At 36.2% G+C, this 72,089-nt stretch overlaps 2 protein-coding genes across 6 annotated transcripts; one reads left to right on the top strand and one right to left on the bottom strand.

The window, feature by feature from the left end:
* Positions 1-16,702: 16,702 nt before the first annotated feature.
* LOC140146849 (uncharacterized) lies at positions 16,703-57,528 on the bottom strand. 4 transcript variants are annotated; one of them, XM_072168739.1, is made up of 2 exons: positions 57,214-57,521; positions 16,703-18,241 (listed from the first exon to the last, which is right to left on the bottom strand). In XM_072168739.1, the coding sequence occupies exon 2, from the start codon at positions 18,034-18,036 to the stop codon at positions 16,762-16,764; it is 1,275 nt and encodes a 424-aa protein (XP_072024840.1). In that variant the 5' UTR covers positions 18,037-18,241; positions 57,214-57,521; the 3' UTR covers positions 16,703-16,761. The 4 variants fall into 4 exon arrangements, with proteins under 4 accessions (XP_072024840.1, XP_072024839.1, XP_072024838.1 ...); XM_072168738.1 differs by lacking the exon at positions 57,214-57,521 and adding an exon at positions 19,953-20,078; XM_072168737.1 differs by lacking the exon at positions 57,214-57,521 and adding an exon at positions 19,962-20,048.
* On the top strand, positions 34,566-64,916 carry LOC140146851 (bifunctional polynucleotide phosphatase/kinase-like). Of its 2 annotated transcripts, none has more exons than XM_072168741.1 (16): positions 34,566-34,682; positions 37,880-38,052; positions 40,262-40,308; positions 41,102-41,683; positions 42,086-42,165; positions 42,827-42,884; positions 43,427-43,447; positions 43,903-43,989; positions 46,758-46,878; positions 47,194-47,261; positions 48,853-48,945; positions 58,575-58,671; positions 60,576-60,637; positions 61,488-61,597; positions 62,440-62,899; positions 64,142-64,916. In XM_072168741.1, the coding sequence occupies exons 2-16, from the start codon at positions 37,899-37,901 to the stop codon at positions 64,331-64,333; spliced, it is 2,232 nt and encodes a 743-aa protein (XP_072024842.1). In that variant the 5' UTR covers positions 34,566-34,682; positions 37,880-37,898; the 3' UTR covers positions 64,334-64,916. The 2 variants fall into 2 exon arrangements, with proteins under 2 accessions (XP_072024842.1, XP_072024841.1); XM_072168740.1 differs by having other exon boundaries at positions 62,440-62,992.
* The last annotated feature ends 7,173 nt before the right edge of the window (positions 64,917-72,089 follow it).

Below are 72,089 nucleotides of genomic sequence, written 5' to 3'. Positions count from 1 at the left end.
CCTCTTTTTTGCTCAGTTACCAAAGCATCGCTAAGATCTAACAGGGTTCTGACCACTCCTAACATCTGATGTAATGGATGGTTGAAGGAGAACTGAAGATATTGATCGGTGCATTTTGTTTCTATAGATATGCTATGTTTTACTGAACCGTCTGGTAATAAGAGTATCAAAGAAATGAATAGAACACTCTTGCTCTTACATGAATTTAAACTGTTGGTAGGATCAGTGGTGTTTAAATGATCACTGGAATTGTTCAAAAAGAACCATGTTAACAGTTAAATCCAACATTCCAAATAAACTTGTTCAAAAACAAAATAATATACAATTTATGAACTATTTTATGGTAACTCCTAGGTACCAATGCTTCATATTAACATCTGTACTCCCTTGCAAAATATTTTAAAATTGCCTTAGTTTAATATTACCCAAGTCACTTTCTTTAAATTACCTACCTGGGCTCGAACCAGGGACCTTCACAATGGAAGTCTGATGTTCCACCAATTGAGCTAACGGGGTATATACATTTGATGAAGTGTTAAAGTTAGTATAAGAAATAATATGTTGATGACTAAACTTGCCAACGTCTATATCTTTTTAGGGATATTGATCAAATTTACTCTAAATATCGATAACATTTATAATAAATGTTTGTGTTTTCTTTAAAAAGTAATTTAAAAATAAAAACTTGTTAGTATTATTATTATCACTGGGAATCAAGGAAGAACAGGTGATTAGTGTGTTTCAATTGAATGATTATTCCAGGTTCTTGCCCATCACGGTCCAAGACAAAAATTGGTCCGATATCTGCATGCTGACCATCATCATGATCATAATCATTATGGTCTGCGCGATGACGATCCAAACTCGGCGTACCGACCGTCATTTTAGGGTTGACAAGCTATAGGCGAATCTATTTTCAGCCATAGCTGGGTCCCTCTTTAGGTTTATCCCACTTAAAATGTGAAATGATGTGGTCTTGGCGGGAATATTAAACTGCATTCCACCAGCCGTGTTACACGTAGACAAAAGAATGATGAAAGTTTACAACACAATACAATTCAACATCGATTTTTAAGCGGATTTAATCCACCCAACCATAAAGCAAGGTTGGCATTTAACAACGGTGGCCCAATGTTGACCTAAAATTCCCATACTAACAGTTAGGCTACTATTATGAGCTACAGACTTACCTTCACTATTTTTGAATCTACACGAATTTCTTTCACATGAAAGTCACTTGGTATTAAGGTATGTAGTGGATTCAAAGTAAACTGATTTGTCTCCAGACGATAAAATAAACTCGATTTCCCCGTTCCTTTATCTCCTAACAAAATCACTTTACGCGTATCCCATACACGTTTCTGCTTATATGACATTATACTTCAATAATTGTGCACATTTGCACTGGTATTCGCTTGGTTGGGCTGACGTCACACAAGGGGGGAAGCCTTGTAAACCTATTGTGCGCATGTGCAGTTCCCTTCCGTTGAGTTGATGCTTTTGCAAAAAGGGACAATGTTCCCGGAAGTCAGGCTGAATAAGAACTATCACACTACTAAGGCATATATGTCATATGTCTCGACGTGGAGCTCAATATTGAATGTTAACATAGAAGCAACCTGTTATTTGATTTCATGAAGTTGTATATCGGCAATAGCTGCCAATTAATGATTCATTCGGGAAAATGTTTAAGATGAAAGAACACGTAGGCTTACTATCGACCTTAACAGGTCTCAACTCTACTGATCTTATTATTTTAATAGGATATTAATACAGCTTAATTACAAGGAGATACAGTTATTGACAAGAAAGCAAACGTGTATTTTATATAAATTTCAAATTAGCAGACTTTCCCTGTGGGATGCTGGTCGACATGATATTTTTCTTTCTTATATCACTAGTTTTGCCATCGACGGGGACTTCGTTTTAATTTTACCCATTTAAGATTAACTCTATGTCAGGGGCGAAACATTAATTTACTACTAAAGATGTACCGGTAAATTTGTTCCGAAACCAAAATACTGAACATGATTACTTGGTTTATGTTTTACGGCAGCTCTTTGGTGGATGTGTGTACTTTGCTCGATGTATTGATATAGCCCATTGCAAAGTACGCCAGTTAATCAAGTAATATTATACATTATGATACTGTTATTTATGTGGTTGTCTATAATGCACTGATTATGAGCTAAACCGGGAGCTAAACAAGGGCATAACCAGTCCATAGAAATCTTAGGTCTCGTTTCAACACGCTTTTGTGCGATTTTGGCCCGATAATATGGTCCAGGATCATATGATCCTGCACCATTATGGTCCAGAACCATATGGTACAGGAGCATGTTTGACTTATAAATGTTTTCAATTTAAGTCATGCTCCAGGAGCATGTTTGACTACTTATAAATATTTTCAATTCAAGTACATGTTCCAGGACCATGTTTGACTACTTGTAAATATTTTCAATTTAAGTACATGCCCCAGGAGCATGTTTCAATTAGAAACATACTCCAGGAGTATTTTGTCAAACATGCTCCTGGTGCATGTACTTAAATTGAAAATATTTATAAGTCAAACATGTTCCTGTACCATATGGTCCTGGCCCATATATGAGGTTATATCCACATATCGTGAACTCATAATCTACCAAAAAAGTTTAAAACGGCGCCACAGTTTACAACTTCTTTCCTTTTAGACTCAAATTATATTTAAAGCCATATTATAACATTTCCATACAAAATAGATTAGTATTTCTTTGCCATATAATGTTAGCTGTTATTATCAGATATGTCCCCTTTTAATTTTGAGCCGAACAACTGAGGTAAAACAAAGACAATTTACTACCAGCGCCGATGTCGCCAATGTGTATCATTCTGTCGGTTCATGATGCAGTCATGTCTACAGTAGAATTCATCTCGACCTTTGCAGGACTTAACCCCATTAAAAGCTATTAAACCAAGATAACACTCATTGAAAACAGCTCAACTGATTAAATCGGATCTTCTCTGGTTGTGCACAAGTGACTGTTTTCATGTGCGATATCGCAATAAAGCTGGTATTCATAGCTTCAGTTGGGTAACCGATTATAAAGGAAACGAAAGGAAACAATGTTATGTGTGGCTTTGTTCACGAAATCAGACAATGTCGTGCTTTTTGTAAACCAGCATTCTTGAAAATGAGCAACATAATGATTTTTGACTTAACACGGTTTAGAAATAATTTCTTCATATTTTTGGTGTTATCTGTCGTTTACATGTCCTTCCTAAAACACAAAAGTACGACCCTCTCCAAACACCTAAATTAGCTAAAAATTTAGGACATGTTACAAAACTTTATTTTCTAGAACCGTTTTAGAATAATTTAAATGTAGCTTTTACCGCTTTTTTTGTGGCATCCTTCAGAAGTGAGCGGTCCGATACCAATATTTTCGGTCAAATCTCCATTCAAATAACACGGGGAGATGGCTAGCTATGCCTTGCCGTCACTCATATTTTACAAAAGTGCGACCATTTCTGAACATCTAACCTAGCTGTAATTTTAGGTCATGTTAGAGAAATATATTTGCTAGAAGTTTTGGAGAATAAATAAAATATTGGCTGGTTATTTTTCACACAGTGATGTTAACTAGGCAAGTGTCCATTCTCCCAACATACATCATTTGTAGGGTCACGCGTCAATGGTGAGAGCACTGTGTATTGTGTATAGGAAAACGGACAGTAACTGCAGTATGTGTGTTACGGTACTATCCTTTGATGTGTATACCCGTCCCGCACGCCTTGTACGTACAGTGTGATGTGAACATCGTGTACGTGTTCGACTAATATTTCCATCGTAATAATAAAACGACGGTTCCTGCGTTTTATTCAAAATGTCGGATTTTGACAAAACTACAACGCATATAGTCTTGATTTTACTAGTACCATATAATCATGTAAAAAACAGAATTTTGAACAATATTGAGGGCGTTCTCCTCAGCAAATGTTATAATATGGCTTTAATCAAGTGGAATACTAGGTGAGGATTTAGAGAAGGATACTCAACTCTTGATTACATTTTTATATTATATTCTATAATTGATATAAATATATCTCCAGAAGAAAAAAACGAATCTACTGTATATAGACTGATGAGGTCTTTGTATTAACAAAGGTATTTTCAATCTCCAAGGCTATTAAAAATTACGTAATACTGGATTATCATATTTATGGCATCATGATTTATCTCTTGTTAATAAATTCTGGCTCAAAGATAACTTGGATTTAAGGCTTTCTGATATTTACAAACAGAACTGGAATGAAGAAGTTAATAAAAACCAGTCAATGTAGTTTGATGTGCCCTGAGTAATTCAATTTAATTATTCATTTTTATTTACAAGCTGGAAGTATGTCATGAGAAATATGAAAATATGAAACCGTTGGAAGTAATCATGCAAGAGTTTGTGTTTTATGGAATGTTTTAGGGGAAATCCTTTGGGTACAGTAAACAAACTCAGTCAGAGTTATTAATATCTTAGGGGATCCCCGTATTGCTCAATCATAGTGCATTGCTTAGTGCTATAACTGTGGAATCTCCAAGAATATAAAGTAAATTGCATCATGGGGAATCATCCCACAGGAAGTGTTGTAATGTGACCGAATGGTCTATTAATAGATCATGGGTTTTTTGGGAGAATATCATAGGAGCTTGACGACTCTCTATGTGTTGGTCGTTATTGTGCTTCAAACCGAGATATATAGCCAATAATGTGTTATTTCAATACAGCAACGAAGGAGACTTTTGGGTGTATGAAAGACTTGCAGGAGTCTGGTTTTAAAACAACACATCTGTCAAATACAGTGGAGCAGTGCAGAAAGAAGCCTGTTTCCTGGAGGAGTTTAAAAGTATTTGGAGGTATGCGCAAGGAGTTAAATGCATGGATAACGGCACAAGGAATTAAGTTTTGGTGAACTGCGCAAGGAGTTAAGTGTGGAGAAAGTAGCATCATTTCTGTGCGAGGATGTTATACGCAAGGGTATATAAATGCATGTGTACAATGGACTCTGTTGATTTGGGCAGGACAACTGGATAAGGATATATTCATCAGCCGTCCAGAACTTTGCAAGAACTCTATGATCACGAAGAAGAAGACGGCTGGTTATTAAAGTACTCAGTAGTTAAAATTGTGATTGTGTGATTATTTTGTATGTGCATGTCTTGTCATATATTGTGCCAATACTTACTCACTTAAAGACTTATGTTATCTTAATCAAACAGTGTATTTTTGTTGTGCATTCGTGTGAATTATTTTTCGTATATTTTGAAGTCGCATAATTGAAACGGTATGATTTTATGTGTAGTTATTTATTTGGATTTGAATTTGGATTATTTATTTGGATTTGTTTGTATGCATGTATGTACAGGGTGTCCCAAAAGTCTCGATACCTTTTTAAACCTTTGTATCTTTAAGAAGAAATTGTATACAAAAAATATGAAAACAAATTTGGAAAGAAGACACTTGGGCAATTTTTTTGGTACCAAACTTGCCCCCTTTTGTGCCTCCTACTAAAAAATAATGTTAGATGAATGTATAGGCACATAACGCGTAGTACCATACAGCAGTCATTCCTTTTCTGAACATTCACAGATCTTCTTGGGCTTGCTGATACAGCACGTCTTACTTTATCAATGTTTCGTGTATCGCCTTGTCTTCCTCCCGGTCTTCCTACGTCTATAGCGCACTGAATCACGTACTGATCCTGTCTTAAAGAATTTGTTGACAATGTTTTTATGCAGCATTTTGATGGTGCTCGAGCATGTCCAGTGAGTTGATAATGTTCGTTGAACTTCTTTTGAGTAAGTTTGACCGATTTCGTTTCGGCATAAAACCAAAGAATGTGAATTTGTTGTTGAATATTGTAAGTCATGTTGATACAACGCCATTTATCACTTAGTCGTGCATACAAAATGTCAGCACTGTGCAAAAACAAACCGCTTGAATGCGCTTGAATGGAATGGGGGGGTAGCAGAGCAAAACAATGGTTTCAACAGGACGGTGCGACTCCACACACAGCCAAAGTGACTCTCCAATGGCTTGAAAATCGTTTCCATGAGAAGATCATGTTCCTCAAAACTGATCAAACTTGGCCACCTCATTCTCCGGATTTAAGTCAACCTGATTTTTTTTTCTGTGGGGTTATCTCAAAGACCGAGTGTATAGCACAAAACCTCGCAGCATACCCGACTTGAAGGAAAACATAAAGAGTGAGATAAGAAAACTTGAAAGAGACACTTGCAGAAGCGTCATTCAGTACTTCACCGTCAGAGTACGCGAGTGTGCGAATTTTATATGATGGACATCTTGAACATATTCCGAATAGACTACTTGCAAAACAAAACAAAAAGTCCAAACTACGGAAGAACAAAATAAAAATAATGTGAAGTTTTTGGGAATAGTGTTTCAATTTGACAATGTTCCTGGTGATTTGTTCCCATTAACCATTTTTGCATATGCGCTATATTCATGCATAATGTCTTCTGACTCAGCATGAAAAGGGGAGTTTCAATGTGACCATTCAGTAATGATAGGGGTATCAACTCAATCAAAACATTATAAAATCCTTGAGATAAGGAAAATTACTTTACCAAGTCACTTTGTTAGGATTGTGAGCAAATGCAGAAGAGGGTGTTAATTTGACAATTCGTTTGCATTTAATTATGTGTTTTTCGATTTTCCAATATGATAAACATTTGGTCGTATCTTCATACTATACAACATGCAAATAAGTTTGGTACCAAAATAATTGTCCAAATGTCCTCTTTCTAAATATGTTTTCATATTTTCTGTATACTATTTCTTCTTAAAGATACAATGGTTTAAAAAGGTATCGAGACTTTGGGATTATATTCTGTCATACCTTTTGAAGGTAGTTATAGAGTTTAATGAAACTTTTAAACCCCACATACATCTTCGTATAAACGTCATCGTCTTTGAGACGCGTGTGGCTTCGTAGAAACGTACTCCATACGGAGTCCACATAGGTCTTGTCCCTGGCCCTCTCCGGGGCCATGCCGTCTTTGTTGTACTTTTCATATTTTTCTCTTCTCATGTCGTCCATATATGAAGAGCTGTTTCAAAAACCCTTACATCCACTTGCCCAATTTTGAGAACACATCAAGAAATCATCAAAATAATCACTGGTAAAAGGTGTGTTTCAACAAAAGCAGTTTCTGGTAGGATGCTCACCCTACCCAAGCATCCCGTCAAAAACTACTTTTGTTGCAAACCCTCATATATCAGTGAATTTTTTGATGATCTTTTGATATGTTCTCAAAAATGGGCAAGTGGATGTAAGGGGTTTTGAAACAAAGCTCTTCATATACTGGTTCTAATTTGGAAATATGTAAATATGTGCTTATTTAAGCATCTAGCGGCAAATTCGCGTAAAATTTGGCAATTAAATTGTTTTGGTTAATTCGGGAATGCTGATTTCAAATATTGTGTGTGCAGAGCTATATTGGAACCCCGTTACCCTGAAAAATGACCCCCTATCCCCATATAGGGGGAAAAATTAAAAATGCTCAAAATTCACTAAAAGACATTTCAAATTTCTTATGAGAAATTTAATATGGGCCTATATAACGCAAGATGTATGATTGTGTACCTATATGATGAATGATGTACAATGTATCAAATTTTTTGATATATGATACTGCTTGTCGGTCATGTTCCCAAGTGGAACTGCTTGTATCTCATTGTAGCATGATGCTTGACAAACAGACACACCTTTTAAGTGTTGTTACAATTTATGCTTCTTATGAAAAATAGAATATTTGTCTCTATATGGTATAGGATTGTGTACAGTATATTGCCATTATTAATATATGATATTGTTTGTTGGTCATGTTCCCAAGTTGAACTGCTTGTATCTCATTCTACTATGGCTTGACAACCAGACACGCATTATGAATGATGTTATACCATTATGTTTCTTATGAGAAATTTAACATGGGCCTATATAACGCAAGATGATTGTGTACAATATATTGCCATTATCAATATGTGTTTTTATATATATGTTGAATTTGCCTAGATTATCTCAGGAGTGATTGAAAATTTTGATAATGTGTTTGGTAAATTATGATAAATATGACAGGTGAAATTGGGTATGTTTCGTACATCTATTGGAGAGTTAATGGTTTTCTAAAATGTGTTGTTTGTGTACATGCACATTAATGTTTGTTGTATGACATCTCTAATACAATAATCCTGTCAACTATTATAAAATGATATTATGATAATTCTTACAAATATATGATATTCTGGTTGAATATGAATATTATCTGAAATGAATTGTTTCTATCTTCTTCACTTGTCTTTTACACATGAAATTATCTTTCTATATTCCTAAGTCGTTCTAGTAATGTGCCATCATTTGTCATAATGATTGACAACCAGACATGTTGAGGATCATGTCTTTTGTGAGAATCATTTTATTTATTTTTTTGTTGAAAAATTGCCACCTACATGAACATGTATCTTGGGTTCTTGTAAGTACCAATATTATTGTAAGATGAAATTGATGATATTAAATGATGTGGGTAATCCCAGGAAATATCGAATGTATTGGTAATGTGTTTAGTAATCTTTGATGAAAATGACTTGTGAAGTGTGTATGTTACATTGCCATCACTAGTAGACTGAGATGACGAGTTAGTGGTATTTCAGTACAAAGTTGTTATACTGTACAGCTTTTCTCTAAAATCATATCATGATACTAATGGTGCACTTTAATGGTCATGTTGTTACAGTTATGTTTCTCTCAATGATAAACTAAATAGGCCTATTGGGCTATGTTAATTATTATAATTTTATAATTAGTTGGTTGAAATGATGAGGCTGACATTGTTATGGTTAAACACATTTATGATTGCAAATACTGCTTATGTGTTTGGAATATCTGATGAGTGTGACAATATATAACTTATATTATGTTATAACTTTGTTGTTGTATACATACCTTTGTACTTCAACAATTCAGCTTGTAGTATGGTGTTAGATTTAAAACTTATTTCTGTATGATGCAGGTAAAGTGAAATCTAATTCAAATCTTATTGATCGCTGTAGTAACAGCATCTCTGAGTAATTTTTTTCCTATTTTTCTTTATGTCTTGTGTATGCAGTGTATGTTCCCATCTTGTTAAAAGAAATCATAGAAAGCTAACGTGTAAATTATGTATGAAATATGTTCATAAATGCTGTAGTAACCTAACCGCAAAAGAGTTTAGATGTAGTGACACTACTAAATATTGGCATTGTGCTAGTTGTAACGAAAGTCTTACATTACCTTTTAATCATATAACCAATGAATGTGAATTCCAACTTCAACTATACAGGTGTTTTGAAAATGGTGATCTAAACACTGACCATGTAAAAACTCACTTTGAGAACATGAAGTTTAATCCTGTTGATGACAATGTAGGTATACCTGAAAATATTGATTGTAATAGTAACTCGAAATATTATTTCACTGATGAATTAAAAGATACTGCTGGTATCAACAGTAACAATTTAACAATGCTTTGTAGTAATATAAGAAGTGTAAAAAAGAATTTTGATTCACTCACAGAGTTACTGTCAGAAGTCGACATCAATTTTCAAGTCATTGGACTTGTTGAGACTTGGTTGGAAGACAAGCCTCATGATTATTATCATCTTAAAGGCTACAACCTTGAAGTATGTAACAGAATTAATAAGAAAGGCGGTGGTGTGTGTATGCATGTTGAGGAGAATATTGTTTATAATATGAGAAATGATATCAATGAGCTTAATTGCCTCAAAGACACAGAATCACTGTTCATTGAAATTGAAAAGCACAAATCACAAAACATTGTCATTGGTGTGATATATAGGCCACCTGACCAGAATATGAAAGAATTCAACAAATGTGTTGATACGATATTGTCTAAAATCACAGGTCAAGAAAATAAGCTTCTGTATATAATGGGTGACTTTAATATAAACCTGTTAAATAATGACGTCCATGAATCAACTGGCGAATTTGTTGACATTTTGTCTTCATATTCCTTGTATCCGAGTATCATCAAGCCAACTAGGATAACACGTGCGTCAGCAACTCTTATTGATAATATATTTACCAACAATTATGCTAAGCAAACCTCTGGTATCTTAATAAGTGATATAAGTGATCACCTACCTATATTTGTATCTACAGATGTAAGTGTCTATGACAGAAATTCCAGTACTGTCGATATAGAAATCAGGGACATGAGTAAACATAATATAGATGTACTTAAAGACAAACTGAGCCAGGTTGACTGGGATAATGTGTGTGAAAACGAAAATGCTAATGTGTCATACAACAATTTTATAGATAAATTCCAAGAAGTGTTTGAAGAATGTATCCCCAAAAAGTGCTTAAAAACATAACGCTAAAAACAAGACGCCAAAGGCACCTTGGATAACCTACTCATTGTTGAAATGTATACGCAGGAAGAACAGGTTGTATAAAAAATCTATGCAAAAACCTACTGAAACTAATGTATCTAAATATAAGATGTATCGAAACAGATTAAACTCCCTATTAAGGAGAGCAAAACAAAACTACTTCAGTTCTCAACTGGATAAAGAAAGATACAATATGAGGAATACCTGGAAAATCCTGAACTCAATACTCAGAAGTCCAAAAAGGTACAATGTCAAAAGTTTGTAAGTAACAATAAGACCTATACTGAGCCTAAAGAAATTGCAAACAATTTTAATGAATTTTTTGCCAGCATTGGACCAACATTAGCTGGATCAATCAAACATCAAGGTAAAGATTTTAACCAGTACCTAGCTAATAGTTGTAACTCTACATGTTTTTTCCAACCAACAGATGAAAATGAAATCTTGAAAATCATCAAAAAACTGGGTAACAGAAAAAAGCCCGGGTCATGATCTTGTAAAATCTGACTTAGTAAAATTGGTTGCAGCTGAGATTGTGTATCCGCTTAAATTAATATTCAATAAGTCGCTCTCAGATGGAATTGTTCCAGATACCTTAAAAATAGCAAAGGTGGTGCCAATTTATAAGAAAGAATCTCCTGAATCATTTGGTAACTACAGGCCTGTATCTGTGTTGCCTTGTTTTTCCAAGATTCTAGAACGAATTATAAATGATAGATGTTGTAACTTTTTAGATGCCAAAGATATTCTTTACAACAGACAGTATGGGTTTAGACATAATCATTCAACATATATGGCGGTATTGGATTTTATTAAAGATGTAAATAATGCTATTGATGATAATATGTACACTGCTGGTATTTTTATGGATTTATCGAAAGCTTTTGATACCATCAACCATGAAATTTTATTACACAAACTATATCATTATGGCTTTCGTGGTGTATCTCATAAATGGTTTGAAAACTACCTGTCAAACAGAAAACAATTTGTATCCTTTAATGGTGCTCAATCATCATATGAAAATGTACTTTGTGGAGTGCCACAAGGGTCTATCCTTGGTCCTCTTCTTTTATTATATATATGAATGATATATGTAACACATCAACACTTTTATCATTTATACTGTTTGCTGATGATACAACAGTATGCTACTCTGATAGTAATATACAAAGATTATGTGATACTATGAATGTAGAGTTAAAAGAGGTTGTAAATTGGTTCAAATGTAACAAACTGTCTTTAAATGCCACCAAGACAAATCTTATGTTCTTTGGAACACCTCATCAGACTAATGATATTACCAATGATTATCAAATATATCTTGATGGATGTAAGTTGACACGTGTATATGATGCAAAATTTCTTGGTATTACTCTAGATCATAACCTCACATGGAGGTCGCATATAAATAGTATTTGTAAAACATGCTGTAAGAATATTGGTGTACTAAACAAACTCAAACATTTCTTACCAAAACCCAACATGTACCAGTTGTTCTGTACCCTTATCTTACCATTCTTAACTTATGGTATAATATTGTGGGGCAATGCCAATAAAAATATTTTGGATAGAATTGTAAAGCTTCAAAAAAGAGCTGTAAGGGTCATCTCTAACAGCTCCTATTTGTGTCATACAAAGCCATTGTTTGAAAAATTTAATATTCTTGATGTGTATCAACTTTATAATAAGGAATTGGGTCTATTTATGTACAAATACCACATGTGTCTATTACCAAGATCTTTTGATAATACTTTCATAAATATGAAGTCTATCCACAATTATGATACAAGAGGTAAAAATGATTATCGGGCCGAGGTCCATCGACTTAATAATGTTTTGTCACTTGGCCCTAGGCTGTGGAATAGCTTACCAAAGGAAGTCAAAGAAGCAAATTGCATCTCCAAATTCAAAACTGGTATTATTAGAATCGTTAAAGGTGATCACTAACTCTTGATTATCGCATTCATGTAATAATTCTGTTTTTACTCTATTGTACAAGTTACTGAAGTTGTTACATATAAACACTTTAAAAAAAATTGCATTAATTTGCCTGGTTAATGTATATAAGTGATATTCAAGATGGGTTCCGTGCTGTCTCTTTTTTTTCTGTTTTTATACTGATTTTCTTTTCTTGTGTAAATATCTTAACTTATATATTATTTAATGTAAAGGTGATGCATTGTCTTTCAGGCCTTTGGCTTTGTAATGCATCTACCTCATCACATCATTATTTTCAACATTGTTTATATCTGTTATGCTGATTATGTATGTATTGATGATGATGAAAAAATAAAATGAATGAATGAATGAAATTATTCGTCTGGATCTAAGGATCACAAAAATGTAACATATCGTGTAGGACATAATTCGTTATGAATTCGGCAGAGTGACGAATCGAGAATTTTGAGCAAATTGAGTGTTTGTATGCTTATGATAATTTTTGTTACACGTACGTCGCTAGTCATAAGGGTCGCTAGTCATAAGGTCACGGTTCATAAGTTATAAGGGTCGCTAGTCATAACGTGTGAGTTTCCTATACCATGAGTTCGCTAGTCATAAATAAAACAAAGGGTTCGCTAGTCATAAGAAAAAGGGTTCATTAGTCATAAGGCCCGCTAGTCATAATAGAAAAAAAGGTTCGCTAGTCATAATAGAAAAAGAGGACCGCTAGTCATAATAGAACAAAAGGCTCGCTAGTCATAATAGAAAAAGAGGACCGATAGTCATGCAAAAAGAGGTTCGCTAGTCATAATAAAAAAAGGACAGCTAGTCATAATGAAAAAATTCACGGCCGCTAGTCATAATAAACTCAACCAATAAAGTATCTAAACGATTATAGATGGTCAGATATATCGGGAACTGAAATATATAGCAAAAACTTATTTAATGTATATAAAGTGCAACTTTCTCCTGCGCATTTTGATACCTCTTTTGTTGCTCTACGATACCATTTGGTCGAGTTATGGGCGCTTGAGTGGCTTCAGGTCGGATTTTGAAAGTTGCACTTAGCTCCTATTCAAGCCAAATGCGTTCGTCGTGTACACACACCCCCACACCACAAACAAATCAAGACAAAGGACACCGATGTGCTCTGTTTACTTCACCATGAACTTTACTTTATTTTACTCCTTCGACTTCCAACTTCAATACTTGCTACCCGTTACTTATCTCTGACTTATCTCATGAACTCTTTCTCAATACTTGGTGTACCCACCATCACTGTCTATCACTGTCTGGATTCGTCGTCGCATGCTCTGAACAAGATGTCTTATCTTTCCTTGGTCAATGTCTCGCCATTTCCTGAGCAGGATACGCCGAAGGCCTTCTAAGGTGGTATCAGGCGTGAGTTCTAGTGGGTTTAGGTCAGGGCTCTTTGCAGGCCAGTCGAGAGTATCCACCCCTCTGTTTCCAGAACTCTCTGGTTAGGGCTGCAACATGTGGCCTGGCGTTGTCATGTATTAAGTGGAATCCATCGCCTACAGCTGTAGCGTACGGTACAACTATCGGACGCAGAACATCATCGATGTATACCTGCGCTGTTATGCCACCTCTGAGAATGGTCAAGTCTGTCTTTCCATTAGCACTTATCCCAGCCCACACCATCAAGCTTCCACCTCCATAAGGTTCTTGCTCTTGAATGCACTCCTCGTGTAGCCGCTCCCCTGTCTCTCTCCATACTCTAATGCGACCATCCACCATTAGCAGGCACACCCTGCTTTCTTCAGTGAAGAGGACCTTAGACCAAGCTCGACGATTCCATCTGCGATGTGATCTGGCGAAGGCTAGGCGGTCTTGCTTGTGTCGTGGAAGTAGGTGGCTCTTCTTTACCATTCTTCTTGAGCGTATAGACCCGCTGTATGTAGCCTGTTGCGTGTGACTTGATCGCTCCAGTCGTTCGGTCTTTGCTGGCCTCTTCGTCTATGGACTCTGCGTTTGGTCTGCGGAGCTGTATCAGAAAAGAAAAAAAGTAAGATTAATATAAAAATAGTTTAATGCCATGATCATATTGTTAGATATTGTAAATTAACATTTAGCTGCTTCATTGCCGTACTTAAGATTACTGTAAATTTTCGCTGCTTGACTACAGTATTTTGGGAAAAAATCTTTTTTTTTTAAGTAACCTTGTCTCACCTGTCAATGTCCTGTTTTGCGTGGCGTGGTTAACGATAGACGCATCCTGGGCTGCTGAAATCACTCTCGGGCGTCCACTCCTTTGCTTGTCGTTAACATGACCATTGGTTCGGTGACAGTTATACCATTTACTGACTGTGGACTTCCTTAGCTGTAGCTTGCATCGAAAAGCCTGCCTCAACCAAACCAACAATTATCCCTCTTTGCAATTGACTCAATTCAGCCATCGTTGGTAACCTTCCCTGTCCTACCCTGTCAGGTAATCTGACTTCAACCTCATATTGATTTTTGCCTACCATTGTTGATCATTGAGTACAATTGATGGTCATCGCAAACAATTTATCCAACACGCGACACATGCTCATTTGAATTTGGCGGGCAAAAGCAATGGTCATTTATTTGTCACAGTACAACGCATTTGGCTTGAATAGGAGCTAAGTGCACCTTTCAAAATCCGACTTGAAGCCACTCAAGCGCCCATAACTCGACCAAATGATATCGTAGAGCAACAAAAGAGGTATCAAAATGCGCAGGAGAAAGCTGCGCTTTATATACATTAAATAAGTTTTTGCTATATATTTCAGTTCCCGATATATCTGACCATTTATAATCGTTTCAATACTTTATTGGTTGAGTTTATAACAAAAGGACCGCCAGTCATAATAGAGAAACACGTTCGCTAGTCATAATATAAATTTAGGACCATTAGTCATAGTAAAAAAAAAAGGACCGCTAGTCCTGTTGATCTATAGTATTGTATAGCGGGAAGCCCCGAATTTTCTATATTACATGTCCTATACTAATATATTTGATACCAACATATAGCTGTAGGTATCTTCTATCCAGTGATACCAAAAGAAGTACAAACATTCTCCAAATGATATTGCTGTGGTTTAATAATATGAGTGCGTGCCCGTGAAATTGGAAAAATCCCGGAAAATCATACGCAAAATATAGGCCAATATTGTTATTTTTGCTTTAAAATCCTCGAGTTTTTGCTAAATATTACAGGGGTGACTATATAGCAAGTTAAGTCTACATAGCATTAGGACAACCAGTAATTTCTACACAAATGCCCCAAATCAAAAATGCGTGCTTTGGTTTACACGTAGTTGAATGCGTATTCGACCTCTCTCTGCGCAGTGGTAGACATTTTGGATACAGCATAAAGCCGAATAGCTGTTGAAACGTGTTTTGAGGGATATAGCGATTATTTTAGAACATGATAGTATTGCCAATAACTCGTGTAGATTTCAAATGAGTGCTCACAAATGTTCTAAATTTTTAGAAGGACCAATGGAATGGTACCAAGATTTTCAAACGCCGTTTACTCAGAACAGCAATTTTGCGTATTCGGCACTCTGCCGTGTTCATAACGATATAATGCATCACTTGAAGCTAATACAAGAAAAGCATTTGATGTGATTTTCTACTCATTTTTTGCAGTAAAACGTTTAAATAATGGGTTCGGCTGCGCCTCACCCATTATTTACGTTTTACTGTCTCGGACACATTATTTTCGTGATAAAGGATAATGCTTTACCCTTTATTTCTTAAACATAGGCCTATTTGTTTATGATATTCTAAGCGTTTAAACATTTTGAAATAATCCCATTCAATTACACGGTTAACAACGGAAATGTACTGACTTTAGAGAATCCGTGGCGTTCACCACCTGGTTTTGATTTTGCCATTTTGACAAAGGTTTTAATAAGCATCTTAAGATTTGGCAAACAATTAATGATTGTAATAACATCAGCTAAAGTATTTGAAGCTTTCAATATGATATTGCAGTATTGGCTGCAGCATGGGTTTGTCTGACGTGTGAGTTCTAATATGGTGTTTAAGATTATCAGATCGTGCAAAGCATTTCTGACAATGCTCACACTGATACGGTTTCTCTTTGGTGTGAGTCCTGATGTGTTGATTGAGATGACTTTTTCGTGCAAAGCATGTATGACAAAGCTCACACTGATATGGTTTATCTCTAAGGTGAGTATTGATGTGTTCTCGACGTTGACTACTTCGCGCAAAGCATTTGTGACAATACTCACATTGAAAGGGTTTCTCTTTGGTGTGAGTTCTGATATGTTCTTTAAGATAACAACTTTGTGCAAAAGATTTTTGACAATGCTCACACTGAAAAGGTTTATCTTTGGTGTGAATTTTGATGTGTCGGTTGAGAGAATCACGTCTTGTAAAACATTTGACAATATTCACAATGATATGGTTTCTCTTTGGTATGAGTTATAACGTGTTCCTTAAGATGATCAAGTTGTGCAAAACATCTCTGACAATGCTCACAGCGATAAGGTTTCTCTTTGTTGTGAGTTCTGATGTGTTGTGTGAGCTGACTACTTTCAACAAAGCATTTATGACAATGCTTACACTGATACAATCTCTCTTTGGTGTGAGTTCTTATGTGTTCTTTCAGATGACCACTTCGTGCAAAACATTTGTGACAATGCTCACACTGATATGGTTTCTCTTTGGTGTGAGTTCTAATGTGCTCTTTGAGATAACCTTTTTGTGCATAAGATTTTTGACAATACTCACACCACTGATAGGGTTTCTCTTTGGTGTGAGTTCTGATGTGTCTGTCGATAGAATCAGTTCTTGCAAAACATTTATGACAATATTCACACTGATATGGTTTCTCTTTGGTGTGAGTTTTGGTGTGAGTTTTGAGATTACTACGTTGTGCAAACCATTTCTTACAATACTCACACTGATATGGTTTCTCCTTTGTGTGTGTCCTGATGTGCATGTTGAGATCATACAATTGTGCAAAACATTGCTGACAAAATTCACACTGATGGCGTTTCTCTTTGGTGTGAATTCGTATATGTACTTTGAGAACACGTTTTTTCGAATAGTATTTCTGACAGTATTCACATTGGTAGGGTTTCTCTTTGGTGTGAGTTCCGATGTGTTCTCTGAGATGAGCAATTCGTGCATAGCATTTCTGACAATGCTCACACTGATAGGGTTTCTCTTTGGTATGAGTTTTAATGTGTCTGTTGAGAGTACCACCTCTTGTAAAACATTTCTGACAAAATTTACACCGATAGGGTTTCTCTTTGGTGTGAGTTCTGATGTGTTCTCTGAGATTAGAACTTCGTGCATAGCATTTCTGACAATGCTCGCACTGATACGGTTTCTCTTTGGTGTGAGTTCTGATGTGTCGTTTGCGATGGCAACCATATGCAAACCATTTGTGGTGTTTTGTGAGATCAGCAGAAGATGCAGCACTGCATATATATTGGCAATACTCGCAAACATTCAAGTTCTTCTGTCCACCTGTTTTTCCACAGCATACACATCTCTTGACTTTTCGAACTTTATATTTCAACCTATGTCTATTAACATGAGATTTTAATCTGTCCAAGGAATAGAAGTAGATTCCACACAATGTGCAAGTAAATGGTGTCAACAATTTCACTTTCATTTTCGTTTTGCTCATCTGCAGTATCTAATGCACCTATACATTCCACAGTAGTGCAAGGTTCGAAGATTTAGAAGTTTCTATACATGGCTAGACTCCATTGTGGAACAGTTGGATGGTTCTAGCAACTTATACCGGTATTGAAGTAGCAGTCTCTATCCTCATTCAGTTGTAATTCATCCTATTGAGATGTTTGTAGTTTGTAACACTTGCATCAAAATATCTGAAATGATTATGAAGATAATACAATATATATTACATTTCTAAATTATAACACGTGAATGTCATCAAGTAAAAGTTAAGTTAATTGTTTAGTTGTTAACACCCCAATCAAGAAAATTGCCTAAAGTTCTAAACAGCATTTCTCATAATTATACTTACACGATTAATCTTAGAGCTTCTTCTTGAGTTTATTTCAACTGGGGGTGTAGGCCTACTCTGGAATAATCTTCCACTAAACATTCGTTCAAACTTCATGGCCATGAGTATGTATGAGTTCAAAAATGCTATTGCTGTTTAACAATACAATTCATTTAATCTATTTTTATTCTATATTGATATTATCTGATCTGGACCTCTTGGGAGATCAGTACTTACCAGAATAAAGATAGATTAAATGAATGAATCACAAGCCAAGGTGAGTTAATTTGTGATGTTTTCTTCCCTTACCAAACTTGAATGTCTTCCTGTTGTATTTTTTTAGTATTCAGAATATATTCATAGAATATATTCAGGATGTATTATTTTTTAGTGGTTTGAATACTAGCGATACCACATAATTCAATGGGCATAGCAGGTCTTTCTGAATACTAATATGTAAATTAGAAGATTAATACCAGTATATTGAACCACTTAAAAGCAAATATTATCTTGTGTTGTAATACTAGCACTTGTATTCTAACCACTAACACTAGTATCCTAACTACTACAACAAGTATTTTAACAACCCACTGGTATTCTGAAAACTAATATGTAAATAAGAATACATACACTAGTATTCAGAATACTAATATGTAAATGAGCACAACTCACTAGTATTCAGACCACTTATAAGTATTCATATAGGCCGAAATATTTAAATGAGAATATTTTTGATTATTTCCATCTCAATTTTCAGATAATTGACTTTTTTGTGAAGTTTTTTTTGGTCAAATTGAAAAGATGATGTGGGCACTGGGCATGCAGGTGATGAGAAACTAATAATTTAATTACATAGGCCTTATGGAATTTAAGAAATATTACGAGTTGCCAACCAAATGAACCAATAGGCCTTTTCTATAGTAAGATTGTCATGCCCATTTGTTTGTCAAGCCTATCCTTGCAGTCTTAAAACAAGTCAGGTCTCAGGACTGTGCGATGGTGCTTTTAGACTGAAATTTGTGACATTTTTCTGAAATGATCGTAAATAATAATGGCCGGTTAAAAGAAACAGTAATTACACATTTATGTGTAAAAATTTGAGTAGCAAAATAGCTATGCATTATGGAACTTGCATAGCAAACTAACCAGATTGTAGGCAAAAATATAGATACACTAGTTTCTTACGCCAAATAACGCCATATTTTAGGGTAAGATTGAAAGAGCCTTACGCCAATAAGGGGTGAAATTTGTCCACACTGATTACGCCATTGATTTAGGGTCCATTTTCGAGATGCTGGGACGAGCATGCATACCACTTTGGTATGCGAGTGACCCCCCGGGATAGAAGTACTATTTACGGCTAGGAGTACTGACGGTAGAACTATTTTTGGTCATGTGATCCACTTTTAACCGCAATGAACAAGAATATATTAATGAAGTATATACATCTGCATCTGTTGATCAATGATCATGACCCGGATCATGAGCAGTGTCAGTGTGGTAGATAGATTTCTAGATCAACCGGGACTGAGTCTGGGGTATCTTTGATAGTGATTAATAATATTAATATCTACCTGATTTACCTGGCACATCCCTGGCTGTGTCAGCAACTAGCAGCTCTTGATCCAATACCCATCACCAATTCCATTCGCCGGAACGCGAAAATATAATTGGTAAAAACAGCTCGTCTACATGTATATAAGGGCGCTCACCACTACATGTTGGCCTTTCTTTCTTTTAAGGGGTTGTCTGGAATGGCAGTTGAGTCAGGGGTCAACAATAAAATTGTTTTGACCAATTTTTGTTTTATTTATAAATGTTTGTAGACTATGTTTCTAGATTACTTTGTGACCTTGTGCATATGTACATGTTATAATCTTTGTGACTGGGTAGAAGTGACTGCATAATTTGTGTAACCAATCACTAACCATTTTTGCTACTTTTTTTCTATTGTTTTTTTTTTATGTGTGATTTGTTGTTAATTGTCTTAATTCCGTTTTGTTTCTGAATAAAAATCAATCAATATTGAAAGATTAAAAAAAAATTGTTTTGACCACAACACATGTGTATGTATCATGTGCCATACAGAAACCAACAAAACAATACCTTAAAGTATCATTTTTTAATGTTTGGTCATAAACTCGATTTTCCACTGTTACAAAATGTTTGTACCGGGTAGTAACGTGGGCGTGTCTGTTGTAATGTCGATGACAATAGACACAACCTTGAATAATAAATAGTGCGGCTGATAACATTCCTTATTGCTTAAGAGCCAGTCTCCCTTATTATGTACCCAAATCAGGGGGGTTGTGATACAAAAAAAAATAGAATTTCTCTAAAAAATAATTTTGGTACATATTAGCACCAACAACTCACATGTAAAATATGAGCGTGCACAGCGCCCTCGTTCAGCTTGTAAAAATTCTTGAAATTTCAGCCTCTCTGAGCCTTACTTGCAAATGGTAAACTTTGGAGGTGCATAACATCGTGCGCCATCATCATCCCAACCTGCATTTTGCATTTTTTTAAAGTACCAAATGGTTACATTACAAAAACCAAGAAAAAAATTGGGATCTTGATGGCGCACAAAATCAGCAAATCCAATGATTTGATGAAAAGCGCCCTCGTGCAAACTTCAAAGCATCATAACGGGCTGCGCCATCAAGATCCCAAGTCCGAACAAGTTTGAAATTAAAGACCTCCATGGCAAGTTTCATTTTTCAGCAAAAATTTTTTGGGATTTCGTTGGCGCACAGAGTTAACAGAGGTCAAAGGTCAAAATTTCCTATTTTCGCACATTTTTGCACGCCTGTATTATTGCGCGCCAACGTCACCTGACTCTCCGAATAGGATTTCATCAAAGAAGAGGTAATTCTCTGCAAGAACTGAAAAAATTAGCTTGGGATCTCCTGATCTTCATATTTTTCTGATTTTTTGAAAATGGACTTAGCCTCATTTTGGAGGTCAATTTGACCTCTTTTTCCCACTCGCTGCACAATGTGGGCTTTTTACTGCATCACAAAAAGTTGCGCCAACAAGATCCCAATTTTATTTTTCATCGTCTAGCTTCTTTGGCGACCAGTAGACAAAAAACAAGCAACAGCTAATTGGGATCATGTGGGCGCACTAATATAAAAGAGGTCAAAGGTAACGCTTTGTGCCAAAGTGATGCATATTTGCCTATGTGCAGCACGAAAGTCAGTCAGAATTAATAGGTAAATTTTCACGGGAAAATTTTCTGGACATGTGACACCCATGGGCGCAGACATATTAGCATTATGGACTGTGACCCCTAGCACAGCGGGTGTTCTTCCAATGTATTTGAATAGGAAGAATTCCTCCTTTGGTGCAAAATAAGTTACTTGTCGCAAGTTAATAATATTATGGTAAGAGTTTCCGTAGATAAATATTTTTTCCGTAGATAGATATTTTTGAAATTACGTTTTGATGATATTGTGAAGAAATTAAGATAACATAATATTTAATAAATTTGCAATGCACAAATTTCTATCAAAATTGCGGTCAAAAATACTATTCCAATTCAAAATTACTAAGACTTGAATAGCGAGGTCACCGCCGGGGGTCAGAGATCAGGCTCGAGGTTACACTCACATTGATAGGCATTGGTCACGTGTCCAGAAAATTTTCTCGTGAAAATTTACCTATTAATCTTGACTGAAAGTGGAACTTTGACCCGCAATAAAAATGTGCGCCAACAAGATCCCATCTTACTTTTTGGATGATTGGATAAAGGGGCTTATGTATAACTGATAACAAGTAAAAAAAAGTGGGATCATGTGGGCGCACTAATTCAATAGAGGTCAAAGTTCATACTTTGTGCCGAATTGGCATTACATTGCCTAATATGTGCAGCACAAAAGTAGAACTTTGACCCGCAATAAAAATGTGCGCCAACAAGATCCCATCTTACTTTTTGGATGATTGGATAAAGGGGCTTATGTATAACTGATAACAAGTAAAAAAAAAGTGGGATCATGTGGGCCCACTAATTCATTAGAGGTCAAAGTTCATACTTCATACAAAATTAAACGATTTTTAGCCTAAAGTTGCCGAATTCAGCAACCTTTCACTCAAATTTTGTAAAATATGACTAAGTATTTTGACAAATTTTTTTTTTACTCTCACCAACTACCATGATGGAATCAGCATCATCTGAAAAATGCACTCACACAAGTTTCTATGAGACATGTCTGGTGATCCCCATTGAAAAAAAAATTCGGCACAAAGTATGAACTTTGACCTTGAACTTTGACCTTGAATTAGTGCACCCACATGATCCCACTTTTTTTTTACTTGTTATCAGTTATACATAAGCCCCTTTATCCAATCATCCAAAAAGTAAGATGGGATCTTGTTGGCGCACATTTTTATTACGGGTCAAAGTTCCACTTTCGTGCTGCACATAGGCAAATATGCATCACTTTGGCACAAAGCTTGACCTTTGACCTCTTTTATATTAGTGCGCCCACATGATCCCAATTAGCTGTTGCTTGTGTTTTATCTACTGGTCGCCAAAGAAGCTAGACGATGACTAATAAAATTGGGATCTTGTTGGCGCATCTTTTTGTGATGCAGTAAAAAGCCCACATTGTGCAGCGAGTGGGAAAAAGAGGTCAAATTGACCTCCAAAATGAGGCTAAGTCCATTTTCAAAAAATCAGAAAAATATGAAGATCAGGAGATCCCAAGCTAATTTTTTCAGTTCTTGCAGAGAACTACTTCTTCTTTGATGAAGTGCTATTCGGAGAGTCAGGTGACGTTGGCGCGCAATAATACAGGCGTGCAAAAATGTGCGAAAATAGGAAATTTTGACCTTTAACTCTGTGCGCCAACGAAATCCCAAAAAATTTTTGCTGAAAAATGAAACTTGCCATGGAGGTCTTTAATTTCAAACTTGTTCGGACTTGGGATCTTGATGGCGCAGCCCGTTATGATGCTTTGAAGTTTGCACGAGGGCGCTTTTCATCAAATCATTGGATTTGCTGATTTTTGTGCGCCATCAAGATCCCAATTTTTTTCTTGGTTTTTGTAATGTAACCATTTGGTACTTTAAAAAATGCAAAATGCAGGTTGGGATGATGATGGCGCACGATGTTATGCACCTCCAAAGTTTACCATTTGCAAGTAAGGCTCAGAGAGGCTGAAATTTCAAGAATTTTTTTAAGCTGAACGAGGGCGCTGTGCACGCTCATATTTTACATGTGAGTTGTTGGTGCTAATATGTACCAAAATTATTTTTTAGAGAAAATTCTATTTTTTTTTGTATCACAGATGGGTACATAATCATGATAATAAGGGAGATTGGCTCTTAAAGCAATAGTATATGGCTTAAGGCTTGGGGTCTATAAGTCACAGAAAAGCACACAATAGGCCTATCATTGCTTTATGTCTCTCTTCATTGTGTTGTCTCATATATCCCTGGTCAAATCCAGCTTGCAATAAATATAAATATGCTGATATTAACTCATGTTGGTTTAGCATTGCACCTGGCACCACTTGTCATAGTTAGATTACATGCATGTAGCACCAAAAATAGTGCCATCAGTTAGAAGTTATACCTTTTATATCTTGTTTGCAAGATTTTTAACTTAATAATTTTGCTATAGACCTACATGAATTGAATTTTTAATCTTTGATGATTCATTGATACTACTTTATAAAGTAGGCCAATGTTAACTGTAAAGTATGTTAAATACAAGATAATAGGCCTATGTTAGCTTAATAATAATATGTCACACCCCTTACAACTCAGTAGTAATTTAGGCATAGGCCTATACATGAATTGTCACTGAAAATTAATTTTACTGTCTTAACCATGTCAAAGAGACTTGGTCAAGTCAGTCTAAAGCAATATACGATGTCACAGCAGAGTACTAGTCCTCTTCATGTACAGGATCTGTGTTGTAAGGTAGTACAGGCCAATTTGACATGATAATTCAGGTAAAACAGGTGATTTAAAATAAATCATAAAGGATTGTGATATAGGGACCAATCAAGTATTAGATTTAAAATTCAATCTTACAGATCTAAAATCAAGTCTTTAAGATTTTAAATTCAAATTTATAAGATTTATTTTAAATCAAAAATTGATTGGTCCCTAATTGTAATCCTGTAGGCTTTATTTTAAAATCCTTGTAATTTAGAGTGTAGCCTAGTGACCTATTATCCAATGACCCCCAAACAAACCAGGTAGGCCTACGAGGCCTACTCAATGACCTTTTTTTTCTTATTTCCTGCTATCCAATGACCCCCCCCCTCCCCGTTGTATTTCCAAAGTCAAGTACCGGTACATACTGTAAATTTAGTCTTTATTCAGTCCTTATTATTTATTTATGTGTTATTTATCTATGTATCTTTTATTTATTTATCTATTGATTTATCAATTTACATTTAATTCTTTATTTTAAATATTATTAATTAAAGGAGGATTTCGTGATCCTAGCATCCTCTTTTTATGACATTTTTCAGTAGATATCCACGAAAAAAGCTTAGGCCCTATTCCCAAAATTTCAGTTGATTCCGATTTTGCGTTTGCGAGTTGTGCATGATTAATATGTGTATTACACTGCTCCATAGGCCACTGTTAGGCCACCAAATTTGGCGATATTTTCGCTAAGCGAATTAATCTGCAAGAAATATTTGGTACATAAACATTATGTAGCCAGAGGTATCTAGTGGTATAAAAATCTCAACTTTTTTTGGGAAAAGTGGGGGGATGAGGCTGTGGATCACGATGCCCTTTAATATTGTTATGATCCTGTAGATCATGTTTGATAATAATTATGCACGATTATGGCCCCCGGGGGGCACTCAACTTTGGAGGTGACGCATATGTAGGGCTGCTAAGACCCCTTTTTCAGCATCGCTGTCACCCAAAGACCCCATATTTTTTTACGAACACATGCTCGCTCCGCGCTCTGTCACCCGAAGACCCCTATTTTTCCATTTGATCTGTCACCCAAAGACCCTTACAAGTTCAATTTGAACAGCAACTTTCATTTATCACTGATTTTGTTACTTATTTTGAAAAAATAAAGAAATTTGAAGCCATTTAGAACTAGAAATTCGATTTTCGAGGTTTTTGTGGCGCTGTTTTGGTTCTCACCCAAAGATTCCATTTAAAAAAGGTCATGTTCTCACCCAATGACCCCATATTTTTTACATTTTGCTCTCACCGAATGCCAAAAATCATGCTCTCACCCAATGACCCCATATTTTTTACATGTTGCTCTCACCGAATGCCCCTTAGTGCGAAAGCGCCAGCCCTACACCTATATCCATTTCAAATTGAAGTGCCCCCCCGGGTTATGGCCTATATAAGATTTGTCTTATATCATTAATTTATGACACTAAAACAATTAGAGTAGCTAATATTCAGGGTAAACAAATCAACCACAGATTCAGATCCAAGGACGTGCACTCCGACAAATAGTTTGGTGAGAACAAATCATCCACAGATTCAGATCCAAGGACGTGCAATCCTACAAATCGTTTGGCGAGAACAAATCATCCACAGATTCAGATCCAAGGACGTGCAATCCTACAAATCGTTTGGCGAGAACAAATCATCCACAGATTCAGATCCAAGGACGTGCAATCCTACAAATAGTTTGGCGAGTACAAACCCACAGATCTGGGCCCAGAAAATATTGGTGTGGATATCGCCTCAGGGTTACTCAAAAAAATGTGTGGTTGACCCGCCTGAAATCTGCAGTTTGACCCCTACAAAGTTTTGATCGTATGCTAATGAGCCATATATAAGCCACTTGCTTGGTAAGAGTAATTATTCAGTTCAGAGTCTTTTGTTTATTCGGAGTCAGTTGTTTATTCGAAGTATTCGCAGCATGTTCATGATCATATACGTTATAATAAAACCTTAAGTGAATCATCAATGTCTTGCTCTTAGTTGTCGTGTTTCTGTAGGCCTATATTAGTTAATAATTGTGATACCCCAAAATAAGGGTTCGCAACACTGGTGGCAGCGACGGGATTTTGGACTTCAACACGTTTTCATAATTATTATTATGCAACCACTCGGACAAGAATAAGATGCCTAGAAGCAGTAGAAAGAAGAAGTCGCAAGCGCAGGCGGATTGCTATTCTTCAGTCACGGAGGAGATGGATGTTTTAAAGGAATAGAAACATGAATTGGAGAGCAGGAGAGACATCAAGGGAGCAATAAGAAGATGATAGCGTTAATAGCTGTTTATTTTGTACTTTTGGTCATGGTGGGCAGGGTGACCACCATGACGGCATGGAGTATAGCGCCAGGAAAACAAAGGCTAGTTGACTTTTCACGACATGAAGTTAAGATATTCAGGAGAAATGAAGCTAATGTTAGACACAGTAAGGGAAGAGCACTAGCAGTAGTGGAAAGAAGAAAGGGAGTGAACTACCGGTATGAGATAGTGAACAACTCAGTCTCTATAAATGTACCACGATTGATTGGGTCCGTGGTTAAATTCGACGTTAATACGACGGAAAGTTAAGTGATGTTTAAGGTGGCTGTGTACTCTCAGACATGCATGTAGTAAAAGTGCAATAACTTTGTAATTATTCGCGCAAAACATATAAAAGTATACATTTTATGAAGGCAAGACATCAATAAATCTTAATATAAATACAGATTTGGGGTAAAAACAACAATTTTGAAGAAAATCACAAAAAGTGAGTTTTTGGCAATATTTGTTAGGTACATCATAACAAAAAACACTCTTTCCAAAATATTTTATTTTGTTTTTAGCTCAATCTTGAGGCTCCATTGCAAAAACGGTTTTTTTATTTTTTTGATATTGGCCTTATTTTTTGACATATTGACCATATAAGGCATCAAAATGAACTTTTTAAAATTCAAAAATGCCTATTTGCACAAAATGATGCCCAAAATCGGAAATAGACCAAAATATAAAAAAATGAGAAAACCGTTTCTTGAGTCGATCATGCTTTTTACGACGATCATATTTGCTTACCTATAGATGCTGTATTTATTGAGTTATCGTGTACCTAAATCGTCATTTTACCGAGAAAATGAACATTGAAATAATGGCCGTTGAAGTTTAAAGTGGTCACATTTTGCACTTTCATCGAATCTCACAGGAGAATGCGACAGTTTTCGTTTTTGAAACTTACATTACATGAACATCGGGTAAATCCACAGCCCCTTGAGAAGTTTGAGCAAAATCCATTCATAACTTGATATTTAAATCGGGGGAAAGAACTTGAAAAAACCCACATTTTATCAGCTGAAACGGAGCCATTTGACCACTAGGTTTTTGTGAAATCAGTGCTTCCGTGGTGTTTCCATAAGATGCGCCGCGCATACAGATAAGCGTCGCGTATTTGTGCGTTAACAAATTGCGCGATACGCAACGCGATGAGTTGTTGCGCGCGTGTACCTTGCTGGTACAACAAAGATTTTCTTTCCTTTTCAATTTCAAACACGAGTGGAATAGTGAAATAAAATCCTTAAAATATTGCAGTTGGAGTTTACAAATCTGGATTTTCATTCCTTGTATTTATAAAAAACATAACAAGGTACAAACATATCATAAAAACTCAATTTTGAGAAAGAAACAATGGCTAGAGTACACAGCCGCGTTAAGTCAATTAATCAGCATGTAATTAAAACCCCTTGGATAACGATTTTGTATCAACAACAATTGTTTTGTTGCTCTTTGCATATCGCAAAATGCTGGCCGTTTTCTCAAAGTTTGAGAGGAATACTTCAAGTTTATTACGTGAAAGATACGCTCGCGTATTAAAATGAGGACGTTTCTATGTGGATTTATAGATGATGGAACTGTTGGAGCAGTTGCCAGAAGCTGTTGACCGGCATGGTACTGGTCTGGAGCAGCTATATGAGGGTTGACTTGGCCGGTCCCCTCTCGACTCTCGTCCGCTATACGTACGGAGGTTGATCACTGTCGGAAGACTCATTTTTATGTCATATAGTACAACATTGCAGATTGTTATTTGCAAGATTCACCACTTTCACATTGGGGAGTGTGCATCCCTGAAGATGGAACAGTTGGAGACGCTGTTTACGGATCTGTAAGTTCGACAATGGAGTTGCATTGGTACTGATCTGATATGAAAATGTTTCTGTTGACCATTTGATGTTGTATACTCAATTTGAAAAACGGAGCCAGTGTCAAAGTTATTTAGTAGTTAGTGATACTGATTGCTAAAGTATTGCTGAGAGCGATGTTAAGAATTGCAACAAAGTAATTGTACAAAGGAATGTGTTCCTATAAAGATTCTGGAGGATGCAGAGATTGATATCCTGAATCCTGGGGTTATCAGGCGAATTTATTGCTACGTATAAGCATGGAAGTACTAAGTAACAAATCTGCAGGACACTATATTTTTTGTGTGAATAAAGACAGAGTACGAATTTTATGAGAAATACCCGGGAGAAATATTATAAGAACATTTGAACATAGCCACGTCAGAACACTTTTCCAGATGAAAGTAAATTATTAAGCATAGGATAAATAGACATATAAGCGTATGCTGAACTTGGATTTGACTTTAAAATTGTGAAAGGATGGATATATGGAGCCGTTTTTGTGACAAAAGATGCCATGATTGTAGGCCTTTTCGCTTTTGAACTTGATGAGCATGCAAAGCACTGATATTGTTGGGGATTGTTTATTAACTGATTTGACTCCTGCGGAGATTCGAGGAATATATTATGACGGTTTATAAAAAGATGCGTACAACTAAATCTGGAATATTTTGGACATGTCATTGCAACGGAGATGTGTAGCCGATACTAGAAACGCTATAAACCAGCTTTTAAGTCCCCAAGGAAATTGACTTTACATTTATACTTATTTGAAGTTGACATTATGCGCTGAGGAGCTCAAAAGGATTATACTTATTTGAACTTGACATTATGCGCTGAGGAACTCAAATGGACGTTATTTATACTTATTTGACATTATGCGCTGAGGAACTCAAAAGGACGTTATTTATACTTATTTGAAATTATGCGCTGAGGAACTCAAAAGGACGTTATTTATACTTATTTGAACTTATGCGCTGAGGAACTCAAAAGGACGTTATTTATACTTAATATTTGAACTTTATAACGTACTGAGGAACTTAAATGGACATTATGGTATTAATGTTTTATACAAGTGTGTCTTACCACATTCCAAAATACCTGTGGTGTTACTTAGGTTATTGAGATACATCATGCTTTAAGTCAAATTCGTTAAACATGTTGAATTTTGTCACATGATAGGCTCTATAGAGCCCATGTGCGTGAAAATGCTTCCTTCCAATTCCGTTCAAAAAGGTATCTAAAGAGTGTTACAATTTCAGAAAAGTGTGATTATGTTTTGATTTGGACGATAAGATGTGTTTTGTTATATTTAAAAATGTTTTTATCTTCATGAGAAATAAGAATGAAGATGCGGAAAACAGCTTCAGACAAAACCACCGGTTCTCAGCTGGAACCAACTGTTTATCTATAGCGGTTTGTTTAAGTTGCGTAAACTTTCTTTCATTCATTGTTGTTTTGACGTTTAGGAGTCGCAATTTCCGATTTATAATTAATTTAGGATCATGATGTATCTCAACTGTTTATTGATAGTGTAATCTGCATGGTTTTATATGATTGATGTTTTCTAATTGCTTTAGAATCGTTGTTAAAAATGTTTACACAGAGCGAGGAAAAGTCAAAGCAGAGTTAGTTGTATACCAAAATTCTTTTCATGATTTCAGATTGCCACGCATGAATGGGTTGAATTCGTATTTTATGCTTTGACTTTAGTCAGCACGTTGCCGTTATAATTTAGCACATTTTATAGTTGTGTTAATGTTTTCATAATTTTGTGTTAAAAAGGGACATCTTTCGTGACATTAATTTCGGTTTTGTTTAATAGTGATAATTATTGAAACCAAATAATTATGGGTGCGATTTTCTTTCAAATTCAGATTCTATTGATTTTGGTTGTGCCGCTTTCCATTTTTTATACTTGATATAATTCAAAAGTGATTAGTATAAAGTCTCTTAAATTATTTTTTTGAAGGCGTTTTTGGCATGTCGGCGCTAAATCGCAGTAGGCCTTTTTGATTATTTTGTCTAATCATTTCATTAATCATTTAATCGAAAAGATGTTAAAGTTGCTACAGTCACGTGTCACAAGTTTAAGATTATGTAGAGTAAGGTATCTAAATATTTCATGGATATTACGAGAAGTAATTTGCTGAACGTAACAGTTGCTTTGCTCTTGCGTTGAATGGTTGTGTGTGCACGCATATGGTCGCGTGAATATTAGTGGTATATTGCATACACTACCCCAGCATGCAGTTCGATTAATTGACATGTTGTGTTTCTTGTCCGCGTTTTAGTGGACTCTGGTTCAGTCAAGTTCAGTCGATTCTTCACGTAATCATTTCGTGTACCCTAACCTTAACAGTAATCATATCCTAACCCCAGCTAACCCTAATCCTAACCTCAGCTAACCCTAACCCTGATTTCGTGTAATATTAAGGTATAACCCAACTGATCTTCACAATTGAATGTTCTAGATGAATATCGATCGACTGTATCAAACAGAAACAGTCTAAGGGATAAAGGTTATTAATAATCACTCGGTGATATCCGAAATGGGCAAAAGTCGTTCGGGCAGGTCCTATTTAAGCTTATTTAATTCTGTTTTGGATGATTAGATGTTTGAATGTACCTAATTCATTATCTTGTACGGAACAAGATTTATTTTTTCCTGGAATTCAGTTCATTAAGAAAAATCTGCTTTATTGCAATTATGGTTTTAATTAAGCTACAATGGCTTAGGATGGTTATAACGTACTTTGTACAACTGTGCCGTTACCACGTTCACAGTTTGGTTTTCGGTGTTTTGAAGTTGAATGACAATTTTGAAGACAAAATTATTCTAGTTACATTAAAAATTGTTTTAATGTATATTGAAAGAAAAAAAAATCATTGCTTAAAATTCTGAGGACCTTGCCTATGTTTTGTTGATATCTGGAACGACGCCGTTTATATAGGTTATACTACTAACTCTTATATAAGTTATATTCTAACGTGTTCAGTAGTTTTAGTTCTGAATAGTTTATTGCTTGGGGATATTTTTCGATAGTGCGCTTTATGTTTGCCAGATTTGGATCATTGTTCGTTAATACTAGTCTTTAATATTTTGATTGTAACTCGGAAATGCGTTTTGTTTGGGTGATGACGTTTGCTTATAGTGTGCAGTTTACTAATGGCTTGTTGATCTGTTGATGATTGGATAATCATGTTATTGATATAAATTGAGATAGACGAATGCTCGAGTTATTCTTTTTAAATGCACCAATTTGGATATGTTTGAACATACAGAATTGTTTGTTTTTTGGTTAAGCTACAACAAATGTATGAAAGTAATAACGACCATGAATTTGATGTTCATGCAGTTAGATTCAATTTTCAGTGAGCGCAATAACACGCATAGGGCCTATCGAAATATTTTCCCCATAGCAATTATCATGTTCCTACAAGGTAACTTTTGGGGATATTGATACAGACTTTTTTAACATAGAAGACGGCGTGAAACAGGGCTGTGTGCTTTCTCCAATTTTATTTTGCGCCTACATAAATGAGTTTGCTAAAATGTTAAAGGATTGTAATTTAGGTGTGCGTATCTGCGATGTAGAAATAGGGTGTTTGTTCTGGGCAGATGATATTGTCTTAATTGCTAATGATGCAAATGAACTTCAAAATATGCTTGACGTCGCCTCGTCTTTTTCGCGCACCTGGCGGCTTGGTTTTAATTATGACAAATCGAATGTTATGATCATAGGTAAAGAATCCAATAGGCAGGGAAAAAACATGCTCTGGAAATTAGGAGAAAGCACCATCTCTACTTGTGATTCATATAAATATCTTGGTGTCCACATAAACAACAATTTGTCCGATCACACACATGTTTCGGAAGTTATTAAAAAGGGTAATAGAATTATTGGGTATATTAAGTCAATCCTTGATGGTCAAGATGATTTCAATAGAGTTTATTATGGGGATATTCTATGGCGCTCTCTAGCCCTTCCGTGTATTAATTATGCTAGCGCGGTGTGGATTTGCAATGTAGCGGATACCAAAAGTATTGAAAATCTGCAAACTCAAATGGCGCGATCCATCCTGAAGGCTTCTCGTAATACCCCTATCGCTGCTCTTTATGGGGACTTGGGCTGGGAGTCAATTGCTACTATTCAAGATCGCATCAAGGTAAATTTCTATGCGCGCCTTAATTGTATGGACATGCATCGATGGCCCAAATTACTGTTCAATGCATTATTAAGTCTTGACTGTAATATCGATCAAATTAGATTTAAATGGCTGTCTTCTGTCCGATCCGCTCTTAATAAATGCGATTTAGACTATATTTTGGGTACGATTCAACAGCAAATCCACGCTGGGCAAAAACGTTTTTTAAGGAAGCCAACAAACAAATGTACGAGAGTAATTGGTATGATAACGCCAAAGCTAAATCTTCTCTTAATGACTATGTTTTGTATAAGAAAGAACTTAGAATGGAGAAGTATCTTTTGGAAAAAAACGATTTCCACGGAGCAAGTTTCAAATTTAAGGCACGGTCTAACACTCTTCCCCTTAATGGTAGAATTCATTCCTGGACTGTAGGCATGGACGAAAATTGTCCTTTGTGCAAAAATGGTACAGAAGATCTTCGCCATTTCCTCTTTACATGCACCGCCCTGAATGATATACGTACTGAAGAATTCTCCGAGCTAGAGCGTAATCTTTCGGACCAGAATTTAGAGATGTTCTGGCAATTTTTTATGGCGGGGGACTTGGATGTAAAACTGTGCCTTATGTTGGGAACCCCCTGGGACTGTGAGAATGAAAAAGTCAACAATTGTTTTGATGTGTCTTGCAAAAGTTATTTAAAACGTGCATGGTCTTTGAGATCCTCTGTCTTGAAGAATATTTAATGTCCATTAATTGTCATGTCATGCCAGTATGTAATTTAATTTTATATTTTCATTTTCTACATTTTGTTTTATTTCCTGCTAACGACCCATTTCAAACCAACTTGGGTTAAGACAGACAGTTTCTTTTGCTTTCGTATTAATGCCACAATTTTACATGTACATATTCATTTGTCTTTTTAATTTGTTTCTTGTATTATAATGTTGTTTTTGAACGCACCGCTGGTTAGGCGTGTGCCACTGATACAAAAGTGTATGTTCCAATAAATAAATAAATAAATAAATAAATAAATATATATATTTTTTTTTTGTTGACTTTACACTTTTGGTTGTAAACGATTCGCTAAGAAAACTTTTACTCGTGTCAACAATGGGGACATTGTCCAATCTAAGGAGAGGGCAGTGTTATGATCCTGTAGATCATGTTTGATAATAATTATGCACGATTATGGCCTATATAAGATTTGTCTTATATCATTAATTTATGACACTAAAACAATTAGAGTCGCTAATATTCAGGGTAAACAAATCAACCACAGATTCAGATCCAAGGACGTGCACTCCGACAAATAGTTTGGTGAGAACAAATCATCCACATATTCAGATCCAAGGACGTGCAATCCTACAAATCGTTTGGCGAGAACAAATCATCCACAGATTCAGATCCAAGGACGTGCAATCCTACAAATCGTTTGGCGAGAACAAATCATCCACAGATTCAGATCCAAGGACGTGCAATCCTACAAATAGTTTGGCGAGTACAAACCCACAGATCTGGGCCCAGAAAATATTGGTGTGGATATCGCCTCAGGGTTACTCCAAAAAATGTGTGGTTGACCCGCCTGAAATCTGCAGTTTGACCCCTACAAAGTTTTGATCGTATGCTAATGAGCCATATAGGCCTATAAGCCACTTGCTTGGTAAGAGTAATTATTCAGTTCAGAGTCTTTTGTTTATTCGGAGTCAGTTGTTTATTCGAAGTATTCGCAGCATGTTCATGATCATATACGTTACAATAAAACCTTAAATGAATCATCAATGTCTTGCTCTTAGTTGTCGTGTTTCTGTAGGCCTATATTAGTTAATAATTGTGATACCCCAAAATAAGGGTTCGCAACAATATCTAAAAAAATCTCTACCGCCCAATATTTCATGTAAAGATTATACTTCGTGGTGTGCACCCGGAAACATAATTGCCTACAGTCTGTGTATAGTGGACTGACCTTTCCGATTTCCAGATCGCGCGAGTTTGATGACAGTTTCCGGCGTGAAATTTATTGAATTTCTGCAGAAAAATAAAAGAATCCCGGACAAAGCACAGCTAATGTAGGTGTACCATTTCATGTTATTATATTTCATACTTTATATTTTAGTTTTTATTTATTTAAAATTGGTAATTGGTGGCGCAAGGCGCACCATTTCATTTTGCAGCATGTAACATTGCATTGATGATTGAGTGTTGTTTCTGTTGTAAAATAATTTTGATGAATTTAAGCTTAACAAAAAATGGCATTCCTTTACTTTAGGTTTTTTTATTTTTACATGTAATAGCTGCCTTCTACACTGGTTAGGGTTAGAATTTGCTCACCGATAGCTTCACATTCTAGGCTAGAGACCTTTGCATTCAAAATCTAGTCGGATTCGCTGAAGCATGACACCGTGTAAAGCAATGGAAGGTCAGAAGTAAACACAGCCGATCACGACAGGCGATTGCATCAAAAATGTTGCTCAAATTACACTTCAGCAAAATTTTAGACTGTCCAAAATACGCAAATCTTGCTCAAAAGATACAGTTGACTCATCGAAATAACTTTCATTCAAATTTCAACATTAACAGAATAAATAACCTCCGGTGTAAAAAATTGCACCGCTGTCCGACCGAAAAACCATAGTAAAGTACTCTAGCATCAAATGCGTAACTATCGTGTGCAAATTTGAAGCTAGAGTTCTCGAGCAAGGCAGCTATAACATGTAAGAATAAAACCCCCTAATCCTAAAGTAAACATGGTAAAGAAACGCCCAAAAAATTGCATTTTTTTTACATCTAAGTAAGGTGGGTTTTGTTTTGGGCCGAGGTATTTTCTTTCTTTCTCCCTTTGTAGTGCTGACTTCAAATAAGCGAAGATAACTCGCACTGCGGTGTGCACATGAGTCGTCTCATAGGCGACAGAAAATGAATTACGGTGTATTTCAAAACAAAACCCGACAATTTCACACAATGAACTCAAAATAGATGTGCAAAGTTATTATTGTCATTCATTACCTGATATTGAACAAATCAAAATGACATTTTATGTTATTTTATGTCATAAAACGCTGTTAAACATAACCAGTTTTAATTAATTATTGTTATTACCTACAAATGTACCCCACAAAACAATCGACCAGGCAAATTTAACATTCGTGTTGACAACAAGAGCTACCAATCAGAGAAGTGCGTCAGCATCGCGTAGGCGCGTGCGTTGCCACAACGCTTAGCGTTCATGCGTATGCACGCACACGTGAGCAGAAGTCATTGTAGCGCATCGGGAATCATTGTGAGTTAGTACGCCGTCAGGCAATCAATTTCTTTTTAAAATTGGAATCATATTTCTTCATATTCAAGAATATTTATGATCCCCTTTCAACCTGCAGATTAAAAAAGGTACAGTATTTATGTGTGATGTTTTCTCCAGTAGTTTTTCACTACGCCCGTTTATTGTGTAATGTGTAAATATTAATATTTTTGTGTGATTTTTCTGGTTTTGGGGTTTTTTTCTTTGAAAGTGAAAAAAAATCTAATGCGCAAAGAAAGAGCTCTTTCAAAAACGAAATGCGAGCGCGCTACAGGAAACAAACTTTTTTTTTCTTTCATATTTGTTATTTTTAAAACTACAATATGTTTATATTGTAAAACTAGTACATATGCAGTGGTGTCAGCAGATTTTCAAAACTTAAAAAGTGTGGGGGGGGGGGGAGGATATTTGCAGGTCTCGATTCCATCTGTACGTTTCCCCAGACTGACTGACAAAAGTGGGAGGGGAGGCTTGCCCGACCCCCTAACTTTGTAGGTACACAGTTAAAGTACGGTATCATGCGTTCAGGTCCACAATTTTAGTGTCATCTTAAAGCTGTCAAAAGTTTTGTTGGTCTGGAGTAATGAGAATCAGGGTTGCCAAAAGATTTCAGCCCGAATCGCGGGTCAAATAATTGAAAAGTCGCCCAATTTTTCTCTTTACCATTGGTTTCTATGGGGCAGGAAACTATCGGAGGTCGCGGGAGCCAATGTTGAAAAGTGTGCAAAATTTTTTCTTAACCATTGGTTTCTATGGGACAGGAAATTGTCAAAAGTCGCGGGAAAAATCTTCAAAAGTCGCCCAATTGGGCTACCAAATAGCGGGTTTGGCAACCCTGATGAGAATGGGAAGGGTGAGCCAGTAACACCATGGCTGTCGAAATGAGAGCTCTTGAGAAAAAGAAAAATTTGTAACTTGGCCTAGTTCTTTAGTGTAGCCTCACCTTGATCTTGAGTTTTAAAAAAAAATGCTCTTTCGCTCAAATTTGGAAAAATTCATGTCTTAGCTCCACAGCCTGTGATAATTTGGCCCTCAATTTAAGTTCACTAGACCTAGTCAGTTCAGAAACCCCTATTTTACTCGAAACTCAGTTCTCAGTTTTTCCCAAAGTTTAGAGCTTGACGCTGCGCACTGCTACCAACATTTAAGTTGAGTGTCATCCCCAACAATTTTACAAAACATCAATTTTCTGATTTTTGCCCTTCTAGATTTCACTCCAACCGTGAAATGCGTTTTTGTGGTTGGGCTGCAAGTGTGCTGACAAATTGCCTTTCTACACATGTGCGATTCAATACTGTGACTAGGGAAATACACCCCGGTGGGTTCAGTCTTCACTGACAATGTGTACGCATGATGGTTCCAATTAGGGGTACTTTTCAAGAAATGTCCGCGGAATTTTCGAGGACAAAATTGTTCACGATTGTCCAAATTAGGGGTGTTTTGGAGGAAAATTGTCCTTGAAATGAAAAATAGGGGGTATTTCTAGGACTTTCATCCGCGTTTTACCACTACAGTTTTGCTTTTTTATATTTGTTCTGTCTGTTTTTAAGTAGTTCCACACAAAATTGATAGAGTATTTTTTTTTTTATTTAATTATACTAATTTCCCCGTGAAATAGGGTGTAAAACTTCAAAAGCGTCCTTGAAATGGTAAAAATAGGGGTATTTATTTCAGAAAAATGTCCTTGATTCCTCATGATAAGGGGGTGAAATGAAAATGCATCCTCAAAATGATCAAAATAGGTATTTGGTATTTGGGGGAAAATTTTCCTTGATTTTGCGCTAAATAGGGGGTAAAATTGCTGCAAATGTCCTTGATTCCCCATGAAATAGGGGGTCATTTTCAAATCCTGGAACGGTCATACGTCCTACCTTTAAATACAAACTGAACCCACCGGGAAATACACACGCTTGAGGTGAACCAATGTTTAGTACTTATCCTTTCATTTTCGTTTTAAATCTGTTGCAGTGACAGTGCCTAATAAAGCATGACAGCTACACCTATCGTATGTCGCTTGATTCCCATTGAGGAAGACTATGTTGCAGATAAGATAGCTGTGGAGCTTCCTGATAAGGAAACTGTAATTCTTGGCAGAAATGCTACTACGGGAATCAAGGACAAGAGACTATCCAGACATCAAGGTAGGTCAGGTTTTTAAAACCTTAATGCTCTGCGTGCTACATGTAGTCATAAGCTTCAACATAAAAAGTTTTGAGAAATTTTCTCAAAATATCAAAAGCTATCTTAAGAACCACTGAACCAATACTAGGCTTGTTTGTACTCATTTTAATGCATATTTCATGCTGATTTCAAATATGGTCATGAACATTTACAATTCTGAAATTTTTGAAAAATTCAAATAAAATTGGAAACTTGTCGTCTGCAGTCGACATCCGCATAGAGAGAGTTAATAATTATGTTATGTAAATGTTGTTTTGATCCCTGGGCCAGGGAAGAACAGATGATTAATTGTGTTTTCAACTGATTGAGTGTCCCAGGTTAAAGCGCGAATACAATATTGGCGGCTTTGATAGCCAAGATTTGATGACAATGACAGAAGTTGTAGATTCGCTACACAAACACAAATATTGCATCGCCAAATGCTACACATTTTTTTTTTTTGCATAGCAAAATAACTGTGATGCAAAATTTGGAAACTGCTATGCAAACATGTGTTTTGCATAGCACAATCAGCTATGCAAAAAAAATTGATTGAATTCGAACCCTGATTACGTCTCATCCAATATTTGTCTTCTGTCTGCATCAGACATAGAATATCAGTGGTTCAAAAAATAATATCAAAAAGGCGTAGAGGCCATGGGTCAAGGAAGCATGATGTCCTTGAATTGTCCAGGAGGAGGAGCCTTTTCTCTATCGAAGAGATCAGGGACATACGACGCAGCTATGACAAAACTTCTGTGAACGGTAATAATTCCAAGCTTGTCACAGGTCAATACTTTTGACATTTCTTGTCCCTACCCCACCCCCGCCCACACTTTTTATATGAATTCTCAAGAACCTTCCACAAGAGATAGAAAAAAATCTCACACATACATCGTCAGATAAATATTTAGAGATTTTTTGTTTTTGTGTGGGTTTCAATCCTGGGTTTGAATTCATTTATCTATTCCAAAATGTCCATAACATTGGGAATCCTTCCAGTATGTTTTAAAGGGGTACTACACCCCTGCCCAATTTTGTGCCTATTTTTGCATTTTTCTTTAAAATTATAGCGCATTGGTGACAAGTAAGATATGTATATTATAGGGGCAAGGACTACAACTACTGCACTGGAAATTTTATTTCAGCACAGTAAGGCCGGCGTCGACAGGTCCTCTGTCGGAATCCTGTCGACAAAGTGAATTATGTCAACATATCGACAGAACTTCGTCCATGGCGACACAGTGCTCAGGCAATGGCCCAGTAAAACTTCGTCAGGCAAGCTCATTTTCGCTCAAAATATTAGCCATTTCCAATGTATTTTCAACAAAATGCAATGCCAAATCTTATCTTTTACCTACTATTTCGCCAACTTTTCTTGTTTAATATTTGCCTTTAGGGGTCATACTTTTGACAGTACTTTGCCTTGTTTTCCGTGTAAATTGTACACTTTATCGCTATGTGCTCGCTATAAAATGGCCATCTTGGTTTTTGCTGAAATTGCCGCTGGTGTTTCTAGATATTTTAGATTCAAATTTTTAAAATATTCCTAAAATCATGAAAAAAAATCTCCTGGTATTTTCTCGGAACCCAAATGTATGTCAACACTGTCGACATCAAGATACGAAATATGTCGACATGTCGACATCAAAAAACGGCGCCGACGCCTGCCCTACAGCACAGACAACATTTGTGGAGTTACAGTCCAAAATGAGGGAAAACGTATATTTGATCAATAAATCAAAAACTACTTGCCTTGAGTTGCTGAATTTTGAGTGCAGTAGTTGTAGTCCTTGCCCCTATAATAAACATATCTTACTTGTCACCATGTGCTATAATATTTGAGAAAAATGCAAAAATAGGCACAAAATTGGCCAGGGGTGTAGTACCCCCTTAATGTGAGTCTAGTTTAATCATGATTTCCTTGATTTTGGTGAAGCAAAGCAAAATAAATAATTGCTTAGCATGTGCAGGTATTATACATGTAGGTAGGAATGGCATGGAAAGTCATGTAAAGATGATGGTTCCGTGTATAAAAGAGTCAACCATATGCATGTTAAGTGTCAGAACTATTCGGAAAGGAAATAATCCAAATAAACAAAAATCGCAATAGACAACTAGACAAAGAAACCAAACACCCCAAAACACAGACATAAGTACTAAATCTTTTTCCACTTTTCATTTTGATAGTTGAAGTCACAGCTAATGCAGCCAAGAAGACATTGAAATGTAAACAGGTGAGCACTGATGGGGTCAAAGGTCATGGAATTTCGATAATTATGGTTTTAGGAATTCTACATAAATTAGAATATCAAGATTCATATTTGTGATTCGATCAAGCAAAATCAGTCAGAAGTCGGAAATATTGATTTTGAGATACAGCAAAGCAAAGGAAATATTTCCTTTTGTTTCCTGTTGTTTTGGAAACTCTTTGGAAACTCTTTTAAAATTGTTCATATCTGTGAAACTGGTTGTTCAATTTCAATGGGGTTTTCTGCAAAATCCAGCTTTGTAAATGTTTTTACTATCCTAGAAGAAACTGAAAATGTAATATTTCTGAGTTCTGACTGATTTTGTTTGATTGGATCACAATTGTGAACACAGTAAGTATGTTAACTTCTTTCCTGGCATTGATATAATATTGGATGGCTGAGCATGATACCATAACATATCGGATGAGTCATAAAAATATCGGACGAGCCAGCGGCGAGTTCGATATTTGTATGATTTAATCCGATATGTTATGGTATCATGTAAATGTTTATCAATATTATCATTATTAGGTTTTCTTAACTCCTAATAACCCTGAAAACATAATAATGAATAAAGTCGGTACCCAACTGTGCGATATAGCCACTGAAATTAAATGGCGTTTTTCTTCTTATTTATTTGCTTCATACTTGGCTCAGAATTAAAAGGGGGACATATCTGACAGTAAAAAGTAACATTTTGTGTAAAAGAAATACTGTATCTATTTCTTATGGATATGTTAAATACAAATACAATTTGTATTCATTTGTTATCCAACAGTTGGGATCGAACCCATGTCTCATTAACAAAGAGATCTTAGCTCACGGAGAGGAAGATGACTTGCATGATGGCGGCGCCCTCAACTTGCTGCTCGGCAGGTTTCAATATAAAGTTGAATTTGTAGAAAACCCGGTATCCACTACAGCATCAATAAATGATCTGAAAGATGAGAAATCCACTTGCGCATCACCAGCTGAAAGATCCAACAACGGTGACGGAGCGGAGAAGGAAGATCAACCTGAATCAGCTCCCAAATCACAAAAGAGACCTTTTTCTGAAGACACTCCATCATCAGATACCCAAAGTCTGGCCAAAAGAAGTAAACTAGAGAAAAGTACAACCGGTAATGGTGAGAGCGTCGATGACAAGCTAGCCGCTTTACGCAAACAAGCGGAGAAGTATGAGAAGAAGAAGATGACATCGCCGCAGAAGAGTAAGGCAGTTGCAGATAGTACAACACGACCGGTGGTGCAAAAAGAGGCCGAGAAATTGAAGCAAGGTGGTGCTAGTAAAGAAGCTGAGTGGCTTGAGAAGGGTTCGCTTGTTGTGTATGACAGTGGCGGAGTCAGGCCAGGTAATTGGGTAAGTGTGATGGAATGGACGAACCCATTTGAAATCTACACTCCCTGTGTGGGAGATTAAGGTCATGTCTTCCATATGGGGTGTAAACCAAGGGGGGGTCAACTTCTCAAATGCCACTCAAATTTGTCTGTTTTTCACAAATCCCTAGATGTGGGGGTTGTAGGTTTTTCACAAAAAATCTTTATAGACATTTGTCCCAGTTTTGAAAAAATCTCCATAAAACAATTAAAATGTGATGCTTTTTTACAGAAAATCCATTTTCCAATTTTTTTTAAAATCACCCTAAAAGAGCAAAATGTGCCTGCCCAGTATGGTAATACTTAGTCGCAATTTGAAATTGAAGCAGACTTGTCTCCATGTAAACAGGGTCTTCATGTATGTTATTGCTTTGTTTTATTTCAGATAGCAGGATTTGATATGGATGGCACCATCATCACCACACAATCAGGCAAGGTTTTCCCTACTAGTATTGCTGACTGGAGGTGAGTAGAATTAGGAATAAACAGAATTCAGTTGCTTGGGCATAAAGGAATAACAATTGTTTGTTTTTATATTATGACCTCCAGCAATAGGGCCAGATTTTTATGGGGGAGGGGTCAAATGAATTTCTGGGAGAGAGGAATTGTAAAAAAAATTGCATAAAATGTCTAGCTATATTTTGGCGAACTATGAAAGTTTCCCGAAATTCTTATTTTAAGTCATGGGTAAGTAGGGGGAAAGCCAAAGATTTGGTGGAACATGCCCCCACTACCACCACCACTGATAATATTAATATGATCAATGGCCCCTGACACTGATGGCTCACTCTATTGGTATGTACCTACAGAGGGAAAACTGGGCACGGTGGCTCAGTGGTTACGGCCTTCGAGTCCCCGTCCCGCCACCGTGTTGCGCCCTTGGGCAAGGCGCTTTGTCACGCTTGCCTCACCCCACCCAGGTGCAATGGGAAGCTGTTAGGGGTAGTCACAGTTGTTGTACTGTGACTACCCCTAGGCAGCAAACATGGTTCCGACATATTCTAATAACGGCAGAATAAATGTAAAGCGCTTTGAGGCTGTTTACAGCATAAAGCGCTATATAAATATCTACATTTTTTTATTTTTTAAACACTCAAAATAAAGTACTACTTTTCATTTATTACAGAATTTTATATCCACAAGTCCCAGGAAAGTTAAAAAAGCTGGTAGCAGATGGATACAAGGTTAGTATTAGTGAAAACTTCTTTCACTCATAAATACGCTAAAAGAACACATGCATGCACGTCCCATCAGGGTTTTCTTGAAAATGCATTTTGCTGAAGGGGTATTCCATTTTTTTACCCTTTCAATTGTGAATTTTTCGTCTGAAGGGGTATATTCTAACAATGTGTGTCTCAATTTTATTGAATTTCACTGAATTGTTCAGTGACCTATTTTTTTCCGCCAGGGCACTCAAAAATCCAAAAAGTTGGGGTCGTTGTTGGGTGGGGCTGGGCCACAAAACCCCCTCACACATATTTTTCAGTGATAAAAGGGTGATGGCAAAGAGTAAAATGCCATTAAAAATACTAACAATGGGACGAAAAATTGGCCAATGGGGTGGCAGAAACTGCTGACTTATTTTGGTTGGAATTAAATAATCTTGGTACTCAAATGGAATAGCATACTTTGTGGTGTGGGGCTATATGATGTAAAGCAACCAAGTTACTTTTTCTCTTGAAGAATTTCTTTTTAAATAAAATAAATTCTGTTGTCTTATTTTCAGATTGTGTTCATCACAAATCAGGTGAGTAACAATCTATATATAGACCACTTGACAAGTGACGTCATTATTATTTCCATAATTTTCATTTGAAATTTACCAATTAAAATATTAATCATCAAATACTTCAGTACCATAATTTTTTCCCATTGGTAACTTTACCCACATGCTTTATATTTCGCTTAACATTTCACTCCCACGCTTTTTAGAAACTCGCCCTTTATACAGCAACATTTTAACCCTACCCTTTTTTATAGATGTTCAGAATTTCAAAGCCCCACGCTGTAGAAAGCTTGCGAGACAAACAGTATACGTTCCATCTTCCATGCGCATGTCAGCCACTGCATCTACTCTTCCTGCATTCCTCATTATACTCTCATCCCCAGAGTAAACATATTCTGATGTGTCAATGCGTATGAATGTCTTAAATGGAAACTTTAAATGTTTATTATTACTATTATTATTATTTCTTTCTTTAGCTTGGAGTTGGAAGAGGCAAGGTTTCCCTTAGCGACATGAAGAAGAAAGTCACCAACATTATCAAGAAAGTTGGAGTGCCTGTACAGGTAAAGCATTACACTTCCCATATTCCGTGCATTTGATCAACATAAGAAGTCCCAAGTTTTGAGATATTTTCTCAAAATATTAAAAGCTATCTCAAGAACCACTGAACCAATACTAGGCTTGTTTGTACTCATTTTAATGCATTTTTCATGCTGATTCCAAATATGGTCATGAAAATTCACATTTCTGAAATTTTTGAATTTTGAATGATTTTAGCAAACCTCCAAACACTTCACATCTGCATTATGTTTCAAACTTGTCGGCTCAATCCCTTCCAATCCTGTTTTCGATTGTTTTTATAATAGGCTATTCCTGGAAATCCACACACTTCTATGGGAGACATAGCCTTAATCTCCAACACAGGGAGTGTGAATTTCAAATGAGCTACCTGAATGGGTGACTACATTTGAAATCTACACCCCGTGTTTGGGAGGTTAAGGCCATATTTTCCATAGGGGGGTGTATGGATTTCAACTAGAATAGCCCATTGCCCATATTCAGAGAGGGTTGGTTGGCTCAGATGTGGATGGCTCCCGGGGGGGCCACTCAAATATAATGATGTAAGCATGCGTGACCAAAAAACGTGTGAAAAGGGGTGTTTTTTCTTGGTTAAGCACGCAGCGTGCGTGACGCGTTAAGGGGTAAAAACGGTGATTTTCATGAAAAGGGTAGTTTTAAAATCGTTTGTAACGCATTTAGGGTACCATTTTAATCCGCTTTTCAAATCTGCTGAAACTGCGATTCGAAAAAAGTTTATTCCAGTGCGGAATTCCCGTTCAGTATCCAAACCTAAAGTGTCACTATGTTATGCAAATGTATTTCATGACGACACGTGTGATTTAACCATGGCCTCGTACTTCTATGTAAAATATCGTTTAGATTAAATCAACGTGCATATTCATTATAATTAATGACGTCATATAAAATTGTGATGGGTATATAGTTCAGTGGACAAACGGGGAGACAAACGAAAATATCATGTATTTCAAAAAGATTTTCAGGACCTTTATAGATTCCTCACATTATTTACTACTCCTGCTGGTAGATTTGTGAGTTCCCCTTCTCTGGATTACTTTAGGAAATTATATTTGCAGTAGAAAGCATGAAAAGGGCATACAATACCGGGACACGATAATCAACTTTAGGTGCCGAATTCGGAACCAACTACGATGTGAATACCAGTAACGTTGCCTCTGGATAACGCTGTGCATTGGTATTTTATATTCTCACAAAACTTTATGAGAATCCAATCAGATTCATGTAACAAGCTACGAATCTGAAGGCCTCATGGTACACTCTGAATTCATTGTATCATTATTTATATTTTAAAGTGGTACGGTATGGTGTACCGGAGGGGGGGTAGGCCTATATCATAATATCCGGTAGACTGTTAGTGTTCAATGGCAAGTTAGTAGGCCTATAGGCCTACATTAGACAAAATTAGACAAATTAAACAAAAACTTGTTTAGGGGGTCAAAATTAGACAAAAACTTGTTTAGGGGGTCAAATTTTTGGGGAAAGCGCGCTAAAAACTTGCTTAGGGGGTCATTTTGCTCACAAAGGAAAACTTGTTTAGGGGGTGTTCGAAAAAAAATTTGGTCACGCATGCGTACACTCTCATATGTGACGTGTCATGTCAAAAGGAGACACTTTTGGGCAGGATCGTAAACGGAGAAATAGCCAAAAATCTGCCCCGGGGGTGATTTTTTCACAGTTTGGGTTTGTTGCGAATGTGTGATGTTATTAATGTTAACAATATTTTCTGATAGTTTCAGACCGGAATATAACTGGCATCTTGTATTTTTTGAGATATATTTCAAGGTAATTCCTATTCTCAACATTGTCAATAATATTTGTAAAGGCCGATATCTCAATTTCCAATTTCATAATACCATAACTTACGAACTCAATATCTTCGCTTAGGCATGTCCGATTTCATTGGAGAAAACGGTGTTGTGGAGCAAAATATCTCTATATTTAAGATATGTAAAATCTCAAAATTGATAACCTGCCCAAAAGTGTCTCTTTTGACATGACCGTCACATATTTGAGTGCCCTCCCTCCCCGGGATGGCTTCCTTAAGGTCTGTTCATACTCTGCCGCAATTGCATTGCGGTGTTGTGCATTATTGCCAATATATCAATTAGGCAATAGAAACAAATTAGTTCGATCGAAAGATCGAACGTCGATGCTTAATCGATCCTTATTATTTATGAAATCAATTAATTAACTGTTGTTAATTGTGATAACATATGAATATTTGCCTGTATTGGTATTAACCAATATAAATTTAGCATTAATTCTGGTTAATTAGTTGTTATTTCATTAATAACAGCATCGAAGCAGCATCGACGGTCGATCCAAAGATCGAACAAATTTGTTTCTGGTGCCTTACTTTTTGCTGAAACTCGTCGCATTTCCAAGTTACATTGTATTTAACTTTATTGCGATAATGCAATGCAGTAGTTTGCAGTGCAGCAACACCCCGTTTTGCAGAGCAATTGCGGCATAGTATGAACGGACGTTTAGTCCATCTCTCAAAACTAACATCTCTCAAGATAACCATTGCTGAATAAGAACAGAGGGTGCTGCAAGTTATCAAAGGTCTATGACCTGATCATCACAGCACACTTCAGGAAAGCGAGACTGGGTCATTCTGCTGATGAACGCTGCAGTAGCAAAAGTTGAAAACAGCTCTGTATTTGTTTTGACATCAAAGAATTTCAAAAAATTTTCAACACTGCTTTAATTTTGAAAACTATTTTGACAGGTTCTGATGTCAACAGGCCCTGGTTTATACAGAAAACCTGCAATTGGCATGTGGGATTATTTACTTAGTGGTGGTAATGATGGCATCTCAGTGGATACAGTTACTTCCTTCTTTGTTGGAGGTAAGTAATGAAATATTTGTTCACAGGTTGATAGTTCGATGGGTCATTGGGCAATAGAAACAAATTGATTGAATTTTGTTAATTGTGATGATTTTAGGGATCGAGCAAACGGACATATGAAAATTTTGAGAGAAAAATCAGGACTCAAGCTAGATAACCTGGAGCATGTCCATTTAAGCATTTAAACACATAGAAGTACTTTGAAATGTACATGTATGCGTTCTTTCACAGGGAGCCAGTGGAGTTGCTTTAAAAGTATGTTCAGTCATATATACCATACAATGTTTAATAAATACTTGTACGTGTTGTTTACAGATGCAGCAGGAAGGCCAGTAGACTGGCAACCAAAGAAGAAGAAAGATTTCTCATGTAGTGATAGATTGGTAAGGATTTGTTTGTTATGATACACTATTCAAATGGGTACCGGCATTCTTAAATGCTGGGAAGGTAACAGACTCGCTGTGGAGGAGGTGTAGCGATCCCCCTATAGCAACATTACATGGAGGAGTCTGGCCCAGTCACCAACGAAAGAGAGATGGGCACTCCGATCACTGTTTATACAGGATCGTCTCCTTTACCTTTACCTTATACACTATTCTTTGATTCACCTCCAATTCAGTAGTGACCCCAAAGCTTTCTCGCAATTGCGCTGCAAGCGTGCCAACAATCCTTCCTTGTACACGTGCATGTTCACTCCGCGCGATTAACTTTACGCATATGATTCGATCCTGTGACCAGCAAATTACGCACTAAAGTCACTACCGAACTTGAGGTGAACCAAAGAACAGGACATGAATCCGCATCTGGCAGCTTAGGAGCCACTTGCTGTGCAGTGCCGCATTCAAAACAGCGCACAGCTATATCTAAATAGCTACCTTGAGTCACCGGCACTAGCTTTGAAGTTTAGTGTGTTCTGCGTTAGCTTAGCGTTACTTGGTGTGTGTACATACTTTTACGCACGCGACCAATGTGCTGCACATGTACACACAAGAAACCATAAAGCTAACACCGCACGCACCAAGCTTGTGCCGATGATTCGAGGTAGATATACAGACTATAGTAAGTGCAAAAAGATATACTTTTGTACCTTGATTAATCAAGAAATGATGTCCAATGAGAGCCCTCCTATAATGGGATGTAAGTTCAATGATAGAATGTACATTTTATTTTGGAAAAAAGTTTATATAGGCCTAAATCTCTTCATATGATTTGATTTGATTGATCAAAATCACATAAAATACATAGCATATAACACACATAGAAATATAAAGACTGTAACCAAGGATTGCCCAAATATCTGACTTTATGCTTAAATACATTGGAGTCCTTAAAAAAATAAACTACATTGACCATAATATATACAAAAATATTATGCAAACCAGAAAGCAAGTAGCCTATAGTTTGATCAGCTCGTAATATAGGCAGGAAATATTAGGCTTTTACCACTACGCCGAAAAGTAGACCTAGGAGTGCTTTTAGTTGACCTGCTTGGTCTATATTTTGTGTGTTAAAGAAAGTAAATAAAATCTAGGACTAGAAACTAATAATTTGGGGAGATGTCAAAGAACATTCTCAAAATAAAATATTTTGATATTAATCTGCTATAAGGCCCGCTGATTACGAGCTGATCCAAGTACATGTATATGTTACTGAATATTGTTTCCTCATCAAGAGTACTTTTGACTGACTTCAGGCGCTGTCAGTTGTTGTTGAGTTGATACTCTGACCTATATCCTACATTCCTGGCGAAATTTGTTGCCAAACCAGCATTGTTGTTAAAAGCATACACTCGGCAGAGATAAGTGTGTGATATGTTATTCATTTCTGCATAATATTTGAAATGTACAGATTTTTGTATGCTCTTAGTTTTACATGAAAGTATATACTTTGATCATTCCTGCAACAAACATTATTAGTAACACATCAATATTTTAAATAAAACTTAAAATGTTCTATTTTTTGTTTTCTTTATAGTTTGCATTGAATATTGGTTTGAGGTTCTTTACACCAGAAGAGTACTTCCTCGGGCACAAGAAGGCAAAGTTCAGCTTGCCAACCTTTGACCCTGTAAGTATGTATTGTATTGAATATTGGTTCAAAGTTTTTTTACACCAAAAGAGTACCTTCTTGAGCACAAGAGGGTGGAGTTCAGCTTGCCAACCTAATTGTACCCTGTAAATATTTCCTTGGGAACAAGAAGGCAAAGTTCAATTTGCTAACCTTTGACCCAGTAAATATTTCCTTGGGAACAAGAAGGCAAAGTTCAATTTGCTAACCTTTGACCCAGTAAGTATTTCCATGGACACAAAAGGCATAGTTCAAATTGCTCAACTTTGACCCTGTATGTGTTACCAATAGGGGTACAACTTTAAAATCTGTACCGCTATCAGTTTTACTTTTATAACTTGGTTAATATCCCTGCATCATTTGCCATCACTGATTTGCTCAAATCAAAGAAAACATCCTTGAGGTCAGTATGGTCAACTTTCTTTTCAAAATTGACCCTCGTTTTGTCTATAATGTTTTGTTTCTTATTGATTTACCATGTACTTACTGATAAAAAAGTGCAAGGTTTAGATTACAAAGTTGACTTTGTCTGTCAATTTTTTTCCATATAGTTTTTTCCATTATATCAGTCTAAGCGGCACCTAGGGTGGAGAGAATTCCTTACCCCAAACTTGAGGTTTCCCCTCAGATGCACTAATCAGAACAAAAAATTGCCAAAAATTCAACCTAGGACCAATTTATCAAACTTATTCCGTGATGTGGCCTCTATATATGGCTGTGACAATTCTGAGTAAAATTAACCCTAATTCATGGTCCCCTGAAATATTATTGTGAGCGATATTGCAAGAAATTGCTTGATTGTTATATTCAAAAATAGCCAAAAGAGTTGGCTTATTGAGCAGTATATAGATAGTTTTCACTGTACTCTATCAAAAAGGACTTTTGGCTGGTTTTACTACCATTTTGATTGTTGGAAACTAAGATTTTCAAACATTTTTAGGCCATATTTTGCCTTAAAATAACACAAATTTCCATAAAATTATGTAAATAGTCCAAATCAAACAATTCCTTTTTTATTTGTATGTAAGCACACATTACTTTATTAAAAACAACAAAAATATGCAAAATCGATGCACTCACACACTTCAAAAAATGTCAATCAAAACATATTTTTGTAATTGTGGCTATGAGTTCATTAAATATTCATGAGCTCATTTGCATATTATTTACATTATGAATTAACTTGTTTTTCTAGAAGCTTGAACTTGAAGCTCTCCATTGATACTGGTTTTTACCCACCCAATAACACTATCAACACAGTAGTCATTATAATCCATTCCAGCTCCAGTAACACCTCATTATTTACTTCTGATTTACCTTTGGATGCATTGAAATATAAGAATTACGGTAATATTTTACTTTACTAAAATCAATATAACATGGCTGTAGTGCTACTTTTCATGTCCCTCCATTTGTCTAATCCTACACAAGACACTATGCATGAGGTGTCACTGGACTTGGAATAGATAATAGTCAGTGATGACTCTCCACATCACTCATTAGACCCCTTTTGCCTGGTCATATAATGATATATAGAGTTTCTTACATTTAATTATATTAGCTAATTCAGCTAATTCAGAATAGTGCATTTAACTGGGTGTCACAATTTTAGACATGAATAAGATGAATTGCATTTAAAGTCTTGCCAATATATTTGATAAATAAGCTTATAGTGTTGCTAATTATTCCTCAGATCAAAGGGAAACCTCAGGTGACCTAATCAAGGAATACATATATATTTTGTCAAAAAAAAGCACAGAAATGTTTAAGAGTCTGATATTCAACACTTGGTCTCAAATTGCCCAACACTTAAACTATTTTCGATTTTTTTTCAACAATTTTTTTCCAAAATGTTTTTTTTTTTTCCAGCATTTTTTCCTAATTTTTTTATCGAAAAAATTTTTATTTTCAAATTTGTTTAAAAACTTAATATTCAAATTTGAATTTCAATGAAGAACAAAATAATGATAAAATTTGATGGATTTTAGAACAAAATAATAATAAATTTGGTGGAGTTTTTACCCAAAGATCTTTTGAGGTCAACTTGTAAGTAGGTTGTGGTTGTTTGTGTGTCTGTCCATCTACAATGTTGTAATCTCATATGAACAGTTAAAATCATATTGCAATCAAACTTGGGTCATAGCTGTACTATGGGAACCCTCATCTATTGGTGGTGTGCAAGGTCATATACTGAGGTCAAAGGTTTTTTGAGGTCAACTTGTAAATAGGCTGAAAATACAAAATCTGGTAACACATGAACAGTTGTCAGTTCACATGCACTTCAACCAAACTTGAGCCAAAGCTGCATTGTGGGAGCTTTCATGTAATGGCAGTGTTCAATGTCAAATGCTGAGGTCAAAGGTAATTTGAGGTGAACTTGGTAAAATTGGCTGAAAATTAAAAAAGGGTAAAACAATGCACAGAAATGTTTCACATGAATATTTACTATATGTGTAGTGATCACTACTCATATCCCAATTCAGAACCACTTAGGCAAACATCGAGCCTGGTTCAGAACTACTGATCACGATCGGTGCATCTACATCAAAGTAATATTGATCAAATAATGATCAAAATGTACAGGACTACAGCATTGTCTCCATTTCATTGTAACCGTTTGGGTATGCTTGATCTAGATAATGCTTTGACACACGATCTACAGTAGCATATAGAAATGGATTGATTACAGAATTGATTGGTAAAGCAAATGCTGTTATCCATGGAATCCATTCAGGGGGAAGTTCCTTTACTCCAGTCTGTGCTAGAATACCCAAGGTCGCAATAGGAAGCCAACACATGAGGTCAGTCAATGCGATGGCAGCCATCTTAATAGCCATTTTGAAATCAGTTTTAAGCAACGCAAATCCTGATTTCCAGATATTTATGAATAGGAGTATGTAACATATTGCAATCATCACACATAACAGGAAATTAAGTCCAAGAAAAAGAGCAATTGAGAAAAAGTTTGCTATTTGTGAGTCAATTTCTGTAAATGATTGTAACCGGAGATGTTCATCTGGTCTGTTGAAGGTGTAAGATATTGTAATGTCTTCATAAGTTTTTCTGTATATTTTACTTCTTACTAATGGCAACCCAATGCATACATCAAATTGATATAAGTCATCATCGTTGAAGGTCGCAGTTACAATGCTTAATGCAAGAGCAGTAATCCAAGCAAATGTTGCCAGCAGAACTTGCATCCTTTTACCAAAAAGCTTATGTGTTATGACGATTTTTCTAAATGCCCACAGTCTATCCACAGCTATGAGGGTTAGGAAAAGAAGGGATGCTTCACTTGATAAGACTGATAGAAATCCAGCTACCTTGCATAACACACTGTTTCTCCAAAGTTTAGCGTAAGAAGGAAAGTACTCGTTATAGTAATGATCAACTGATGCAATAATTAACAAATACAGACCCATAAGTAAATCTGCCAGAGCTAAATTTGTGATGAAAACAATTTGCTTCACTTCTTTTTTATTTGCTGGCTTAGACCTAATCTTTTGACAACCCCAAATAAAAAACTAATGTGTTTGCAAACAAAGCAGAAAAGCCAAAAATCCATGTACAGAATTTAACTCCTGTAGAGGGAAGAAGCTGCTTGCATGTCAAGTACAGAGATTTTTCATTTCTTGGAACACATTGAGACCGATTTGATGGATCTAGAAAGCAGCATGTGGCAAGGTTGTCCACACTGAGGTAGCTATTTTTCTGCAGAGATAATCTTGTGAATGAAGTTTTAGTTACCCTTTTTAAATCATTTTGTTCAAGAGCTAGATATTTCAGTTTTGTCAAACCAAACAGGGATCTGCTGTGTATTTGATTAAATTTATTATCACTTAGGTCCAGAACTTTCAAATCTGTCAAATTTGCAAACTGATATGGATAAAGGATGTTAATTTTGTTTTCATTAAGTGTTAATAGCTCTAATGGCATTCCATTAGATAGGTAGAAAACATCTTCTGGTATTTCAGTTAAGTTGTTGGCACTAAGGAAGAGTTCTTTTAAGCTTGTGAGATCTTCAAATAGAGTAGGAGGTGATGTTGTATTAAGCATGTTATAACTCATGAATAGATTGCCCAAATTGTGACCTGATGGTAATGATTCAATACTATTGTTACTCAGATATAGTATTTTTAACTTTGTCAACCCATAAAAAAGGTCAACTTCGATAATCTTCAATTTGTTGTTATTCAACCTAAGCTCTTGCAATAATTGCAGATCTCTGAATACACCTGATGGTAATGATTCAATGCTATTGTAATGCAGATATAATTTCTGTAACTTTGTCAACCCATAGAAAAGGTCTGTTTGAATCATCTTCAGTTTGTTGTTATGCAGACCAAGCTCTTGCAATAATTGCAGATCTCTGAATACACCTGGTGGTAATGATTCAATGTTATTGTCGTTCAGATCTAATATCTGTATCTTGATCAACACATAGAAAAGGTCATTTTCAATCTTCTTTAGTGCATTGTTCTCTAACCAAAGCTCTTGCAGTGACTGCAAATCTCTGAATACACCTGATGGTAATGATTCAATGTTATTGCCACCAATATCTAATATCTGTAACTGTGTCAACCCATAGAAAAGGTCAATTTCAATCATCTTTAGTTTGTTGTTAAACAGCTCAAGCACTTGCAATAATTGCAGATCTCTGAATACACCTGATGGTAATGTTTCAATGCTATTGTCGCTCAGGTGTAATAGCTCTAACATAGTCAATCCACAAAAAAGGTCAGTAATAATAATGGTCAATTTGTTGTTTTGCAGCCCAAGCTCTTGCAATAACTTCAGATCTCTGAATACACCTGATGGTAATGATTGAATGCTATTGTCACTCAGAGCTAATACCTCTAAATTTGTCAACCCATAAAAAAGGTCACTTTCAATCATCTTCAGTTTGTTGTTATGTAGACTAAGCACTTGCAATAATTGCAGATCTCTGAATACACCTGATGCTAATACTTCAATGCTATTGTAATGCAGACATAATGTCTCTAACTTTGTCAACACATAGAAAAGGTCACTTTGAATCATCTTCAGTTTGTTGTTGTCTAGCCAAAGCTCTTGCAATAACTGCAGATCTATGAATACACCAGATGGTAATGCTTCAATGTTATTGGTGCCCAGATCTAATATTTTTAAGTTTGTCAAATTCTTGAAAAGTTCAATATGTATTTTTGCTATTATATTATTATATAAGTTTAGGTGTTGTAAACTATGAAGATGACTGAATATATCATTTGGAATGAAAACTATGTCATTGTTTGATAGGATTAGTGATATCAATGTGGATGAATCTTCAAATATTGTTTGGTTCGGGGGAGAAACTCGATTGTTATCAAATGACATGCAAATCAAATTGTTTGGAAGAGCTATCGGAAAACTCGAGAAATTGTTTGAGGAAAGATCCAACAAAAGCAGTTCACTGGGAAGGTTTTCAATTTGGGTTAAATTGCAATCAGTTATTGACAAGACTTGTAAGCTTTCCATGTCAGAAAATATGTCTGGTTCTACTTCTTTGATAGTATTATTACCTAAATACAGTACTTGTACACTTACTAAACCATCGAGCCAACTATGGGAGATATACATTAACTTATTTGCATTTAAGAGTAACTGTTTTAATGTATATACATGTAAGAATGATTCTGCTTCTATATATGCGATTTTGTTAAAAGACAAATCCAGTGTATGGATGTGTCGTAAACCTTGAAAAATACCTGGTCCAATAGTGCTAATCTTATTATGACTCAGCAACAAAATGATAACATCCGTCAGATTGAAGGTGTTGGGTTCTACTTGAGTAACTTGTCTATTGGAGAGGTCAATTGCTGTTGAGTTCATGAGAATTATATCAGGAGGTTGATATACTAGCAGAGTGTTTTTGTTAGAAGGCATATCCGGGCAATTGGTGATAAACAACTGGAAGTTTAGGGAACAAAAACAGCCAATTGGACATGATGGGAATTCAGCCAAAAGTATGTCATCTGGAAGGCCAAGGTCAAATCTAGGTAGTTCTTCTTGTTTAAACCGTGGATCGCCTGTTAAAGTTATCTTGAGAGATGGATTGTACTCTTCTAGTTCAAAATATGGAAATGGATAATATGGAATGTGAAAAATATCATCAAAGATCTGGACATTTTCACATTGATGGAAACTAATATTTTTGACTCCCAGAGATGAGCTGGATCAAGCAATACATATCCATTCAGTGGTGAAATACCCTCCTGTATTTCCACTGTAGACTAAGCTCTCATGTTAATATACATGGTGCTACAATTAACAGCTATTGTGCATTGCTCTTGAGAAGATCCAATCCAGCCAAAAGATTGATTGAAGCATTCTTCTCCTGCTTCCTGCAGAGTGAAGTAGTCATAAATAGACCATGAGGACAAATGAAGAACATTCACCATAATTCCTTGGTGATTGGATGAGGATACAGTAAAGTTACAAGTTTCATTCGCATGCGTTTGAATTGTAATTGTATCATTCTGCCGGAGAATGAAGTCCTGCTGTTGACATCTAGCAGTGTCCTTGGTTTCTTCAGATGTTGCGTCTTCTATGCAGATCATTCCAAGCATAAACAAAACAAGGCACTGATAAGATCGGACTGTCTTCATCATGATATGAGAGCTGTATGTCATGAACACAAACCAGGAAATATTATTATGCAATTTTGAACCCACAAAAACATGGATCTAATTTCCTTGAATTAAAACATTATTCTAATTTGAAAGGAAAGATTGCTCAGTCTTAATCCTTTAGTTCAACCTAACTGGGAATAAAAATTAGAATCCTGTGTTCCATTAATTTTTTTTTAAATTGACCGAAAATATAGAGTGCTACACTACCGTAAATGACACTTTTGAGATTTGAGACGTTGACGAATTATGGAAGGCCATATAAAAACACACATTTTAAACCAGGTTTTAAATTTCAAAATTGCTTAAAATTATTTTTGAATTAATAAAAATAAAATATTGTAAGTGCAATCAAGCTTCAAAATAAGCAGGCACCCAGGAGCCATTTACCCATGGTCATAACATTTTGGCTGCTGGTCCACACCAAAATCATATGAACCAGGCTCTACATTTTTTTTTTTTCAAATAGAGCCTGGTAGTTAAAGCAGGTTTTGTATTTAATGTGTACAGTTGAAATTTAAATACTCTTAGCTGTTTAAAAATGGCTCCTGGTTCACTAGATAATCACAGGACCAGGAGCTGCTTTTCCAAATGTGTGGCTGCTGGTGCAGATCTGCTTATTTTGAGCCATGAGTGCAATGCAATTTTAGTATTGCCTGTTAGACTATCGTCCACTGGTGGACACCAAGCTGGCAAAGTGCATATAGTTCCCCATGGCTGGTAATAGAGACAATAAATCTGGTGTTTTTATTTTTAGATTTTGTTATAAATCGTGAGAAATAACATTAGGGCAAAAGGTGTAAGTCCCTATTTTTTTTGAGGGGGGGCACTTATTTAAATACGTGGTGAGAACGGGTTTACACTACATTAATTTTTGTTTCATACATTCATATTTTTCATTCATATTTTTTCTTAAGGGGCATTTGTGATCCACAATCTCCTACTCCCCCACATTTCATCAAAAAATATCTTGCAGATTAATTTGCTTGACAAAAATATCAAATTTGTATTTAAGTTATGTTAACAGAACAAAATTACAACACAGTGGCATATGGAGCAGTCTAATGCACATATTAGGTATAACTTGCAAATGAAAATCGAAATCAACCAAAACTTTGGGAATGTCTACTGCAAAATGTCATAAAAAGAGGATGGTAGAATCACAAAATACTCCATAATACATATACTGTATACATAAATCTGTAGAAAACTTGAGAGTTAAATTAAAAACAGTAAGACTGTTTTATCATGAAATTTAATCACACAGAAATTACCACATTTTGAAATATCTTTTACATGTACAACACAGCAAAGTATATGTGACACGATCTGGTCCATGGGCGCCATGAAGGAGGCATTTTTGATAATCGAGTTACTGTAATTATTACAATATACATACAATAGGCTATCATTTACTGAAAACACCAAAGGTCTAGCATACTTGGTTCTAAAGTTATGAAGTTTTTTGATGTTGATTTTCTTATGTATTTTATTGTTTTTTAATTTATATTTTTACCTTTATCTAATTTTCAAATTTGCCGCCTTTGGCCCCCGTGGACCAGATCGTGTCACATATTGGGATATTTCTTTCAGCTGCTGTGGTTTTACAATGTAATATTACCTTTCAATGACAAAGTTGCAAGTTGCTTGATATCTCACGATCACAGGTAACAGGAAGATAATAAAACAGTTATTTGGATCAAGTACTACAGTCCAATAGCGTGTGTGTCTCCAATAGGTAGTCTAGATGTTAAACCAACGCTTTATATGCACTACATAATGTCGGCACCAATTGTCATCAAATTAACGAAAAACTTAGTCAGGGTTGCAAACATATCATTTGCTTCTGAACCACAGTGTAATTGTTTGTGGTGTAAAGACGAATACTCAGCAACAAATCAGGTTCAGATTTGCAAGTTTATTGTCCACAATACAGTACAATTTATATGAATTGTAAAACTCACTCCACATTTGTGATTATATACAATACAGTCACCTTGAACCCAGATAATACAATGGTAAATCATGGAATGGTATCACAGCGAACTGAATTCCCACTGATTCTTTTCAATTCCAATCACAATGGAACGCTCACTACCACCTACACACAGATTGAGGATTAGAGCCAGAAAACCCTATCTGCAATAGCTGCCCCACATATATTTGGAACATTTCTGTATTATCTATTGTACGCAATCTGAAATTATGACATCTGGCAGCTATTGGAGATTTTTGTCCTAAACCCCGGAATGGAAGAGTTCAGTTGTAAAATGAGATATATGCCATGGTGTACTGCCCTATTGTGTTATTTTGTTATTTTTAATCATTCATTTTGTGTGCTATTCTGCATTTGTATTTGAGCTTACATATATGTGGCGCAGGACGTCAAAAGGGCCACTTGGCAGGTGAAGTCAATTTTGAGTTCAATATTTCAGCTGTTCAAGCATTTTGCAAGCTTTAAGTTACACCTCATTTGCTAAACTTGATTAAGGCATTCATTTCTATACATGAAAAATCATCCCAAATATTGCAAGTCACTGTTGCAAATATATATCATTTGCTTTTGAACCATAAAAAATGTCAAGATAAATACCCAGCATCAAATGCAGACATAGTAATAGTTGCCTAAAAATTTAGGTGAACAAAGCGAGGAGCAATATTCTTCATGACTGCCCCCCCCCCCGACCTTCTCAAAACATGGATCCGCTTCTGCCTGGTAATCCCACCATTTTGCAAAAGATAAAAATAAAAGTGACCCTTCTGGCCGGGGGCTGGGGCTGGAGTTGGAATTTTGTTTTGCAATTTATGTGGTGTTCAAAATACCCCCCTCCAAGATATTGTAATATTCCCCTTTTTCTTTAGAGGAGGGGCCCTGGGCCTGTGACCCCGATCTACCACCCTGCTACCCAGTTTAGAGCATTACCACTGGAAGGTCTACCCATTGATTGCTAATATTTCAAATTCAATGTTGAAATTTTTCAGAGGAGAGTTAACACCGATGCACCATTACTTAACCCTTCAACTGCTGAACTACCTTCATCAAAGCAAGAAGTTCTCCTCTTGGTGGGCTACCCTGCTTGTAAGTGCATATCAGTATTCATTTTATTTTAAGTGTTACCGAAATTGTTGACTATCAAGGTACAGTTAATTGGCTTACCAGGTTGTGGTGAATGACTCATTAGCAGCTCAATATTTAACTACTCCAAAAAAGAACCAAATACCAGATATTTGGGTGGTTTTACCAACATTCGGACACAAATCACCCAATTGGGCACTCTGCATGATGATAAAACTTCTGGTACCTACTGACCAATCAATGAATGGTAACAGAACCTATTGTTATTGCAGTTTGCATCTTCAGATATTTAAAAACCTTCATAAGTTGGTAAAATAAAAGGATAATGTGTCAAAATCTCTGCTATTGCCAGACACTCACAAAAGTAGCTCAAATTTAGGCAAGTAGCAACACAATGTTTGGAGGTGCAGCAGTGAATTTTAAGTAGCCAAATTCAGGGCCTACATTGTGTTGTTGGCGTTACTATATCCTGCATTTCTTTTCTTGAAAGAATGATCTACTCCACTGCTCTCTCTGAGGGACTTAATATGGAAAGTCCTCTAATTTTCTTGCAGGATTTTCTAGACTAATTTTGCACTCTGTGTTGGTTTAAGCTCATTGATCTGGGCTATTCCAGTTGAAATCCATACACTCCCTATGGAAGACATGACTTTAATCTGCCACACACAAGGAGTGTGAATTTCAAATGGAGTCACTCATTCAGGTAACCTCATTTGAAAATCACACCTTCTCTAGTGGAAGATTAAGGTCATGTCTTTCAGGTATGGATTTCAAATGGAATGGCCCAATTATAAACTGGACAAGAATTGAATCAACAGACTTGAAAGATCAGAGAGGTGGTATGGATAATATGGAGGGCAAAATGATATTCAATTGAGATTTAGGCTGTAAACATGATTACCTTCATGACTCAGGGCTGTTTGGAAGGGTGCTTGATTTTGAACCGGGGAGGGATGTGTGGCTAGTATTCCAAAAACTGTACTCATCAAGATATGAAAAGTGTATTACCTTTATGATTGTAGGTATATCATTGAAACATAAACTTACAACTTTAGTAGCCAGTTAGATATATCAGTTACAGGTCGATAGTCAGTTAAGTCACTGGTCTGAAAACCCAATTAGGGTCATGGTTATAAAAAATAATCTTTACCCCATCCTTTAACCTAAGCCCTATTCCTAACCCTAATTATAATCCTAAGCCTAACTCCTAACTCCAAACACTGACCTTAACCCCAAACTAATGCAAACAACTATTCTTAACCCTAACCCTAATCCTATCCTTAAATGCCCTAAACCCTTATGCCCTTAATCCTTTTCAGACTAATGAGCCTTCTTACAAGCAGATTTCACATCACCAAATAATGTCTCTTGTGTCATTCCGTCCTGATCTGCGGTGTTTTTACATTTCGGTAAAAGTTACCCACCTATAAATCAATATTAAAAACCAAAAAAATTGTGCAGATTTTGGGAAAAATTTGTGCCAGGTAATAAATGTAGGCTTGAATCTAAGCATCTGCCAAGATTGGAAAAGATTCTGGGCTTTTATTCAGATTTTTCATGTATTTCTCAAACCGGCTGCTTCTAGGTAAAATCACAAGTGCTTCTATTTTGAAAATTGGGTGAAAAAAGTGTATTGCATTCGTGGTCCGGTAGCTCGAAAATTCAATGGTCACCAATATATTTAATTTAGTTTGTTTACTTGCTTGTTTGTTTGTCAGTCAGGAAAACATCACTTTGAAAAATTGAGTCGCTTCTTAAGGTAGGTAGAGCCATTTGAATAGAGGCCATTTTGTACACAAAGTATAGGGAAATTTATTACTATGTGCACCCAGCAGGCTGTTCCTGTTATTACACCAGATGAGTCAGTTGTCTAATGTGAGATGTTGTCTTATGTTTACCATTTACAGCTGGTAAAAGCACATTTGTTGAGCAGCATCTTCTACCACACAACTATGTACATGTTAATAGGGTAAGTACACACCCCAAAGCAAAGCATACATCAGCGTTTGCTTCATTGCTACAGGACCAACTTTCGTAGCCTGTGAAATTTCATGTTCCATTTTGCTCAAAGGATATATATGTACAGTAATTTTACCAGCCAAATATTATTTCTATTTTGATACCCTTAAATTAAAAACCAAACAGAGCCTTTCAAATCTAAAGTTCACAAGTTCTATTCAAGAAGAAGGGTGAACAATATCCATTGCCTGTGTATGAAGACAGCTATTCTAACTGCTCAATGGAATAAATGACAATAATTGCTTTAAATACCGGTATACACCAGGCACAAAAAGAAACTTGTCAGTTATATTCATCCTTGCTGTTAAATAACTTGATAATTTTGGATTATTCTGAAATATACATTTTGTTAATTGGACTTTTCTTTCTCATTTGACACCCTGTTCGTGAACATTGAGCAAGAATTGACCAAGATATGCGCCTTCAAACTCTCAAACCCCAAAATGAAAAGTTGCAATTTTAACGATTCAATTGTGCCTGTTACGCTGTGTGCTTTATTGATTGGCCCGTGGTGCTTGTGTGCAATACAACGATGCGTTCCCATTGAAAATCGTTGAAAATGCAACTTTTGATTTTGGGGTTTGAGGCTTTGGAGGCATATCTTGGTCAATTCTTGTTCGCTTTTCACGAACAGGGTGTCAAATGAGAAAGCAAAGTCCAATTAACAAAATGTATATTTCAGAATAATCCAAAATTATCAAGTTATTGAACAGCAAGGAAGAATATAACTGACGAGTTTCTTTTTGTGCCTGGTGTATAATACAAGTAATATAATAAATCCACATTTTATTCATTTTCAGGATAAAATGGGCACATGGCAGAAATGTGTGTCAGCAAGCAATGCAGCCTTGAACAGAGGCAAAAGTGTCGTTGTAGATAACACTAACCCAGATATGGAGGCAAGACAAAGGTAAAGTGTGTGTTAGCAAGGAAATGCTCCACAGATTGACCATCCCTGGTTTATAGCAATGGCAAATGTTGTGTTTTTGCAAATTGCAAATGTTGTCTTTTTGTATCAAACTGATGGTGAAGTGGAGCTTCATATATTTGTACCATGTTAACTATAACATAGTCATGCAGTTTCCTCCTTCAACAAAATTGTAGGTTTTTTCGTTTCTACATGTGTCTCTTTTTCCACATTGCAGGCAATAAATATCAAACAGTCATAATTGGCGGTCATATCAAATCATCCCCAAGTCAACAAGGTTCTAGAAAGTTCTCTCATTGTTAATTGTTGGTGATACATACCTATACAAAATACAATGCCTGGTAACCCACCACTTGAACAGGATTTAGCTAAAGCAAACAAAGACCAGAGCTATTGCCATCTAAGGTAGAAGCTTATTTATCCTCTTCAACAATAGGATTATTGATTGGTGTTTGACTATAAAATGAGATAGATGTCGCGCCAGCTAGAGATACCGATGAATATGACCTTCATGTACATTTTACACTGTAACTCCGAGTACAATTTAGGGAATTTACGGCTCATTCATGCTGTACGGTCACATATCGAAGGCTCGTTGCAACACTACCTAATCCCTATTTCTGGCAAAACTGAGATTTTGGAACCAATAAATAAGACTTATATACAAATATTGTAATAGAAGAAACACACTAATTGTATGGGGATTACATTCTTTTTTCTCTTTTTTGCAGATATATTGAGTGTGCCAAGAGGGCCAAAGTGAGGTGTAGATGTTTTGTATTCAATGTCACGCTAGAACAAGCCAAACATAATGAAAGGGTAAGATATATTGAGTGTGCCAAGAGGGCCAAAGTGAGGTGTAGATGTTTTGTATTCAATGTCACACTAGAACAAGCCAAACATAATGAAAGGGTAAGATATATTGAGTGTGCCAAGAGGGCCAAAGTGAGGTGTAGATGTTTTGTATTCAATGTCACACTAGAACAAGCCAAACATAATGAAAGGGTAAGATATATTGAGTGTGCCAAGAGGGCCAAAGTGAGGTGTAGATGTTTTGTATTCAATGTCACGCTAGAACAAGCCAAACATAATGAAAGGGTAAGATATATTGAGTGTGCCAAGAGGGCCAAAGTGAGGTGTAGATGTTTTGTATTCAATGTCACACTAGAACAAGCCAAACATAATGAAAGGGTAAGATATATTGAGTGTGCCAAGAGGGCCAAAGTGAGGTGTAGATGTTTTGTATTCAATGTCACACTAGAACAAGCCAAACATAATGAAAGGGTAAGATATATTGAGTGTGCCAAGAGGGCCAAAGTGAGGTGTAGATGTTTTGTATTCAATGTCACGCTAGAACAAGCCAAACATAATGAAAGGGTAAGAATGTTTAGGTTACAAACTGCATAACCTGTTCAAAGAAAGTGATAAAACAGTGCATGTGTGTTTTTCTCTTGTGACATACTGTCACATACAAGAAGTGTTTCATTAATTAAATTTAGGGGCTGGTTATTAAATTAATAAATATCATAGGCACACTGTAATGTACGTACTGTGATATGTACATCACATACACATTTGTGTAACCATTTTGATCTTGTGTTTTAATTTTTATTCAAATCTTTGTTCAAAATCAAATTCAAAATACAACACCTAAAGCCTTTATTTTTGTAGGGCATATTAGTTTATTAAAGTACTTTACAATCATGTAAAAATCAAAATTTTGATCTAGTTTTCAGCATAGTGGTAAAAGCCTAACAATGCTGCCTATTTATTAATGATCAAACTATACTGCATAATTCTGTTTAATTGGGATAGAGAGCATTAAACTTAACAACATCTGCATTACAAATACCTAAAGCATTGTGGAACGGTTCTGGCAGGTTCTGGACACGTTGCACTCTGATCTATCGGGGTAATTGACCTTTTTGGTAAGTCCCATAATTCCTTGCGGTTAGATCCGAGATGTTGTCATTTGACATCACGCAGGTGCCCACATTGTTTAGTAAACATTGTTACTTGCAAGTCAGTGTGATGTCAAATGACAACATCCCGGGTTGAACTGCAAGGAATCATAGGATTTACCAAAAGAGTCACTTGCTGTAATTATTATTCATTCATTTATTATTCAGGCATGAGATTTTTCAGCTGATCAGCTGAATTCAGCGTTTTTGACTATGCAAATTTATACATTTTTTTTTTAATTTTCAGTCCAATTTTGGGTCATATTTGCCAATTTCATGCTGTTTTTCAGTTGTTTTTTTATACTTCAGCTTTTTTCAAGCAAAGCCACTCTCCTGCCTGATTATTGTAATAATGTTATTAAATATTTTAAATACATGATCTGTGAGATAACCATGTTTGTTTTTGTTTTTTTGTTAAAACTTAATTTGAAACAACTTTTTGTACACACAAAAATAATTTTCACCGATAAGTCAGAGTTCAACGTGTCTCAAAATTGCAAAAACTGTTCTACAATGAATTGCAAATTTTAATGTCGTTTTGTCTTATTTTCTTTGTCTGTTTCAGTTTCGTCAAATGACCGACTCTGGGAAAAACCATGCCACCATAAAAGACATGGTGTTCTATGGCTACAGGAATAAGTACATTGAGCCATCTATGAAAGAGGGATTTGATGAAGTGGCTAAGGTCAATTTTATACCAAAATTTGATAATGAAAAAGACAGGCAGCTCTATACTATGTTTCTTATGGAGAAGTAGACCTCAGGAGCAAAGCTGCATACTGTAGAATTACAAGCATATGTGGCTCTATAATTGGTATTTTTTGATTAAAGAGATGAAAAGCAGACACCCTCCACAAAACATTACAAGATTGGTTTTACAATAATACATGTTTGTACAGCTGCCTGTATCAGTAATACAGTTGCTCGACTCCAAACAAAGATTTTGTGGAGGGTGTCTGCCCTTCGTCTCTTTCATCAAAAAACAAATATTCATATAAAGGAACATTTGCTTGTAAATGTAATTCTACAGTAGTATATTAAAGCCAAAACGTGTAATCACAAAGTCAATTTTGTATACCATGTTTCTAATGGAGAAGTAGATATCAGAAAGAGTAAAGCAGCAATGTATAAGCTAAATATGAGTTATCATAAGGTCAGCTGTGTACCAAAAATTGAAAATGAGACCTTTCCAGGCATCTTGATATCATGTTTCTTATAGTACATGGTGTTACGTAACCCAGTGCAAAATTTGCTACACTAGTGGAACCAATGCTTTTTAGCTTCTGAATACCTCTACGAACCAAACCTGAGTTGGTTCCATTTTTTTCGAATGTGTCTTCAGCGGCCATTTTGAAATTCAAAATGGCCACTATTTTTAGCCTTTTTAAGTCGTATTTGTCCCGAAAACGCATAAAGTCATATTTTTCTTAATGGTTATTTATACTTTTGATTGTCAAAATCCACTAAGAACATGATTAGGATCATTTTCTAGAATCCAAGATGGCTGCCAAATCCAAAATGGCCGTCAATTTGTCTAAAATGGTCTGCCATCTATAAGGACATTGATTTCTTTCCTTTTTCCTGAATATTTTCGCTACTTATGTTTCTGAGAATCCACTGAGAACTAAAAACTTAATTTGGACCATTTTCTCCAATCCAAGATGGCCTCTAAATCCAAAATGGCTGCCTTTTATTAAAATATGGCATACCGCTTTTGGCAATTACTATCATTGAGAGTAAAATACATGTATCTCATTTCTGTCAGATATGGATATTAAAATGATTCTAAACATCTTAAAGTAGTGCAACAACATTGTTTAAGGAGAATATAGGTGCATTCCACCTTTCAAAATGGCCGCCAAAGTGTTTGAAATTGGCTATGATTAATTTCAACTTTAGACATTTATGATAGAGTTGACCTTGAGGCATCTAAATGCCTAGTTGTCATCAATACTCATCATCTATGTTATCAGTATTTTCAAGTTCCTCAGTGCACAGAGCTGTATTGGTACACTCTTCATCTGCTCCACAAGCACATGCTTCTGTACAAGTCAGCTCAGAATAATAGTGTCGTCTGCAGGAACATCTTCTGGAGCATTTGCTTATTCCACATCCGCACCTAACAAGCTCGACAACAGACTCGGGAGCTATTGCAATGTCTGACAGGATAGGTACTGGAATGTTATCTGCATCACTCGACCATCCTAGCTTGAATGGGTCTGGAATATTTTGATGTACCACAAGGTCTTGACTCCAAACATTCTGCATATGCGCCTGCAGAATGTGTTGATACCATGTACCAGAAGTTGCAGGGATTTTATCAATCCCCCTGGTTGGCTCTTGAAGCATTTCAGTCTCAGTTTTTTTCCTTCTGTTGTCACCTCTTCCCATAAGTATGGTTGTCTGAAGACCAAGAACCGTGAGTCTTCGAAGAGCAAGGACCATAACATCTGTATCTTGGGTCATGATATGGACATTCTTTTCAGCTTCAGAGATCTCTGCTGCATGTAGCATGTTAGAGTGTCTGCTTCCTCTTGTGTACTAACACCTGTCGATGGCTGCAAAACTTTGTATGTCAGGTAGATTGTGACGGAGTCCTTAGTTTTATTGTTATAGCCAAAAATAGCTTTGAGTCATGGATGGGGGTTGTGTCACGCACCAGAAGTTGCAGGGATTTTATCAATCCCCCTGGTTGGCTCTTGAAGCATTTCCATCTCAGTTTTTCAGCTGTGTTGGCCTGTAGGTCTTCTTTTGTGCCCATGAGTCTGCACAAAAACCTCTCACAGCCTGAAACAACACTTTGAGAAGGCATTTCTGCATCACCAAGTTGACTCAGTGCTGTGAGTTCTTCAGGTGTTGCTTCTAACCAGTGAAGGCCTTGAAAGCAGTCTTCTTGCCTATACCTCTGATATGTCCACATGTGTCACATCCTGTTAAACAATGAAATCCCGGAAGCGCTGCTGATGTCCCAAGACGGATATGTATTGGTTTCAGCAAGAGTTTCCTTCTGTTGTCACCTCTTCCCATAAGCATGTTTGTCTGAATGATGTTCGTCTGATTATATCTTTGATTGAGTTTTCTCTACCATAATTATCAAATATGACATGGCAACCTTTATAGTCACTATAACACGTCTGCATGTGAAAAGCAACACAAATTATGTTCAGCCATCGACAGGTGTTAGTACACAAGAGGAAGCAGACACTATAATCATGCTACATGCAGCTAGCAGAGATCTCTCAAGCTGGAAAGAATGTCCATATCATAACCCAAGATACAGATGTTATGGTCCTTGCTCTTGAAGACTCACGGTTCTTGGTCTTATGGGAACAGGTGACAACAGAAGGAAAATCTTGCTGAAACCAATACATATCCGTCTTGGGACATCAAAAGCAGCAGCGCTTCCGAGATTTCATTGTTTAACAGGATGCGACACATGTGGATATATCAGAGGTGTAGGCAAAAAGACTGCCTTCAAGGCCTTCACTGAAGCAACACCTGAAGAACTCACAGCACTGAGTCAACTTGGTGATGCAGAAATTCCTTCTTAATGTGTTGTTTCAGGCTGTGAGAGGTTTTTGTGCAGGCAGGCTTCAAGAGCCAACCAGGGAGGATTGATAAAATTCCTTCAACTTCAAGTGCGTGGCATATCAACACATTCTGCGGGCGCATATGCAAGCATATGTTTGGAGTCAAGACCTTGTGGTAAATCCAAATACTCCAGACCCGTTCAAGCTAGGATGGTCGAGTGATGCAGATAACATTCCAGTACCTATCCTGTCAGACATTGCAATAGCTCCCAAGTCTGTTGTCGAGCTTGTTAGGTGCGGATGTGGAATAAGCAAATGCTCCAGAAGATGTTCCTGCAGACGACACAATCTGACTTGTACAGAAGCATCTGATTGTAGAGCAGATGAAGAGTGTACCAATATGATAGGCCTACAGCTGTGCACCAAACTGAGGAACTTCTGATGACAACTAGGCATTTACATGCCTCAAGGTCAGCTCTATCATAAATGTTTGAAGTTGAATTACAATATAGAAATTTCATTGCATAAATGCTGAAAAATTAATCTTAGCCAATTTCAAGACACTTTGGCGGCCATTTTGAAAGGTTAAATGCACCTATATTCTCCTTAAACAATGTTGTTGCACTACTTTAAGATGTTTCGAATAATTTTCTTATCCATATCTAACATAAATAAGATAGATGTATTTTACTCTCAATGATAGTAATTGTTCAAAGCAGTATGCCATATTACAATAAAAGGCGGCCATTTTGGATTTAGAGGCCATCTTGGATTGGAGAAAATGGACCAAATTAAGTTTTTAGTTCTCAGTAGATTCTCAGAAACATAAGCAGTGAAAATAATCAGGAAAAAGGAAAGAAATCAATGTCCTTATAGCTGGCAGACCATTTTAGACAAATTGGCGGCCATTTTGGATTTGGCAGCCATCTTGGATTCTAAAAAATGATCCTAATTATGTTCTTAGTGAATTTTGACAATCAAAAGTATAAATAATCATTAAGAAAAATATGACTTTGTGCGCTTTAGGGACAAATACGGCTTTAAAAAGGCTAAAAATAGTGGCCATTTTGAATTTCAAAATGGCACAAGACTACACTCGAAAAAAATGGAACCAACTCAGGTTTTGTTACCTAGGGTATAAGGAAGCAAAATAACCTTGGTTCCACTAGTGTAGCAAATTTTGCACTGACTTATGATAATTCTACGTAACACCATGTACTATTATGAAGAAGTAGATCTCAGAAGGAGTAGAGCAGCATACCATTGAATTCCATGTACAAGTATATATGCCTCTAAAAAATGAGTGTTTTATGACACAAGAGATGAAAGGCAGACACCCTCCCCAAAACATTACAATAGATTGGTCTTACATTTAGAGATACATTTGAATATATGAATACAAAACCCACCCAAGTCCATATGTTGGCCAAATTGAGTTAAGCATGGGAAATTGTTGCTATACATAGACCTGTCATATGTATGAAAGAACAACTCAAATTCATCATCTGTGTCTATTGAGCATGTGAGAAATAGCATGCAAGAACCACCCAATTCCGTGATTTGAGTCTTGTAACACATTGATTGAAATCCAGTATGTATGAAAGTCCACTTGTAACACATTCATTGCTGGAGAGTGAATTAAAAAAAAAAAAAAGGGTTTAATAAAGGAACGTGTGTGGTTTATATTACATGGCAGAATGCTTACCAACATTATACATACATGTGTGCTTTATTTTGTATTATCTTACTAGTGGTAATCTCATTCCAACGTTGTTGTCTTTGTATATGATTCAAAAAACCACCCAAGTCCAAAATTTAAAATGAACCCTACAAAGTCCCTGAAATGCTAATCGTCATACTTTATACAGTTTAATTCACTCATTTGCATGATATGTAACACTTACCATATTGACCAGGTAAATCTAACTAAAGGAATTAAAATGATACACAGGTTTTTCTCTCAAAATCATTGATTTCTCTCAAAATCATGTCCCACGGACTTGGGTGGGTTTTGTATTCATGTATTCATTTGCTTGTAGATGGAATTCTAGGGTAGAACATAAAGCCAAAGATGTGTAATCACAAAGTCAATTATGTATTCCATGCTTCTAATGGAGAAGTAGATGTAAGAAAGGGTAAACCAGCAGTGTATAAGCCAAATATGATTTGCCATAAGGTTAGCTTTTGTACCAAAGATTGGGAATGACATTTTTCCAGGCAGCTTTATGCCATGTTTCTTATTGAGAAGCAGATGACAGAATATTTACAGCATAGTATAAACGAAAATGTAGACACTGTCTTTAAACATGTGATGAAGAGCTCTACAATGCTCCTCTGATCTCCTCAAGGCCATATAAATAATTCCAGAAATGCAAAAAATCCCCTTTCCCCCCCTTAAAATTTCCGAAATTGGATGATAATATTTCATCATAAGAAGAGCAGAAACGTTTTTTTATTTTTTTTTTTTTGGGGGGTCCTCTGTTTTTAGGAGCTGTGGCCATGAAGTTTTAAAAGAATTATTGAGTAGAAGCTATAAATCACTCTCCTACATGTCATTTTAAGAGGAGCTGCACTACAGTGTAGTGAAGCAATTGCTCAATAAGCCACTCAAAAGACAGTGTCTGGTTATATCATCAAGGGTAAATCAGCATATAAGCCAAAAGAGAATTAGATGTCAGGAGTATTAAAAGCAGCAGTAAGCCAAAGATGACGCATCCATTCCAAAGGCATGGTTCCATTCCATGATAATACCCCCAATGGTGACCTCTTGTTGCGGGATGAGTTGTTGTACCTAATACATTCAGATGTCATTCTATCATCAGTATAGAAGCATTATTAGGTTAAAAAAAGAACTGTGTACTGAATGGTGAGATGGCCGAGCTGTTAAGGCGTTGCGCTGTCGGCCGGGAGAGTACATTGTATAATCAATATTTTTGACAAAAGGAGTTGTCCTTTGTAGCCATGTACTTTTGATAGCTTCTCCAAATCACTGTGTATACATCCATCCCAAAATCTGAATTGCTATTATTATAATAGTGAATGGACAACAAAAGAATTGCTTTCTCGGGCCTGTACTTAAGGAATTTTTGGAACTGGCCGGTGACTAAGTCTTTATTGGGCAAATTATTGTGTGTCCACCAGTAATGGAATTTCTTCTCACCCCCATACACCAGTGTTAAGCACATGCTGGTATAAGCAGTGGTATGTGTGATGTCTTGTGGTTCGGAAGTCATGTAAAGCTGTTGGTCCGGTGTAAAGAACAAGTCACCCCTGTGCACGTTAAAGTGTCAGAGCTATTCGAAAAGAGAAGGGGGACCATCCTTGGTTCTGATACCTGTACTCAACCCTCTATGTTCAAGAGGACAAGATGGGCGTGATTCAACATACAAGTTGTCTACCCATAAAGCTAGTAGAAAGTAGAACGATGAGCACACTCCCACTGTGGAAGATTTTGAAAATATCTTACACAGGGGGAGTATTAATCCGCACTCCCATGTTGAAGCTATTTCCAAAGTCTTCTATATGGAGTGTGGATTTGAAGTGAAGTATCAGTATTAAGCTCCTAGTGCTTTTAACCTACAATCCCGGTCATAATTGTTTGAACACTTTAACATGGGTACATCAAATATGCCCCCATTCCACCCGATCAATGTTGTTGATTGTTTTGTTTTTTTTGGTCACGAACCCCTAGAAACATCCAACATTTATTGGTGGGGCAGGGGGAGGGTTGTAGTAGTAGGAAATGGTTCAGACTTCATGTCAAAGAAAGCGAAATTTTAATATGTCAAGTATATCAGAAATACGGTCTCAAACAGTCCTACTTTGACACAAGTGTTCGAACTACTTTTGTCCGGGATTGTAGTCCTCATTCCAGAAAACTATAGTTGTTGTTTTTTAATTAAAAAATAATCGTGTTGTTCCAAATGAAACAATCCAATTGTAATAAAAGTCAAATTTTAATATTTGACCATTTTTGGAAATAAGAGCCAAAAAAATGTGCATTTTTGTATGCGGTGGGTGGCATTTAAGCCTTATCAAGTCTTGTACAGTTTAATATCAATCTATGCACTCCGAACTTTCAGCAAACACATTGATTTTCTGTTCAATTTTATAACCAATTATTAATAATTATTATAAAATAGTAACTTTATCAGTAACATCTTGGCTGATACACAAGGTTCTGAATGCTTAGACCTTTGTCAAGTCTTTGAACGTTGGGACTGCATGCACAATTTGACTGTTATCAACAGTTCAAACTAAATGATTAGGTTTGGGTTATGTTCATTTGGCAAAGCAGGGTAATATTTGTTAATCCCAAAAATTAAGTGCTGTATTTTTCAGCAACCGGGAGTAATGTAGACATAATTTCTGACATCTGAAATAGTGAAGAAATACGTGTAAAGGATACATTACAAGGAAACGCCCAATGAGATTTGGGCCTTGTTAGATAAATCTGTTCGGTTCTTGTCCCTGCTTACATTGTTTTCTGGAGTTGGAAATCTTTGTTTTCTTTGCCAATTTTCAAGTAGGCCTAACTTTTGAGAGTCATTATTTTGAATTCAAAAAATGTTAAGCAACATGAATCATGTTACAGAAGTTTTTGTAGTATTCTACAACTCTAATGGAGAACTTTCAAATAAAAAGTACCTCAGTGGAAAAAAGTCATGACATGTTTGTACGTCATTCTTTATTTGGTTTCATACTTGATTTTGTCCATGTCTTGAGAAGCACTTTGCTGCAAATTCTACCCTTTTAATGTTACTGGCTACATAGTCCTTTATTTTTGTCACCCAAAAGATTAGACCAATTGACATGTTGATACATTTGCAAATTTTGATTTAAAACCCTGATCCTGCTTCTGAATTTATAGCTCCAAACTGTTCTGTAAATTCATAACCTCATGAATAAACGTGATATATGTATGCTATCCAATCATTTATATTTATTTGCCAAAACGCAAACGTAATATTCAACAATGTACCT

This window comes from Amphiura filiformis, chromosome 2, assembly GCF_039555335.1.
Source record: "Amphiura filiformis chromosome 2, Afil_fr2py, whole genome shotgun sequence".
Lineage (NCBI taxonomy): Eukaryota > Metazoa > Echinodermata > Ophiuroidea > Amphilepidida > Amphiuridae > Amphiura > Amphiura filiformis.
Note: the sequence above shows the minus strand (reverse complement) of the source record. Positions and strands in the feature narration are given on the sequence as shown.

Excerpts from the sequence above, each read along its gene's own strand:
- LOC140146851 (XM_072168740.1), top strand. The coding sequence starts at position 37,899 with ATGACAGCTACACCTATCGTATGTCGCTTGATTCCCATTGAGGAAGAC. Across the intron at positions 40,309-41,101 it reads AGACATTGAAATGTAAACAG|TTGGGATCGAACCCATGTCT; the intron begins GTGAGCACTGAT and ends GTTATCCAACAG. Across the intron at positions 46,879-47,193 it reads TACTTCCTTCTTTGTTGGAG|ATGCAGCAGGAAGGCCAGTA; the intron begins GTAAGTAATGAA and ends TGTTGTTTACAG.
- LOC140146849 (XM_072168736.1), bottom strand. The coding sequence starts at position 54,849 with ATGCCTTCTAACAAAAACACTCTGCTAGTATATCAACCTCCTGATATA.